The sequence below is a fragment of the Polypterus senegalus genome, chromosome 2 (genome assembly GCF_016835505.1).
Source record: "Polypterus senegalus isolate Bchr_013 chromosome 2, ASM1683550v1, whole genome shotgun sequence".
NCBI lineage: Eukaryota > Metazoa > Chordata > Cladistia > Polypteriformes > Polypteridae > Polypterus > Polypterus senegalus.
Window position 1 is genome coordinate 198,043,319 of NC_053155.1, and position 72,089 is coordinate 198,115,407.

At 38.5% G+C, this 72,089-nt stretch overlaps 1 long non-coding RNA gene across 1 annotated transcript; it reads left to right on the top strand.

The window, feature by feature from the left end:
• Positions 1-10,942: 10,942 nt before the first annotated feature.
• Positions 10,943-43,940, top strand: LOC120523648. The gene is made up of 4 exons (XR_005632674.1): positions 10,943-11,763; positions 14,601-14,752; positions 17,028-17,111; positions 43,560-43,940. It is a non-coding gene; the product is annotated as an uncharacterized LOC120523648 (long non-coding RNA).
• Positions 43,941-72,089: the final 28,149 nt, after the last annotated feature.

Genomic DNA, 72,089 nt, shown 5'->3' on the forward strand with positions numbered 1-72,089 from the left:
AATGATTACAATATGTTATTTGATCCTTTCCCTCTATGTACTTTATCAGAAGGTAAAAAGTGACAAATTTCTATAACAGTCGAGAATATTTACACTTTAAACAGTTCAGTTGAAGCACATGTTTTAATATCTTGCCACCTCCTGAGTGCAGCTCTCTGACCAAACATTAATCATTTCCAGCTATACTACTGCAGGTCTATCATGTCAGGACTCCTGGATTTAACAAATTTTACACTAAAGGCTCAGTGATGTGCAGAAAACAGCCATGCTATATGCACTAGCCATGGGTCCACTGGTCGTCTAGAAACTCCATTTTGTGTGAAAGTTTATCTTAGAAGTGTTTTATAATGTGTTACAGTATTATAATATTCTAGCAAATCGCAATGTCTGTTTGGTATACAGGGGATACAGGTTCAATGGTAAGTTTGTCTATTTCAATCATATGCATTAAGGGAGCTCACTGGATATGTTAGTGCTTACAACCCTCTTTCTTTGTGCTTCTTGTTGCCTTTCTTCATGAGACATTGCAGCGCTCTTGCGGACGATGAATGTTTTGTTATTATATATATATATATATATACACAGTATATATATATTGTGGCATCCCACTGGGGGTGGAGCCCACTAGGGACGCCCAGGAGGACCGGAGGAGGGCTTGTACCTCCCCAAGACAGCGAGGGGGCGACCGCCCTGGTTGTATTGGGGGCCATGGGTAGAGGGCTTGGAAGCCCAACCCTGTAGGGGCCAAATTTATTGAAATTTTAATATAATCTCACCAGTGGTTTCAACCAACCACTCCCTGAAAGCGGGACTTTAGGAGATGTTATTGAGTGAATTAAATAAAAAAAAAAATTACAAGATTATTCATTGTGAATGTGGTTGGAACATCTAGAAGGACACAACATGAACCTGTAAACTCCATACAGACAGCAACTGGGCATGGGATGTCAGATTTATGAGGCAGCAGCACCACCGTGTTTACCCTTAATGAGAAAACATTTTGCACAAATCAATTTCTGCACATTGTGAATGCTGTTTTATACAATAAAAATAACAAAAGATTATTGCTCTCATGACGTCTCCTACTCCTACTGGCCAACCTGCATTCCATTGGAGTAAGCCCCTACTGGATTTTGTGATTTCCTCTTTTCTTTGTATAGTGGGAAGTAAACATTGGAAAAATGAAGAATGTACTGTATTCATGCCCACAGGTGATGCCCAAATAAGGCCACCATCATAGGCTTCTGTAAAGCTTTATAACATCCAAGCTGTAGTTCATCTTTGTTATAATATACATTTTGATAAGGAATATCACAGTTGATGTGAAGCAAACTTTTGGAAAAGTGTATAGTGGTAACATCCAACCTCATCTGTGATATTTGATGCTTCTTAGATATGGTAGTGTGGAGAGCTAAGGTTGAAGAACTAGGGATGAGGAATGTCAAATTAATTGGCAGAAATATATTCCTCATGTGCCAGTTCTTCCGAACACACACAGGACAACAGACAGGTTCTTGAAGCCACTTAATATAAACATGAAAGCATAGACATTGTTGAGGAGGAGGGTAGCACTTATTGAGGAGCATGTTGGTTAATTAACTGCCCGTTATATAAAATGGGCCCACCAAACTTGCCAGCCTGTGATTGAAATAACTGTTTCACATGAAAGAATCAGTTTTACAGAAATATTAAGGGCTAAACTTAAATGATACTGAGTGACATCTGCAAACCAACCACTATGCACACTCCCTCTCAAACCACTTTAAATGTACACTGCAGTACTATTGTTTTCTTGTATTTACAGCAGAAGCAGCAGGTTTTGATCCAGAAGCTTTGAACATACAGGTTTCGCTGCTTGGTCTATACCTGTAGGACAGACAGACATTATCCATATTCTGCTATGAGTAGAACACAAGTCCTGGCTAAAAAAAGCTTCTGCTAGAAACTCTTATTGCCAGTTAAACAGGCTCAGTTGTCATGGTGGGGCTCCTCCTTGGAATGCAGACTTATCTGATAAAATGATCAGTCACCAAGTGATATCTCAGAGTCATCTTCTTGTGGGGCCAATTAAACACTTGACTCAAACAAAGAGCTTTAACTCAACAATTGAAAATCTTGAAGAACAGAACTTTGCACCAGTACAAACTAAAAGAATATATACACACAAGAAACCAATGGTAAAAACTGTGTTCCTTTTTCTTTGTAGTGAAAAGTCAAGCAAAAATGACACCTTTTATTGGCTAACTAAAAAGATTACAATATGCAAGCTTTCAAGGCAACTCAGTCCTCTTCTTCTTTTTCTTTAAAAACCTCAAACACACCCTAACTCTTTGCTCTTCTCTCATCAAGCATACAGCTCTTAAACTGGCTGTAATTTCTTCTCTATTGCAGAGAACCAGTTATGATAGAATGAGGCCATAACAGAAGTTGGAGCAATCACTTTACTCCAAAGGACAACTGCGTTGGACTGGAAAGTTTAAAGACTTGTCTGTATTGGGGTTGGACAAAGGTGCTATTAGTCCAAACCTTCATTGAAGGAGAGCAAGTACACAAGCAGAGAGACCATTGTCACACCATTGTGACCAAAAGAAGGGAATTCCATGCCCAGCCGGGGGGTGGTGGGGTGCACTCAACCCTCTTATTTTGTCCCCACAGACCAGACACAGGAAATTCTGCCTGAGTACGAAAATGTCACTTCCGCCTCGGCCCTGAGGACGACATCAGTTTCTGTCCCGGCCCCGAGACAGCAAGACTTCCTTAAATCTCCCTATAAAACCCAACTTCCTTCCTCCATTGGAAAGTTCTATTTTTGGACTCTCTTCTGTACTCTGTTGTGCTGAAAACTTTGCCTTTTGCAGCCAAGTTCAAGTACACGGGTGGTCGCCCCAAACCTTTGTCTTGTGTTGCAGCTCATCATTGCATACCATATATGAAAGATTCAGAATTTGTCTTGCTGAAAATTGCAACTAACTGATCACATGTTGCTCAAAAGGTGTAATTTTGCAAGGTGTAATCACAGGACACTGCATGTGTGAAAGCCTCGAAAAGAAACTGCAGTCCCACCCACAGCCACAAGTTGCGATCAGTGCAAAGAAGGAGACAAACTCCTGTAATAAAAACGAAAGAAAGCACAGTGAAGATTCTTCCACATATCTGGACAAAGTCTACCAGGAAAGGAACAAAGCATCACTTACCTCAAACCACAAACATAACTACTTTGGTTCCAAGGACTGTTAATTGTAATGTAATAGGTAGGACAAAACCAGCTAATGTATTATGGTACTGGTGTCATTGTAACCTGAAAGGTAATAACCTTGCAAAGGACAAGTTATGGCTATTATGAGTTTTTCATCCTAAATCCATTATGAAAGTGCAGAACAGCATCTCACACACACACACACTTTATGCACGCGTGTGTGCTGTGGTGGTAACCCAACATAGGGCAACTGTGATCAAATAAACACCACAGTGTGAAGACGAGAAGCTTAAAACCTAGCTAAAGAACGTATCCACCTCCAAAAAGAGCAGAATTCAATTTATGTGCCTTTTTCTGTAGGAGAGAAAAGCTCAACTAAGCATTCCTGTTGTGTGTTGTTTGTCATTATCTTCTGTCTATATATATCTATATACATGTATATTTATAAATATACTTGCAAATATATCCATCTTCTATTATCCTTATGTTATAAATAAATTGTATTATTTTGTTCATGACAATAAGTGTGTCTGGGTTGAGTGTGAAAGCAAGTCTTCGACCACATCCAAACCGAGACAGAGAAAATGAAACTGTTATGGTAGATTTTCATTGATTTATGAACCTCAGATATCTTCATGTTTCTAGTGTCCAAGCTGGAAAGTGAAACTGAAATCCCTCTCTTAACCTGCAATTAACTTGACGTCCCTTGAGGGACCATTTTGTTGATTGTTTTAATTAATTACCAGCATTGCCAAAGATAAAAGTGATTAATTAATTAACTGAGTGATCACAGATGCCATCTTACACACCATCAGCCAATACTTTCTTTTACTACTTTGGTGTTTTTTTAAATAACTTTCAAAAATATTTACTGTATTGGCTAGGTGTCTTGTAATTGTTTTTGCTTTACTCATTTTATGCATAAACAGTTGGTAAGACTGTAAGAAACATGTCAAGAATTAAGTGAATTGAACCGAATTGGGGTAATCAGTAGAAGAGCTGTTAGCACTGCTGCGTCTGACTTCCTATATCTTATAGTTTGATACATGTAGTTATACTGCATGTATTTTTTTCCCTGGAAACTCCACTCTCCTCTTTTGTACAAAAGTACAGTGTGTTAAATAATTGTAGCTCTAAATTAGCCCCTTTTGAAAATGTTTATTGTTTGTAAGTGACTGTGCCTTATGATGAATCTCACCTTTCAGTTCAACACTGAAATCAAAGCACACAGCCAACACAACCGAACTGTAGCTTAATAAAGGAAAACTGATGAAAAGTCTGTTCTAATTTAAAACTATCAATTTACCTTTCACTTCAATATTATTGGTTACAAGATTGTATTAAAAGGCATAAAGTTCTGACTTGCTTTGATTTTAAAGTCTGCATCAATAAAGTTTTCTGTAAGGCTTTGCAGACTTTACATCCACTGTGCCTACATATATGTGTCTATACAACATACTGTATCTCTTTCTATTTGTTTTATGCTTTTTTAAGTAAATATCTCAATATGGGATTAAACAAAAAATGACATTGCATTTGTCAGAGGATGTGGAGGGGGGTTGGAATGCAGGGATTTTCACAAAATCCCTAACAAGTTCCAACAAGCCCGGACAAGTCTGATGAAACAAAGAGCAAGCACAGGCAAGCTTGGACAGGTCCTGGTCAGCAAGGAGAGAGGTGTGCAGCCATGATGGCCACTCTGCTCACACCGAATGACGAGGAGGCCACATCCTGGAAAACGGGCACCATGATGGATTCTGGAAAGGCTGGAATGCCAGCACTCAAACTGTGTTCAGGATTCAATATACTCTGTATGTTATTTATACTATATGTTGTGCAGGGGTCTAAAAGAGGTATATGTGTGGTATTGGGATTTTAGTCACACACAAAGTATAAAAGCTTTACTGAGGCACACCAAGAAGACTGTGAACCTTGGTGTTTTACAGCCATGAACGCTGCTTTTGAACAGTTGAAACCCAAACGTTATTACACACTATGTGCACAATAATGTCTGAATCTGTTTAATCTGTGCCAGTAATTCTTATCCTTCTCTCTACATTTGATATCACTATGCCTTCTTCATACATCCTCCCTCTAGCTAACTTTTCATTTTCAGTTTCTGGATCAACAAAGGTAAAATATAAATTGATAGATAGTTAGATAGATAGATAGATAGATAGATAGATAGATAGATAGATAGATAGATAGATAGATAGATAAGGAATGACTAATTATAGATAGATAGATAGATCATGGCTCATTCCACTTACTTATGTGGTTCAAGATGGGAACACAGAGAGAAATTAAAGTGGAACAATGAAGAACTGCGGACACCTCAAATCGTATTCTGCTTTTCTGACCAGAAATCAGAGAAAAGAGACTTAGCCCAAGAAAGTTATTGGAAGTGAACTAAGGGAAGTCACATCCCTTAAGATTTGCAGCAGAAGAGACATTCCATCTGGTAACATAAATCTAGGACTACCTAAAACCAAAGATGTTAACAGAGAGAGAGTTGAGTTCCTTGCAACCAGGCAACCTAGTTGGACTTTGTCATTCCTAGGTGATGGCAAAAAGTAAAATAAGAAAGTCCTTAAAGTACTGGCCAGAGTACACCCTAAGGGCAGATAGTTTAGAAATAAATTGATGGATATGTGAGCCACCTAAGAAAAGGTTTGGTGTTAAATAAACGAGGTTACGGCATCTGTACATGCTGTTACAGAAACCCAAATCACGCTTAATGATGGAAACACTGATGTTTGAGTGAATGTCCCATATCATTGACATGTATGATAAGAATATTAGATAAGGGGTGAGAGATAGATAGATAGATAGATAGATAGATAGATAGATAGATAGATAGATAGATAGATAGATAGATAGATAGGTAGGGATTGGCTTAAACATATAGATAACATACACACTACTTATTCCAACACAGGGTTGGAGGAACATATCCTGGCAGCAAAGGGTGCAAAGCAGGAAGCAATACACAATGACCTTATATGAGAAAAATTCCCTAACCCTAATTTTGAAATTCGGCTTTCTCATTGTCCCGTTGTTGCGCCCGGTTCCCGCTTCTGATAGATACGTTGAGGTCTGTCTTTCCTCCTCTCTCCGCGAGGGGTCGCCGGTCGCTGCTCTGAGCCTCTTCGTCCCGAGTGTCCTGTCCGTCTCCACTCAACTAAATCATTCCATCAGAGCTGCCATTGTACACGCATCGTGTTTGGTGAGCAATCTTTCCGGCAGGGGGTGGACAGCGAGAAGGAAAAGAATCGGAGCCGGTGGCTGTGTGTAAATAATCCCATCGACAGCACGCATGAGCCACGTTTCCTCCACGGGGCTCGTGATTTTAATTGAATATATCCTGCGGTCGAGTGTGTCAGAAATGTGGTTGAAAAGAATTTACTGTCAGATGAAAGTACATGGCGTTTATTTTAAGGGACTCTGTGTCGGTTTGTTTAAGTCCGACATTCTTGCAGCATGAATGGACAGATGAATCATGTGAAATAAAGTCGGTGAAAGGTTACCACGTTAAAATCGAAAGCAACTGCCTCTTTTCCTTCTCCGCTCGCCAAGTCCTCAGAGGCGGAGGGGGCGTGAGGGGTGAAAACGCGTTAATATTCCCCCTGGCGTGTCTTCCTCAACAGAATGCTTTTAAAAGCACGGTAGCTTTTTTCGGAGCTGCGTGTGCGGCTCAAAGTCGTGACGGCAGCAGCAACTTTTGGCCCAGCGATCAGCCCGATAAGCGCGCGGGTGAAGTGCCACCTACGTGCGATTTGGAGCCCAGCAGTTTTATGGCATGCAGGGACATACTGAGCGGCGCCACGGCCAGGCTTTAGTGTGTCTTTGATGTGCACATTTATGTGTCCATCATCGTGAAAGAGCAAGTGTGCACGAACTATTAAAACTGACCCGCAGGTGGTTGGAGAGCTCCCAATGGTTTCACGGAAAAATACAATCGGTACAGATCGAAGGACCGAAGTACATGGGCCGAGTAAGTGGAGATCAGTGCGCCCCCGGTGCTGTGGTCCACAGTCACCGTCGAAAGATCCCGTTTGCAGATCTTCCACGTCTCTTGATTCATAATAGGTGTGTCTGTGATGTGTCACCATGGGTGTGAGAACCACAGGCGACGTGACTTTGCGTGGGTGCTGGTAGAGTTTGCCAAATCCCCCCACGCCCCACTCTATTCCTAATGAGATTCTTCCCCACATGGATTTCATTTCTTGCTGTTTCTGGGGCTGCCTGCTGGCAAACTACTTGTAGTGGAGGTTATATGAGTTCCTGCTGTCTACTGGCTTTTCATTTTATGTGCAAAGGCCGTTTTGGTGTCTTACATATAGTTGGTTTACTTTTGCAAAAGACCAATAATACCTACAGAGGCATGGTGGCTCAGTGCTTAGGGCTGGTATGCACTGCTCCCAACGTTTATAAAGATTTTTTTAGGTGCAGTGACCCTTCCACCTCCCAAAAAGTTGGTGAGTAGGAATTTGTCCTGTTCTTTTCAATGTCCTTTCTCATAGTGTGCTGTCCCTTATAGAGTCAGCCTCTGCCTCACATTTTATGCTTTTTAGGATAAGCTCCTGATCCCTACCATCCTAAGTAAGTCTGCTTGGAGAAATGGATGGATGGAAGTTACTGTGACACCCTGGTTAAAAGTGTTAGTGTTGCCATCTGCAAAGTTGCATTCTGTCCCAGGCACCCTCTCTCTATGACTATGTAGTTTTTCCTGTGTTTTGTGGTTTCCTTCAACAAGTCTGGTCAGGTTTATTGCCATGTATGCATAATACAATGAAGTTTGTACGTGCGTGTCTCCTCAGAACAGAGGAAAAAAATACAATACCAAAAATAAATAAACTGCTGAAAAAAATTAAAGGAACACTTTGAAAACACATCAGATCTCAATGGGAAAAAATCCTGCTGGATATCTATACTGTATATGGACTGGGTAATGTGTTAGAAACGAAAGAATGCTACATCTTTTGATGGAAATGAAACTGATCAACCTACAGCAACAACAACAACATTTATTTATATAGCACATTTTCATACAAAAAAATTTAGCTCAAAGTGCTTTACATAATGAAGAATAGAAAAATAAGAGACACAGTAAGAAAATAAAATAAGTCAACATTAATTAACATAGGATAAGGGTAAGGTCCAATGGCCAGGGGGGACAGAAAAAACAAAAAAAAAAAAAACTCCAGATGGCCGGAGAAAAAAATAAAATAAAATCTGCAGGGAGCAGAGGGCTGAATTCAAAGACACCCCGAAAATCAAAGTGAAAAAATGATGTGGCAGGCTAGTCCATTCTGCTGAAATTTCATTGCAGCAACTCCAAATTGTACTCAGTAGTTTGTATGGCCCCAACATGCTTTAATTCATGGCTGACAACGTCAGGACATGCTTCTAATGAGATGACGGATGGTGTCCTGGGGGATCTCCTCCCAGATCTGGACCAAGGCATCACTGAGCTCTTGGACAGTCTGAGGTACAATCTGGCGGCATCGGACCGATAGAAACATAATGTCCCAGAGGTGTTCTGCTGGATTTAGGTTAAGTAAGCGTGGGGGCCAGTCAATGGTATCAATTCCTTCATCCTCCAGGAACTGCCTGCATACTCTTGCCACATGAGGCTGGGCATTGTCATGCACCAGGAGGAACTCAGGACCCACTGCACCAGCATAGGGTCTGACAGTTGGTCCAAGGATTTCATCCTGATACCTAATGGCAGTCAAGGTGCCGTTTTCTAGCCTGTAGAGCTCTGTGCGTCCCTCCATGGATATGCCTCCCCAGATCATCACTGACCCACCACCAAAACGGTCATGCTGAACGATGTTAGAGGCAGCATAATGTACTCCACGACTTCTCCAGACACTTCCACGTCTGTCACATGTGCTCAGGGTGAACCTGCTCTCATATGTAAAAAGTACAGGGTGCCAATGGTGGACCTGACAATTCTGGTATTCTATGGCAAATGCCAATCAAGCTCCACAGTGCCAGGCAGTGAGCACAGGACCCACTAGAGGACGTCAGGCCCTCAGGCCATCCTAAGTCCTTTCTGATTGTTTGGTCAGAAACATTCACATCAGTGGCCTGCTGGAGGTAATTTTGTAGGGCTCTGGCAGTGCTCATCCTGTTCCTCCTTGCCCAAAGGAGCAGATACCAGTCCTGATGATGGGTTAAGGACCTGTTATGGCCCTGTCTAGCTCTCCTAGAGTAACAGCCTGTCTCCTGGAATCTCCTCTATGCTCTTGAGACTGTGCTGGGAGACACAGCAAACCTTCTGGCATCCTGGAGAAGTTGGACAACCTGTGCAACCTCTGTAGGGTCCAGGTATTGCCTCATGCTACCAGTAGTGACACTGACTGTAGCCAAATGCAAAACTAGTGAAGAAACAGTCAGAAAAGATGAGGAGGGAAAAATGTCAGTGACCTCCACCGGTTAAACCATTCCTTTTTTGGGGGTCTTGTTAACACATTCCTGTTTTGGGGGTCGTCTCATTGTTGCCCCTCTGGTGCACCTGTTGTTAATTTCATTAACACCAACGCAGCTGAAACTGATTAACAACCCCCTCTGCTACTTAACTGACCAGATCAATAGCCCAGAGGTTTCATTGACTTGATGCTATACTCTGATTAAAAAGTGTCCCTTTAAGTGTTTTGAGCAGCACAAATAGGCTTCAGCTTCTCAATATATCCCAATTGATATACTGTATTAATAAATGAATAAAAAGCATACCCTCTCTTGCATACAACATATACAGTATACTGAATATATACTTCATCTGTTCTTATAATTCACTGATCAGCAACATTAAGACTTGTGGGTAGAAACTGCCCCCTAAATCTACTAGTGTGACTGCCCATGGTCCTGAACAATTTGCCAAAAAGGAGGAGAGAGACAAGGAACAATGCAGGATGGCTGACGTTTTAATTACGCTGTTTGCCTTTCTAAGGCAGTAGGCATTGTATAGGTTCATCACTAAAAACCCATGCATATGTTATGTTAATGTGTGTCTGTACATTGGTGTGCTTGTGCAATGCGCTGGCATCCTGTCCAGCGCTAAATCCTGCATTGAACTCAGTGTAGCCAAGATAGGCTTTCAGTGGTCTTGAATTGGACAAAGCAAGTTAGAGAATCGAATAAATTGATTTTTAAATGACACAACACAGTAGTAAGTACTAATTTTACTGGCCTTTCGTTCACTTTTCCTTTGTAATGATGCACACTATTTAAAGGTTGTCAAAAGTGGCGACCCGGCCGGGATGCCCAGGAGGACCGGAGGAGGGCTTGCACCTTCCCCAGACCATCTGGGGGCGACCGCCCTGGTTCCTTTGGGGGCCACGGGTACAGAGCTTTGAAGCTCCACCCTTTAGGGGCCCATGGTCGTCGCCAGGGGGCGCCCCTATGCCTTTGGAGCCCTGGACCTCAGCACTTCCGCTGCACCAGGAAGTGCTGGTGGGAAGAGGAGCAGGGACACCCAGAGTGCTTTCGGGGATGCAGCCGGCACTTCCGCCATACGGGCGTGTGTCCGTGGAAGATTGCCGGAACCCACCTGGAGCACATCCGGGTGATAATAAAAGGGGCCGCCTCCCTTCATTCAGGGCGAGAGTCGGGAGCGGAGAGGACTGAACTAGATGTAAGGAGGCAAGGAGGCAGCCTGAAGGAAGTAAGGCATTGTGTGGCCAGGACTTTTGGGGACTTTGGGGGTTTTGTGGTGCACTTTGTGACTGATATTACTGTAAATAAACGTGTTTGTGGGTGAAATGAACGTTTCCGACTGTCTGTGTCTGGGCCAGCCTCCACAAGGTATATCATAAAAATGGCAGTTAAACTGATGGTGGAATATTGCGTTTGATCAGAAACTAGTAGTTTAATTAACAGATTTTCTTAGTGGCCATTGTTAGCCTGTCTTTTTTTGGTGATAACATAAGGCTTTAGTCATCACCATTTTTATCCTGTGTGGCCTGTAGGGGATGTCACAAAGTCCCAAAACCCTAGACACAACTAGACTAACACAGTTCCGGGTTCAAATACCTGTTCTGATTTTCAGAAATCCCTTTAACAGGTGTTTTAAGTCAGTCCAGCACAGCACAACACAATTTATTACGTTACATTACAGTCCTTCTTTTTTCACTCCTCCCAGAAAGCCTTCTCCATCAAATCTTACTCCCTAAGTGATCAGACTGGCTTCTTTTATGCCAGACCTGAGAATAGTTGTGGTGCCATAGCACTGCACCCCGGAAGCAGTTCCAGGTCAGTTGGAGCAGGCATAAAGTAGGAAAGACCTTCCTTGGTAGCGGCCCCCAAGGCACCCAACAGGACTGTTTTCCCAGACTACAGCTATCGTGAACCTCTGTGGGAACTCAAACTGGGGTCACACCAGTGGAGCACCGCCACCTTGTCTACTGGAGGACTCTTTGCCCCCTTACTGAGCTGTCTCCCATTGTCCTTGCGTTATCTTACACCAGAGGCAGGGAGCAGCACTCATCCTGGCTGGGACACTCATCATCTTGCTGTTCTTCTGACCAAGTGAGGGTATGGCCTTCCATCCCAGCATGTGGGTAAGTCCACCTGTGTGCAGTTTCTGTCATATCCAGTGTAGCTTTAATTGGACTGTTGTGATGGCTGTGTGAGGCCTGTGAGCTGCAGGTCACATTCAAGTTACTATCTATCTATCTATCTATCTATCTATCTATCTATCTATCTATCTATCTATCTATCTATCTATCTATCTATCTATAATTAGTCATTCCTTATCTATCTATCTATCTATCTATCTATCTATCTATCTATCTATCTATCTATCTATCTATCTATCTATCTAATATCACAGAAATCTAATGGCTATCAATGAAAGGTTCAATGTGGTGCACAACTCTGGACAGTCCAAAGCTTAAAGATTAGAAATATTTTTTAAAACTGTATATTATTGGGATTTTTTATTAGAATACTTTACTAACTGTGGCTAATTTTATTTATATCTACAGTCTTGCCTACTCAAGTACAATATGTGCAGTGAGTATTTCCAAAAGTCTGTTAGTGTACTGGCTGCTGATCAACAATTGCACGGTTGTGGACAGACTGGCATGGTAACCATTATGAGCCTGAATAATTAAATCTGAATTTATGAATAAAATATAACAATAAATATTGTAAACTAATGAACTTTTTAACCTTGGCTGCAGACTTTCAAATGAAACTAATGGTGGCTCTTCACATTGCACCAAATCAGATTGATTTGCTTTCCATAATCTTAATAAACACAATGCCTACTCAGAAAACTATCAGTAGGAGAAAAGAAACTAAATTCAGTTGACACCCTACAGTTCCCAATTGTATCTGGCAACAGAATGTGCTTGAAATTCTGAATTGTATAAGCAAAGGACACATTTAAAAAGAAAAGACAGATGGAGAACAGTTCAAAATCAGTTGGAGAGGCTGAGTAACAAAGAAATTGAGAGAAAGTTTGTAAAAAAAAAATAAAAATGAAAACATACCATTTAGGCTTTAATACCAAATTTTAGTGTGGTCTTCCATCCATTTTCTGCCTCATCCTGAGCAGGGTTGTAGGGAAGCTGGAGCCTGTTCCAGCATGCATAGGGTACAATGTAGGAGCAATCTCTGGACAAGGTGCCAGTCCATCACAGCATGAACACACACACACACACACACACACACAGGTCAATCCACTTAACCTGTACATCTTTGGACTGTGGGAGGGAACCCATGGGGAGAACATGCAAACTCCATTCAGGGAGGATGCAAGGCGTGAGCACTGGCCTTCTTGTTGCAAGGCGGCAGCACTACCACTGAACCACCATGTTGGTCTCATTGTGGTCAGTTGTGTGTAAACAGGTAGATATACAACTGGGGGGGGGAGTTTGTCCACAGGATTACCAGTAGTAGTTGCCTTCTGTTTGTTTCCTGCTGATTCACTTATTTAGTAAGCCATCTTATTTACTGAATTTAAGTGCAAAATCCGAAACACGCAAGGACAACAAAGGGATTTCTGATAAATGCATTGCCTCAGTTAAAGCTGGTGTTGGTACAGCACGTGTCTGGAAAATCCATGATATGTATAACTGCATCAAACAGTATATCTCAGGATTATCTCTTAGTGGAGCAAAAAAAACAGCTTATTTGGCAGCATAAGATGAGAAGTCACATGAAAAACACATAATTAGACCTTTTTAGGCGTGTGCACCATAAAATGTGGAAATCACTTACTGTTGTTGTCATGTCTGTCTGTGTGTCTGCATGAAGCAACTCAAGTCCCAGTAGAACAATTTAATTAAAATTATAAACACTTATTCTTAAAGGAAATTTGTCAGGAAAGTTTCATTTTCATTGAAGAATGAAATGCACTGTACACATTTTTGAAAATTGAAAAATTCTATTTAAAAACATTGGTGACTCTTAAGAAACTTTCTTTTCAACCTCAGTTATATTCATTACATTCTCCTGTTTTAAATTTAACTTGAATAATTCTCTTTCAATCTATATATTTGGTAGATCCCAAAACAATTGTGGGATAGGTTTGTAAAAAAATTAAAAAAAGGAATGTAATGGAAGCGCAGAAATGGCCCAGTAAACATGGCTCTATAAGCTTTAATGCACACTGGGAATGAGTACATCAACACTATTTACGTTACACCGAAAACAGCCTCATGGCTCCATTATCTGCAGATCCCATCGATTTAATATTTCTCTGGCACTCATTAATTGGCAAAGCTCCACAATAATCTGCTCTTCATCATGGTTCATAGCATTACGATGGGATGACAAAAGCTGATTTCATTAGTTTGATCTTGAAGGGGAACTGTCACTCTTCTGTAGTGGTGCTGCATTATTGAGAACGTGGATTTTATGGAGAAGTTAACAAAGTATGAAATCTGAATGTTGTTTATAGTGGATTCAAAGAGTATGCAAACCCCACACATTTTACATATTTTGCTATGTTACAGACTTGTGCAAATATCATTTAAATTCATTTTTTTCCATATCACTCAACACGCAACAACCAGGGATTATAAAGTGAAAACAGGATTGTACTGTGTAACTTTTTGTAAATTTATTAAAAATAAAAAAATGAAATATCACATTAACACAAGTATTCAGATCATTTGCTACGGCATTTCAAGTTAATGGGATGCATTTGCCTGTCAAATTTGTTTTTATTAAATTTGCACAAAGAGGGCACATTCAGGATACATACTTTTAAGCACCCCTATCAGATTTTTGAAAATTATTTTAAATGGCCAAACAAAAAAATTGGTTTTGTGTCAAAAATCAGAACAGAGTCACTTTTACTTGTTGTATGAACATAGCCACAGTAATTTCTCTATTAATGTGTTTTTTTATTCTTAATTAAAGTTACTAATCACATACTTTTTGGTAGGATCCTCAAGGTACCCCGATGTGCCAGAGAGATTTGTTTGCTCAGACTTCTCTACCCTGTCCCAGAATTCAAAGTTGACTGAATGACCAACTCACTCATCAACAAAAACACCACTTCTTGTTGAGATTTGGCAGGATGGTACATCTAGGCCAGTAAGTATGCACTAACAAATGAGATTTCAATATATCAATATTTAGGGGTAAAAAACCCTAAACTAAAAAACTAAATACCTCAAAATGTCAAAAATGCATTGACGGATATTGATTAAAATTTGGTGATGTTACAGAAAAAAGAAAATTAGAAGACACTATGTTTTTTATATGCCAATATTTATTAATATTATGCTAACTTCTATGCTCTGCACTGTGTTGAGAGTTTGATTTACACAAATGAAGGATGCAGCAGAAGTGATTGACAGGCCACACAAATAGCAACCAGTAGTCAATTTAGTAGACAGATGACTGAAGAAAAGACAGTGTCCTGGACAGGTAAAAAGAGACATGATCACGTTATGAAATGGAAAGAAAATGTTTGGCAAAGCTCAAGGAATGTGAAAAGCTCAATGGTTAGCAAGCACTGTTTTTTGTTGTTGAATACCAGCACACTTTTAGATACGTCTTGTTCTTGTGGAGGGTCTTTTATTGGACTCCTGTGAAGTACATAATACTGTGAAGCAACAACACATAAATGTCGAGCGTTTTGACTAGTGGAGTTTTTGGAGCAATGGGTGCATTAGCAAAGAGCAAGAGGCACGATAACAGCTGTGCAGCTCTTCTAAACTGCTGCATATAAGGGGGAGTGAGCAGCACGATAACAACTGTGCGACAAGTCTAAAGGGAACATAGCTGATTCTTCTTCTTCTTCTTTCTGTTGCTCCCGTTAGGGGTTGCCACAACGGATCATCTTTATCCATCTCTTCCTGTTCTCTGAATCTTAACATGGCTGATTATCCATTTCAATTCAAAAGAATAGCCTTTCCTGTAAAATTGTGTTTTGCCACCAACAAAAGCCAAGTCATAATGAAAAGCAGGAATTGATCTAATGCAGGAATGATTTATTACTCATGGACAATTGTGTATAGCGTGTTCAAGAGTAAGCAGCTTCAGTGATCTAATATTATTATTATTACTTATTATTTAACCGATGCCTTTATCCAAAGTGACTTACAACATATGAGATACAATTGGTTGCATTTCTTTTGTTCTTCCAGTTGCAGTACAGACATATGAAGTGATCTTCTTCTGGTCACACAGTGTCAAAAGCAGGATATGAGCTAACAATATCAATGTTTGAAATCTGAGGTCCAAAGCGTTAACCCAAACACCACAATTCCTGCCAATAATATTAGCCGTTGGTTTAAAAAAAATATTGTATAACCAAAGTACTTAGTTACATAGTACTGATTAGATTAGATTATTTGTCACTGAGGACAATTTGTCTCTTTATACACCTGACTTAAGGATGGCACTATATTGGAGGCCCATTATAAACGTATTTAGCATCTGTAAAATGCCAAAATTCCCCTGCAAACAAATAAAGAACTATATACTATTACTATTATTATACTATACTATATACTATTCAGCCCTTTTATTGATGCAACATTTTTTGAAAAGAAATAATGGCACTGATACTGTTTATCTGACCATTGTATCTCTAAATATGCTTTGTTTATGCCTTGCCCTGTTCCTAGCAGTTGTAGAAGAAATCTTCATCTGGAGCCATGAGGTATGGTGTAACTGACTCCTTTCCACAGTAACATGCAGTCATATCGTTTTCCTTAACATTTCCTCTTATGTATTTTGTTGTGCTTTACAGAGTATACCACACTTATGTCAAATATGTCACTTTAATTATTTATGCAACCATCCATTCATTTCTTTATATGCTGATTAGCGAGCTCATGGTAATGGGGTAATCTACACACATTGCAACTGGAGCAATTTAGGATAGCCAGTTGACTTCTCTGCGTGCTTCTGAGCTGTGGGCGTGAATCGCATTCTCTGGAGAAAACCTTTATGAATATGCAGACTGCTCACTGAAGAGACACCAACTTGAAACTGAACCTGGACATCGAGTGCCTCAACAGCAGTGCTTCCTGCTTTGCCGTAGTGCCAATTCTGTTGATGCATATTTATGTCTGATTTACATAATTATGCAGCCTCAAACACCTGTGTAATTTATGTTGGTTACAATATTTACTGCAGTATAAATTACACTAAGTTTAGGATGATCTCACTATAGTCCATTGTTCTGCATGTATTGCTGTTCTCCTTAAATTTGCCAAAAAACACGAATAATCTTTCCTTTTATAAATTCAAAAAGATTTGAATAATAAAATACAATATTTTTGATTACTGTTACTTTACCATTGCATGGAATGTTTTATCTGCTTATGCATTTATTTTCTTTTGTTTTCAATTACAGAGTTGCAGGGAGTTGAACTTTGTCTGTTCTGTACTGGATACAAAACAGGAGCTAATTGTTGATCGGACCCAAGTTTTATTTAAGGTCAGTCACCCACACTTACTCACATAGGGCCAATGCAGAGCCTCTGGTTAGCAGAAAATGTCTGTCTTTGGAGTATGGAAGGAAAATGGAGTACCTGCAGTATGAAGAGAGTGTGCCAAGTCCACACTATTAGTACCTACTGTACGTACTATAAAGATGTGCATAATACATTAGCTGTAATCATTTATTTAATGCATTAAATCAGTGTGTGGATCTGTGCATGTGAGTGGCCAAAGAGTGACCGATGTCCTGCCCACAGCAGACTTGGATCCTGCTTTGTGCCATTTTCTGTCAGGGTAGGTGCTTGCTCAGCATGACTCAGTAATGAAAAGTTAAAAAGACAAAAAAAATACATTCAGCCATGCTAGATATGGTGGCAATAAACACCATATAGTGTGTCTCAAAAAAAGGAAATTCTGGGAATTGAAGCCTAGGCTAAACTCTGTAGTTTGTAGCATAGCTAGAACTTGAACAGTAGTGCTAACCACTGCACCGCCTTGCTGCTTCTTCTGTCTGCTCATTAAAGGGTGTTCTTCTGCATTCATTCATTTATGTTATGCTATGTTATTCATTCATTTATGTTATGTTAATTTATGTTTTGAATGGGTTTATTCTAGTTTAGTGTCCTGAAATACTAGATCCTCTCCCAAATTCTTCTGTGTCAAGGAAAGGACAAACCCTGAATGAGATGCCAGTTGTTATCATTAAAGTATGTTATTGCTTTGACTAAAATATGTATTTCATAATTAATGCAAATTTATGTAGAAGTAAGTGATAAAATTTGAAGTGAGTTGACACAAAAGGACATAAACATGGAGTTATATAAGAACAAGCTGCCTTTTGAAAAGTCTCTGTGGTAAGCTGTATTTACACCGCCCTCCTCCCAGTGTTTCACCACATTCAGCAGTGATGGATAAAATGAAAATTTAGTTTCAGTGAGGAAATTCAGTTTTGTATTTCTGAGCAGATGCAAAGCATATCAAAAATGACTGAGGTAATCTTACAATCTTTACAGGAAGGTAAAACATTTAAAATTCTCTACTAAGACAATGTTGTTTACAGCTAGCTGGTTAATACCATATACTGGATAACACTGTAAGGAAACTAAGGCATGAATTCCCTGTGACAGGTTAATAACTACATGGAATTTTAACATTGTTATTTTTGTTTCAGTTCTTTATAATGCAATCACAAAGCCTTAGAGTTGAGTCCTGCTGCTTCATGGCTCCAGTGCTCTGGTTCTCCATGCCAAGCCCGGATGCTCTTAGTGTGGAGTTTGCACATTCTTCCTGTGTCTGTCTGGGGTCTTTCTGTGGTTTTCTTTGGAAAGACGCACATGCATGTTAGGTTAGTTAGTGAATTGAGTGTCAATATTATGTCCTTGTTACTCTTTTATTGTGTGACCCGGAGCACATTTTTCAACCTTCCCATGTTTCCATATAGGTATTATATAACACAGAGCAATTAAAGTTCCATGGCCACAATGTTATGGTGTGTTCTACTCTTTTATTCTTTGTGTTATATGTTAGCATCAAAGTAACAAAATAATCTTTTTATCTGTGACCAAAACTTAACATTAACCCATTGTATTTTTCTGTCTCAGACCTGAATAGTTCTACGGAGCTATTGTCTCTCTATTATAATAAAAAAAAATCCTGTGACGAGGCGAGACTTTTTGAAGGATTAGCCTTATTGGAAGATTTTTTTCAAGTCCCGTGAGTCGAGACTTTGGCCATGAGATGTTTTCAAGTCACGCCCTCATCTCAACCATAGAAAACCCCACACATGGTACTCTCAACTCTCATTCATGTAAATGCTTTTGACAGACACAGTTCTTGCTGTCTGAGCTCTTATAAATTTTAACGTTTTCCTCACTTTAAGTTCAAAATTAAAGAAGACGTATTATTTCCAAATCTTATTGAAGAATTTCATCACGTAGGGTTATCAACAGTAAAAATGAGTACACGGGCAATCCTAGCACCGAGAAACAATGAAGTCAAACAAATTAACGCCAAAAATGATCGCTTACACTGCAAATTGGTTAAATGCGTATCAATAGACTACGCCTAAACAGTTGTTGGTGATTGTGTCAAAGATGAAAACATCAACTTACAATATCCCGAAGAATATCTACAACCATTAACACCATCCGGTCTTCCTCTGCACGAATTACTGTAGAAAGAAGGATGTATCCAAGAAAGGTAATGTAGGACATCTCCCGTGGATAACATTAGACAGATATATAAGAGATCTTGATATGTCATTCGTATTAAAACGTTAACAGTTTCCCGTTAGAATAGCTTTTCCAAAGACAATTTACAAATCTCAGAGCCAAACATTCAAAAAAGTCGTTTTATTTAATAGAAAGAAATGAAATTCAATCACGTGCAGTTATACGTGCCGTTGTCATGATGAAAGTCCAAACACAGAATCACAATTCAATGCGATATTGATGAAAAATTTATTTAAAAAATTGTTTTTGCTTAAGTTTTACAATAAATGTGTAAGTTTAACAAGTTTTTGTGTGTTAATTTCAAAGCCAAACAGAACAAAATCGTATTACACAACGAATAACTCTAACGCAACATGAAACATAATTTACATTCAAATTATTACGTTTTAATTTTTTTTAAAATGATTAATTACTTGCTGTAATGTAAAATAGTAAATTGTACATCAGCATCCCCATAAGCGAGCGGCCGAACCACAAAGAGGCTGGCACGTAGTGCAAGCACGGGGGTTGGCAAGTGAAGCGAGCAGGGGGCAAAGCCCCCTAGCTTTAAACAAAAAAAGTTTTAAATCTTTTTTATTATCAACCACCTACCTATCACTGTTGGAGCAACATTGGATGTCACCAAGCCTCTCCTATGTACACATTGTACAAGTATAATATAATAGTTTACATGTATTTTAGTTTAACAGTTTGAGCATTGGCACCAGCACCAGGTTCAAACAGGAAAGCAGTGATGCTGGGGGAAATAATGTTGCATTTTTCAAAAGTTGCAATTCAGTACATTACTTGCTAGCTCAAGCCATCAGCCTGCAGAGGCTATATAAGCTGTGAAGAGTTAAATCTAAGGCTTAAAAGAAATGTGGTTTAGCTTGTGCTGCATTATTTTTGGTTGTTGGTAGTTGTTTAGATTCCAGAGAATGAAGAGGGCATCTATCATAGTAAGTCCTGTACTCCATCAGACTCAGCTTTAATATCCTGCTGATTAAGCTGCTCATATTGAAATAAAATGTAATTAGTTTTCTTAGTGTGACAATCAGTTCCAAGCCTTGACCAAAGTCTTACTTGTGGCTAAAGTGCCTGGGAGCGTTAAGTGTCATTGGCTGCCATCAAAGTGTCACATTATTATTTCCAGCCATAATTAAGGACTCTGAAACATTTTAAATTATATCATTGATTTATTCATTACATTTAAGTTTTGATGATCAGATGCTGAAGGTGATATACTGTAGCTTAATATCAGACTATAATTATTATTAGACCATATATTGATTGTATAAGAATGATTTTATGTGTCATGAAGGTATGGAAGTTTATTTTTCTTTTTATTTTATGTACTCTTACTTTAAATATGCCTCATGCACCTTTGAAATCCAAATTAATTGGCAACAGCCAAGCAAACTCAACTTTTCTGCATCTAACTTTAAATTCATGCTCAAAATGACAATTAGTATTTTTTACACTTTTGTTTGCAAAAAGTACACTTCATCTTTGACAAAAAAATCTTTAAATATACCTTCATTATGGTTTAGGAAATGTTTTTATTAACAGAGACCTAACAAAGTCCACTTTTGTTTTTTATCAGTTATATTGGAGATCAATCATTTGTAAAACCACTGAAATAGCGTTGGTTTCCTTTCCTTAAATAGAGTGGCTATAAATACAAAAAAGCCCAAATCAGGTGTATAATAGCATGAAAATATGTTAGTGCCAGACTGATTTGTTAATGATGCATTATACAATGCTCTTTACTACAGCATTTTAGTGGAAATAAGTACAAGAGTTATTTTCTGTAGAATTATAATTTTTTTGTATCTATATTTTTGTCTATTTTGGGTTTTTTAATAATGAGGATTCAGTTTTTGTTGTTATTTTCATATCTTAATTTGTAATTTAAAAATTAATTTTCATTAAGTCTTAGTTTTTTTAATTATGTTGCACCTTTTTCAGGGTCATGTGACCACGATCATCACACTGATGATGTAAAAGAAGCTACAATATAAATATCACGTCATCACATTTTTCATCCTTAGTGGATGGAAAAACTTTATGATCTTAATAGCCATAGTTAGGTTTCATACTATTTAGGCCCTAGTGTTAGGATTTTGTGTTTCAGTTATAACCCTCTTCTGAATCTGATTTTCAGTTTTTGTTTTGCCCTTTAACGTGGTTTCAGGTTCTTGTTTTGATATCTGGGATTCTGACCCTTACTTGTCTTTTGACTGTGACTTCTCATTTCTCAATCATCTATTGGTTGTTTTGTCTTCACGATAATATTGAGCCGCTCCTTGCACTGGCGCTAGTTAGTTTGTGCTTCAGCTGGCTTTTACATTTTGCAGTCTAGTAGTCTTCTAACGTTGTGTTAGCCATACGCAGGAAAGGCTACCAAGTTTAAAGGGATAACTAGGAGAGGAAATATCACCAAAAATCAGTCCTATCAAATGTCAACACCCAATTCTAAATCCAGACATCAGTCAGTCAGTCATTGTCCAACCCGCCATATCGTAACACAGGGTCACGGGAGCCAATTCCAGCCAACACAGGGTGCTAGGCAGGAGCAAACCCTGTGCAGGGCACCAGCCCACCTCAGGGCACACACACCCACACACCAAGCACACACTAGGGACAATTTAGGATCGCCAATGCACCAAACCTGCATGTCTTTGGACAGTGGGATGAAACCGGAGCACCCGGAGGAAACCCACGCAGACACGGGGAGAATATGCAAAATCCACGCAGGGAGGACACGGGAAGCGAAGCGAACCTGGGTCTCCTAACTGCGAGGCAGCAGCACTACTACTGCACCACCGTGCTGCCTTAAAGCCAGAAGTAGGGATTCTTAAGAGCACAACTAACACACACACACAAGGATAGTTTTTTCTCTGATATTCCCAACCAGGATAGTTACACATCCATTAATAAAACAGGCTTAAACCAACATAATTTTAGCAATCTGACTTATGGTTTTGTACTTTCTTTTTAAATTTATGCTTTGTGTTTGTTCTTAAATTTTGAATTTTTACTAAAGAATAACTCTTCTCTTCCTTTGTCATGTTACATAGAATGTCAGAAATATCTGAAAATCTTCATCTCTTCATGACAGATTTTATTTTTGAGAAGAGCCAGAAATTACTAGGGCCTTGTCACAAGTCAGGCGAATAGGATGGATGATCTAATATGGTAATTGATCAACTTTTGCTGTTGTTGTCCACATCATCTTGCACCTCCTTGAACCTCTTATACCACCCAAAAACACCTGACATTTTCATAACATCCTTACTATACACCACAGCTCCAACATTTCTGTAGCATTTTGTAGCACTACATGGCTTTTCTGGGGATTAAATGATCACACCTTGCGTCTCCTTTCATAACGCCCAAATTTTTTCAGTGCTTAATTTAACAAACCAGAAATCCAAAACATTTCATGAATAATCCAACTCATAAACATAATATGCTGTTAATGTTCTTTTTATAAAATCAATGTGGCTTGTTTCAGCCATATATGATCATGTCCATTTTCCTTACTGTTTATTAATGACTTTGGTTAACTTGTGTAGACACTCGGCAAGCCATTTATATCAGGGTAATTTTAAAATAAGCAGAAGAGCACTGATAAATGCTTAGTACTACAAATTTGTATCTATTTTTCTACCAGGTCACACTTTGGGCTGTAAATTCTTAGAAATTTTTGTAAAATAAGTATACTTTTTTTTGCACTTACTTTTTAAAGCATATCAGATACTGCCTTTAAAAAATAAATATGATTTTTTTTTTTGTTAGAAAGAAAGGAATTAGGTACTTAAAGTCAGTAATCTCAAACAGAAAGAAAATATGGGTAGGTGATAGTTAGATACCCAGACTCGCATGTCAGTATTATTATAACACATTATGATTACATTGATAACACTTTTGCTACCCTATATCCACTATTTTTACAGCATTTACTGACCTGTAAGGAAAATAAACAGGTGGGATTGAAGACCTCTGTATTAATATCAGTCAGAAACGTTTGCATTTACATACTCATTCCCTCACCAGTATAAACAAAAATGATTCACTTACAAATAATGTTCTTTGTTTGATATACACTACTGCAGTAAAATTCCTTCATGTTAGCAACTTTTTTATGATAGATGATACAGAGAGACTGCAAAAAATCCTTCTTTCAATGGTATCAAGTTATATTGTGCAGCAGCTTCTCTTATAAAGAAAGCGTAATAGCAAAGAACTCACTATTTTTCTGTAAAGTAAAAAAAAAATCAGTGAAGTATATCAACAAGAGAAGGAATTACAAAGGCTAATGAAGGAGTAACATACTGGGCAAGCCTTCAAAGGCAACAATAAAAATACTAATACAGCTGACAGCCAAATAAGTGTTAGAGCATGCCCTCTGATAAACTCATAGATGAGATAAGATGGAAGAAAAAGGTGCATTTGCTATATGTAAATCTGTCCACACTGTAAAATGTCAAAATGTAATGTTTAACCTGGTCCGTAAAATAGGTCTCATCTCTGAGGTTCATTTCGCATTATGCAGGTACCGTTATGTTCTTGTCTAGTACTTGTCATCATGGTCATCAGTATCGCATATTAATAGCTCCAGATAAGGGAAGAGGATTCTGAAAGTTTTGTAAAAGGTCTTCAAGTACTAGTATCACTTTTTTCTTTTATAAAGGAAATACCCTAGTGAGCACCACTTTTAAGGTGCTGTAAAGTATGTCCTGGTTGTCGTTTTTTTTGGCCAGCATCTAAACCCTGGCTTTAGCATTGTTTCATTTTCTGTGATCTTTTTGTTTTTTTTTATATATTATTTTTATCTATATTACATCTTTGATCATGTTTTTGTCATTTTGTATGTTATGCTTTGAATATTACTTTGGTTATTTATTAATGCTTTATATTTTAATAATTTAATGGTGTGCCCTGCCCCCTTAAAACAGAGTATTCATGGGGTGAGCCTACCATTTGTTTGTTTTGATCTTTTATTGAATTTATTAAAAGCATATAACATTCCATACAGTCAAGTCAAACTTAACAAAACTAAATTAAAAAGCCCACGAGAAAGTGAGGAAGGCCGACAGCCAGAGTAAAACTATCGTGTGTAGTAAAGAGAGAAAGGAGTCTTTTCCCCCATTGTAAAAGCATATTCTAAAAAATTATCGATTAGGTCCAGCCAGGTTTAAAAAAAGTTTTGAACAAATTCTCTAAATGAGAATTAGATTTTTTCCAATTTCAAATAGTATATAACATCAGTTACTTATTGACTTAAAAGAGGTGGGGTAGGATTCTTCCAGTGGAGCATGATAAGTCTACGTGCTAATAGTGAAGTAAAGGCAATCACAGTTTGTTTGTCCTCCTCCACTTTGAGCTCAACTGGGAGTACACCAAACACAGCTGTTAATGGGTTTGGAGGGATTGTGACACCAAGGCTATTTGATAGGAATTTAAAGATTATGTCCAGAATTATGTTAATTTGGTACACTCCCAAAACATAGCGTAGTGAAGCTAGAGCTCGATTGCAACGTTTGCATTTCAGACAATTTTAAATGAGATAGATGTGCTTGATAAAAGATTTTAAGTTGAATAATTGAATGTTTTGCACATATGGAGCTAGAGTGAATTCTGTGTGTGGCTGCCTTCCACTCCGTTTCTGAAATGTTGAGCAAGAGATCCTTTTCCTGCTGTACTCTAGGATCTTTAAAAGGAAGGGACTTTAGAATGTTTCTATATATTATAGAAATGCTGTCTGTGTCCTAAAGACTGCTCAGTATCTCTTCAGGAATAGAAATAGGTGTGAGGTGAGGAAACTTATGCATATTTCGTTTAGCAAAGTTTCTAATTTGGAAATAGTGGAAAAATGGAGTTGATGGGAAACTAAATTTGGAGTGTTCATAGGATGCAAAGACATTACTTGTATACAAATCTCTAACAGATTTATTCCCATTCGTTTTCTAAACATTAAAAACTGTAAGTTTGAGGGGGTGGAAAAAGGTGGTTATCACATAGAATTGACGCAGATAAAATATTCTCTAACTTGAAGTGTTTCCTACATTGGTTCCATATTCTGAGTGAATGAGAATGTTATAATATTATATTATATTAGCATTTATCTGAACCAGGGCATTCAATTCTGACATTTGTTTTTGTCTCTCCTGATATTTTAGTAGTTGTATCATTTTCTCATTTAGTTCGCCTTTTTTAATTCTTAACAATTGCCACTATTATAACCTGCTGTGTTGCTAAGGGAATAGCCTCTACCAAAATGGAACAACCAGTATTTTTTTAACAAAATATAAACTTGTTCCTGTCAAGATCTAGATGTTAAGCCAAACAAAAAATCAATCATAGTAATTTTTGGATTATTATTAGTAAATCATTACTGTTAGTTTTTCAAGTAGCAGATGACTAATACTGAGTCACTAGACAGAATCATAAACAATACTAAAGGAGGGAACATAACGGGTAAATTTGAAGCCAGTTAAGGACGATGCACATGGAAGTTGATGTGCCCACTGTGCAGGCTAAACACGATATGGCAACTTCCAGTTCTAATGCTCCTATTGCTGAATCCACTGCTTTATTGCAGAGTGACAGGGAGTTGGAGTCCAACTGTTAACATCAGATGCAAGGCAGATCTGGCACTGAATGTAATGCCACTTCATTACAGGAATGTTTCATTCATTACGCAGAAGTACAGCAGGCCAATTGGGAGTGCAGTTAACCTGACACATATGCCTTTATATTCAGTTCCCACCCTGGTCATTCTTAGATGATAGTCTTCATATTCACACCCATGAGGGTTTTCTTTGGGTACTTGCATTTCATTTTAGCTGGTGACTGTAAAACCAGTTCAGAATTTGTGGTTTTGAATTTGTGCCCATGTATTTTGACATCTCATCCAGGAAATAAACAAAAAAGGTTCAGAAAAACGATGGATGGACTCAGAAATAATAGTAATACACAGACAAATGACTTTCACTGTGCATATATGCATTTCTGATTTTGAGTTTTGTGAAATTTCATCATTACCTGACCAAAATGTCTTATGATGGTACAACTTTGAAAGCTGATACTTTAAGCAAATATTTTTTTGAAGTACAGATCTTTTTCATCTTATTTCTTGTAGTGATGGCTTTATCACCATTGCATCAGGACAGAGGCAAGCCCATACTGGGCAGGCTATCTCCCTGTGTAACCTTTTTGCATTCTTGTGCTTTCAGTGTCCAGGACATCTGACATGTCTGTGGTTTGCATTCCCAACTGAAATCTGCTATTTGACTGCAAGTGTTATACAAATAAAAAGATACACTTTTTTGAAAGTAGAAGCATAAGGAATGGCTAAAGATTCAAAATGCTATATTAAAGTGTAAATAAAAAGAAACACATCCATAACTTCTGACATTAATTGTTTGGGAAAAGGGAATTCTCACAGCATAATTAATAATCAAGGGAAAATAGAGAGGCTTAATGAAAAAAATACTAAATATTGAGAAATGCATTCAATTTTGACTTTACTTTAGATATTGATATTCCAAAGAAAAGACTGTTGAGAGATTATAACAAATTAGACACTCTATTGAACTGTTCAGGATGGCAGTTAATTTAAGCAGTTTGAATCAAGAGACAGAACAAGGCCATAAAAGACAAAGTAAGGCCTTAACTGGGATTCAAAGAAACAAATAAACAAGGGCCAGGACATGAAACAATAACTAGAAACTGAGCAAGAGGATCAGTCGCCAAGAGCCAAGACATGAAACAGAAATCATCAGAACGAAAAAAAAGAATTTGAAAACTTTTTAACAAACAACAATAATTCTAGTTTTAGGTTGAATCCTTAAACTTGGACAAACCAGGATATTCCAAGCATTTGATCTTTATACCCCTTGGTCTTTTATATCATGCCATACTTGACCCTTGATGTCACGCCAAAAATGTCATACCATCTGTCATGCCACCACTAAAAATCACATAGCAGCCTTCAAGACAAAATGGCAGGGACCACAGAAAAAACAAGATGGGATAGCACAAAAATAAATAACAAAAATAAAGATGTCTCCCTTGTCCAAGAGGGTTGCTCAAATATGTGTTTTTGTGTGACTTGGACGTACTTAAATTAAATCCAGGGAAACACTTCTTCGTTTTCTACCTGCTGGTTAGATACTTTTTTTTTTTTTTATCGTATTTGCATATTGACTATGACGTGTATTGTATTAGAACAGAACTATGGAAATGCAGAGTCTATATGGAACAAATGGATCACCTTACAATAAAAAGAAGGAGAAGGGCTGCATATTCCAGAGTTAAAAAAGTAGGATTCACACCCAAGTGCCAGTCTAGTTTTATGGCAAGATTCATTAATTAATTTACAGTAAATTAATTATTCAAGTATGTTAAGATGTTTTCAAAATGTGGCACTTTGAGCATCAGTGTATTACTTTTAAATGTAAGGTATGTAATTTCCTTTATTATATATTTTTTTGCTGTTATTATTGCCTCCCTGCTACAAATTCATGTTAAGTCTTGTGGCATATAAGAGACAATAAGAGTAAGAATTGAATTGATCTGATTTGATTTCTGATACCAGCCTCTTTACAATATTTCCTTTCATTTTATCCTTGCTCATACATTATGTCTGTCCTTGCTCACTCAATGTACTGCTTGACTTCCTTTATGGTATTGTCTGTATTTTTTTCTTTTAATCTAATTCAAACAATTTTTAATACCTTTCTAATTGTAGTTAGACTTCTAAACCAACACAGCCCGTCAAGGACACATATTGTTCAAAAACTGATGTTTTTATGATTAATTTTAGTTTTTATTCTACTGGAAATTGGAATGCCAGAAGAAAGAACCTACACAGATACAGAGACAACATGCAGCGACCAGGCGTGGATTCAAACCCAGGGTTCTGAAATTGTGAGGTAGCTGTACCACCCACAGTATAAAGAACTTGTTTGGTGTAATCAGGAGTCATTTTGTACTTTTATTTTTTTATAATTATTTTTCTGCTTGTGTTCCTGTTTTCTTAAGGACACAGCCATTTTGTTAGATGGTTGTATAGATGTCACCCTATTGTTTGAAGCAACAGTTTTTGCTGCTACTCATGTGGTTTGTGATCTATAATGTCATCACAATTCCCTTATAAAAAATGGAGCTGTACTCAGTAGTGTTATGCCAAACACAAGGTGAGGCACAACTAAGGTGATACAGTAGATGTGACCAGGAGAACAAACAGAGAAGACTAGCCGGAAATAAGTTGATTACAGAAGGTCAATCAAGTGTTTGGTCAAATTTAAAGCATATACTCAAATTCAAAGATGATTGGCTGAAACTAGAAGTCTTTATACGTAAACAAATTCCCTAAACAATAACAGCAATCGCGCAATTTTCTTGATTTATCTGCAAACCAGGAAGTGCACAATACCAAACTTTTATCCTTTATAACAGTGACATCAATGCCACACACCTCCATAGCAGCACTTGTGGCATGAACAACATGGTGGGGAAAGACACAAAATATTTACAATCATCCTAACACTGAACCTTAACTAAAAAATAATGATAAAAGTGGATACTGTGACTCAAAAAACATATAGTACTGCAAACGTTGTTCAGGATATCATGCTAAAAATTGACAAATAATAATCAGTAGTTTGTCAGATCTTTGGATTGAAGACTTTGCAACAGACAAAGTATGACTGAAATGAGGGAAAGGATAACCAGTAAGATTTCAGGTGTTGACTTTTCATTTCATTTCTGACTTTGTGTTTTGGTTTCATATTAACTTTATTTTTTATTTAGTTCCTCTACTTTAAACATGCTCTGACCAGACCCTGCATGCCTTCTATTCTCGTGGTTTTTCTCACCTTTTTTGTAACCAATTTCTTACTAATAAAATTAAAAGGAAATCTACACGCCAGCACAAGAAGCAATGAAAATGTCAAACAAGCCCAAAATGACGTCACTCTTCCAACCCTCCACATTATCCCATGTCCTGCACCATAACACCAGAAACCCACTGCAGTGCCAAACAAGTACATCACTGCACATGACAAAGAGGGTGACTGCTGCACAGATTTGTGCTAAAAAATATTTAACTTTGGAAGCAGAAAAATCCCTGTCTTGAATAGTCACTGGGCAATGCAGAAGAATCAAATTATAAAAGGTAGAAAGCCGGTTCTTCAGTATAAGTAGATGAGAGGTCTTCCATCTGTTGTCAAGGAGACATTGAGCAGCTACTGTGTCCAAATTTAAGAATTTATGCTGGTGCATAGAGAATTAGAGGCCTGAAAGGTCTTGGACTATAAGAATATGTGACACGGGCTTTAATAAATGATAGAATTAAAGAATGTGAGCAGGAGATTAAAGCCCAGAAAGCCAGAATATAAGAACAAAACCAATACAAGTGTATAAAAGACCCTGGGCATCATATAGGCACATGTGACAGCGGGATCTGGACCAAGCACCACTAACTTTAGATAATGAATGTTAAGATACAAGCTATAGGCCAGGGGTGTCCAACTCCAGTCCTGGTGGGCTGCAGGTTTTCATTCTAGTCCTTTTCCTAGTCAGCGAGCGGTTTTCACTGCTAATTAACTCCTTTTACTTTCATTTTAATAGCCCTGTTTTTAAGGATTCAGTCCTCTGAATTGATTTGTTTCTTCATTAAATGGCAGCCAAACAGAAATGAGATGTGAAATGAGCCAACAGATAACCAGCTAAATTGGAACGTCAAACTCCAACCAGTTTCTTAATGAGAAACCAGTTTTTGCCGTTATTGACTATCATGACTTGTTGCTGCTCTCATTCTGCCGCAGCAGACTGTTGATTTTCTGTTTTATCTAAGACCACCATCAAGATGTTTTGATGACCTGAGCAGACCAACATGACTGAGACCTTCATCTTTCTTTATTTTCAGGTTAGCTGGTCATGTGGTGGCTTGTTTTGTGTCTCATTATTGTTTGGCTGCTATTTAAGGAAAAAGAGACAACTAAGCAGTCTGAGTCACATCAATTAAAACTAAGACAAAACAAGTTAATCAGCAGCAAAAACAACTCACTAATTAAGAAGATGGTGAGAATGAAAACCTGAAGCCACTGTGGCCCACCAGGACCAGAGTTGGACACCTTTGCTATAGGCAAATTTAAATGTAGTGAACAGATGGTTGAGGTTTATTAATGAAACTTTCGTAATTTAGAAAAAGGTATCTCCAGAAGACGTGAGATCCTGGGACCACCACAAGATGATGGGTATAGGTTTTAGAAAGCCTTTTGCAACAGTGAGTGAAGAACAGAGACAGGCTTTATGAGGGGAGAAAAAAAAGATGATAGGGTAACAGAGATGTAAGAGACACCATAGGCCCCTAGCACAGATCAAAGCTGGGGTATGATGGTATAAAAAGTAGCAAGATGGAATGCCAAAATGAGACTGAAGATTCAAGGCCAGAATCTCAAAACAACTCACCCAATATACTGATTCAGCACTGCATCCAGGAAGACAGAACATTGGGAAGACCACCTAACAGTAATACATGCTTTATGAGTTGCCACTTTGTCAGCCTCTCTTTTACAGTTATAGAAGTTCCTCTCCTGCACTTTGTTTTCTTCTTTCTGCAAAAGGAATTCACAACTCTACTTTTTCTTAAAAGAAAATGTGGTATTACAGGTTGCAGAATAAAACCATTTTGATCTTCTGATTTCTTGATGTCTTGCTTTTTTAGTAGGTAAAGTGATTCTTTGTGGCTTGCTACACTGAATAGAAACACATTGCCCAGTTTTGACCCGTGTATGTACAATCAGGCTATAGCACTGTAGTCATTGCAATGTGAAGTAGCCATCTGTAAGAGTCCTTTGTCCTCCCACATTTTAATGTCTCTTGGCTGAAACAATGCCATTCTGGTCTGTCTGGAAGTCTCATTTAATCTCACAATTTTTTGCATATGCTTCCAGCATATTTATTTTTTTTTTTATTTATTTATTTATTAATTTTATTACAATCAATACATAGCAATCAAGTTTTACAAAAAAAAAGAATTATGCTAAGAACAGATCGATCCCCACCCTTGAGAGAGAGAGCAAGCCAAACGGTGTAAAATTTAAGGCTTTTAAAAATACCTAAATCAACAAATTCTCTGTGCTTTATAAAATCATTTCAAAATATTACTGATTAGATCCTGCCATGTTTTGAAAAAAGTCTGCACAGATCCTCTAACTGAGTATTTGATTTTTTCCAATTTTAAATAATATAACACATCAGTTTCCCACTGACTTAAAAGAGGAGAGTTTGGGTTCTTCCAGTTTATCAGAATAAGTCTGCGTGCCAACAGTGTAGTGAATGCAATCACAGTTTGTTTGTCTTTCTCCACTTTAAGACCCTCTGGAAGAACCCCAAACACAGCTGTTAATGGGTTAGGAGGGATTGTGAGTCCAAGACTGTCTGAGAGGTAATTAAAAATTTTTGTCCAGAATAATGTTAATTTGGAGCAGGCCCAGAACATGTGACCTAGTGAGGCTGGGGCTTGGTTGCAACGTTCGCAGGTTGGATCATGCCCTGGAAACATTTTGGAGAGTTTTAGTCGAGACAGATGTGCTCGATATATAATTTTGAGTTGTATAATTGTATGCTTTGCATATGGAGCTTGAGTGAATTCTCTGCATTGCTACTTTCCACTCCTTTTCTGATATATTAATTGAGAGGTCATTTTCCCAGTGTCCTCTTGGATCTTTGAAAGGAAGGGATTGTAAAAGGATTTTATATATTGTAGAGATGGAGTCTAACTCCTTGAAATTGAGCAATAATTTTTCCAGCGTGGATGAGGGTGCAAGATGAGGAAAATCTGGAAGGTTCTGTTTAACAAAGTTCCTGATTTGAAGATAGTGAAAGAAATTTGTAGCTGGAATGTTAAATTTGGAATGTAATTGTTCATAGGATGCAAAGACGTTGTCTATATAAAGATCTCTAAGCAAGTTAATTCCAAATTTTTCCAGATATTAAAACTGCATATGTTTGTGAGGGTTGAAAGAGGTGGTTCTTTTGCAGGTGCCACAGAAAGAAGCTTCTCCGTCTTAAAATGCTTTCTACATTGGTTCCAGATTCTAAGTGAGTGGAGCACAATTGGGTTATTAGTGTATTGCCGATAACGTGTGTTTATTGGAGCACAAAGCAAGGAATACAAAGAAGTACTGCAGGATTTTACTTCTATTGCGGTCCATGCCTGTGTATGTTCTTCTATTTGTGTCCAGGTTCTTATCGACTGTATATTTGCCCCAGTAATAAAACTGGAAGTTAGGTAGAGCCATGCCGCCTTCTGCCTTTTGTCTTTGTAGGGTCGCTCTTTGATGCGTGGATGTTTAGAATTCCAAATAAATGAGGTTATTGTTGAATCTAATTGCTTAAAGAACGATTTATTAATGTATATTGGTATGTTTTGAAATAAAAAGGAGCTTAGGAAGAATATTCATCTTAACAGTGTTAATTCTTCCAGCTAGTGTGAGATGAAGGGTTGACCATCTATGCAAGTCTTGTTTAATTTTTTCCATACAGACGACGAAATTTTGTTGATAAAGAGCTTTATGTTTACTTGTGATGTTTACCCCGAGGTATTTAAACTGTTCTGCAATGATAAAAGGAAGGGTGTCTAATCTAATATTATATGCTTGAATTCACCGGAAAGAGTACACTTTTATTCAGATTAATTCTGAGACCAGAGAGCTTTTGAAATTCTGTGAGTGCTGCTAAGACTGCAGGCACAGAATTTTCTGGGTCCGATATATACAGTACCATGTCATCTGCATATAATGAGATTTTCTGTTCCAGTCCTTCTCTGCTAATCCCCTTTATCTGATCAGTATTTCGACAATGTATTGCCAGTGGTTCAATGGCAATTGCAAACAGCAGTGGTGACAAAGGGCATCCTTGTCTTGTGCCACGCTCTAGTTTAAAGTAGTCTGAGCAAATGTTATTGATGCAAACTGAAGCTTCTGGGTTAGTATACAGTAATTTAATCCATGCACAAATGTTCGGGCCAAACCCAAACTTCTCCAAAATAGTAAAAGGTATTTCCATTCAATCATGTCGAATGCTTTTTCTGCATCCAATGATAATAATATTTCTGGGGTGTTTGATTTAGTTGGTGAGTATATTACATTAAACAGGCGTCAAGATTTGAAGATAAGTGTCGGCCCCTAATAAATCCAGTTTGGTCTTGTGATATTATTGAGGGGAGCACTTTCTCCATCCTTCTAGCTATGATTTTAGAGAGTATTTTAACGTCGTTATTCAGAAGTGAAATTGGTCTGTATGATGCACATTGTAATAAGTCCTTATTTTGTTTTGGAAAGACAGTGATTAGTGCTTGGCTAAAGGTTTGTGGAAGAGATTGGTTATCTCTGGCTTCTGTAAATGTTGCTAATAGGAGGGAGCTAGCTGAGCGGAGAATTTCTTGTAAAACTCTGCAGGGTAGCCATCAGGGCCTGCTGCTTTTCCACCTTGGAGTGACTTTATAGCATCCAGTAATTCTGATAATGACAGAGGTTTATCGAGCTCCTCCACACTAATAGCGCCAATTTGTGGTATCTGTAATTTATCCAGAAATGCATTAGATTGTATATTGTCTTCTTTAAACTCAGTAGTATATAGGGATTTATAGTAGTCTCTAAAAGTGTACATTATATTTTTGTGTTCGATGATTTTATCTCCATTCGTGTTAGTAATTACCGAGATTGCGCTATGCACATCTTGCTTGTGAATTTGTTGCGCTAAAAGCTTATTAGCTTTCTCCATGTTCATAATAATGATGTCTGGATTTGTAAATTAGTTGTTCGGTTTCTTTAGTTGTCAAGAGGTTTAATTCTGAATGTAGAGCCTGCCTCCTCTTATGTAGAGTCTCGCTTGGTAGTCTGGCATGTTCTTCATCTATTTTAGTAATTTCGCTTTTATCTCTGCTACTTTCTTCGCTCGGATTTATTTCTGTGGGAAAGATATGAGATAATCTGTCCTCTTAAGAAGGCCTTAAGAGTTTCCCAGAGTATTCCTGCAGAGATCTCAGGGGATGTATTTGTCTCTAGAAAGAATTCAATTTGTTTGGATATAAATTCAGTACAATTCTCGCCAGCTAATAGAAGCGGATTGAGACGCCATCTGCGGGTGAGTGTATGGGGCTTAGTAATTTCAGCTCCAAGATCATCGGAGCATGGTCTGAAATAACAATAGCATCGTATTTACAAGATTTAATCTTAGGCAAGAAGTTATTATCTATAAAGAAGTAATCAATCCTTGAGTAGCAATGATGTACTGGTGAGTAGAAAGAATATGTTCTTGAATTTGGGTTTAAAACCTCCAGGGATCTGATAAGTTGTGATCAGTTATAAACTTTGTAATTATCTTTGCGGTGTTAGTTGCCGTTCCCCTGTGGAGGAAGTCTTATCTAAAAGTGGATTTAGAACACAATTAAAGTCCCCAGCCATTATAAGTTTATGAGTGTTCAGATTGGGAATGGATGCAAATAAATTTTGTATAAATTCCTTATCATCAACATTAGGTGCATAAACATTTATCAAAATCATTTTACAGTTAGATAAGTCTCCCATGACCATCACATATCTCCCTTCAGGATCCAATACTACATCTGATGCTACAAATGGTACTGTTCTATGTATGAGAATTCCCACCCCTCTAGTTTTCTTTGTAAAACTAGAATGGAACATTTGGCCAGACCAGTCTTTTTGCAGCCGGAACTGATCCTTACTTAGTAAGTGGGTTTCCTGTAAAAATACTATTTTAGCATTTAGACCTGTTAGGTGAGAAAGTACTTTCTTTCTCTTTAATTTGTGATTCAGGCCTTTAACATTCCAGCTTACGAAGTTAACTGTCCCATCATGGAGACACTGATTCTGAGTTTTTGGTGTCATATTATAGTCTTAACTGGAAGTGAAATAGTTTAGGTCTTAATTTCCTATTCCCCCAAGAGTTGTTGCCATGCATCTTATTATTACGTTGATAGTTATAATTATAAAGATTGAGATGATAGATTAGATATAGATCAAGCCTGCTCTCTTTCTCTTCCCCCCTTAACCCCCCACCCTCCCTGCTTCCAGCATATTTAAAGTAGTGATTAAGCAATCGCTTGAAGGGAAAGCAAATATTATCCAATGTAAAATAACAGATGATGTCTTTACTGTATTTTTGATCTGTGAGCGCAGACTACAGGTGAAGTTCAGAAATGTCACACCACTTTGCAGAATCTGCAATAGTGTAGCCTTTTATTTCTCAGTCAGTTAATGCACACTAGTTATATGCTATAGTCTGTTATATAATCTGATTTTTTTGGTTAGGATTCATTTATTTTCCTAGTACCCAGTTTTGCCAGAGCACCCTAAATTGGTTGTAATTTGATATGTTAGTAATTCCTGAAATTTGTATGCTATGCTATGTATCATCCCATTAAACATTTACAGTGCAAGGCTATCTGCTCATTATAGTATCCTACAAGGGGAGGGGTTGGGATTGAAGGGCTGATTGGTCCTACATCATAAGGTGTGAATTGTACTCAACTCAATTTGGTAGACGCATACAGGTGCCGGTCATAAAATTAGAATATCACGACAAAGTTGATTTATTTCAGTAATTCCATTCAAAAAGTGAAACTTGTATATTAGATTCATTCATTACACAGACTGATGCATTTCAAATGTTTATTTCTTTTAATTTTGATGATTATAACTGACAAATAATGAAAATCTCAAATTCAGTATCTCGGAAAATTAGAATATTGTGAAAAGGTTCAATATTGAAGACACCTGGTGCCACAATCTAATCAGCTAATTAACTCAAAACACCTGCAAAAGCCTTTAAATGGTCTCTCAGTCTAGTTCTGTAGGCTACACAATCATGGGGAAGACTGCTGACTTGACAGTTGTCCAAAAGACGACCATTGACACCTTGCACAAGGAGGGCAAGACACAAAAGGTCATTGCTAAAGAGGCTGGCTGTTCACAAAGCTCTGTGTCCAAGCACATTAATTGAGAGGCGAAGGGAAGGACAAGATGTGGTAGAAAAAAGTGTACAAGCAATAGGGATAACCGCACCCTGGAGAGGATTGTGAAACAAAACTCATTCAAAACTGTGGGGGACATTCACAAAGAGTGGACTGCAGCTGGAGTCAGTGCTTCAAGAACCACCACGCACAGATGTATGCAAGCCATGGGTTTCAGCTGTCGCTCTCCTTGTGTCAAGCTGCTCTTGAACAAGAGACTTGCCTGGGCTAAAGACAAAACTGCTGCTGAGTGGTCCAAAGTTATGTTCTCTGATGAAAGTAAATTTTGCATTTCCTTTGGAAATCAAGGTCCCAGAGTCTGGAGGAAGAGAGGAGAGGCACAGAATCCACGTTGCTTGAGGTCCAGTGTAAAGTTTCCACAGTCAGTGATGGTTTGGGGTGCCATGTCATCTGCTGGTGTTGGTCCATTGTGTTTTCGGAGGTCCAAGGTCAACGCAGCCGTCTACCAGGAAGTTTTAGAGCACTTCATGCTTCCTGTTGCTGACGAACTTTATGGAGATGCAGATTTCATTTTCCAACAGGACCTGGCACCTGCACAAAGTGCCAAAACTACCAGTACCTGGTTTAAGGACCATGGTATCCCTGTTCTTGATTGGCAAGCAAACTCTCCTGACCTTAACCCCATAGAAAATCTATAGGGTATTGTGAAGAGGAAGATGCAATACGCCAGACCCAACAATTCAGAAGAGCTGAAGGCCACTATCAGAGCAACATGGGCTCTCATAACACCTGAGCAGTGCCACAGACTGATCAACTCCATGCCACGCCGCATTGCTGCAGTAATCCAGGCCAAAGGAGCCCCAACTAAATATTGAGTGCTGTACATGCTCATACTTTTTATGTTCATACCTTTCAGTTGGCCAACATTTCTAAAAATAATTTTTTTGCATTGGTCTTAATTGATATTCTAATTTTCCAAGATACTGAATTTGGGACTTTCATTAGTTGTCAGTTATAATCATCAAAATTAAAAGAAATAAACATTTGAAATACTTCAGTCTGTGTGTAATGAATGAATCTAATATACAAGTTTCACTTTTTGAATGGAATTACTGAAATAAATCAACTTTGTCATGATATTCTAATTTTGTGACCGGCACCTGTAGATTATGTATCACATAGGCCAGTTCAGTTGTTAATGACCCCAGCCACGAAGTTGCACCTACAGTAGGTTTTGCCATTTATAATTGGTAAATATTAATATACTCAACAGAGGAGGGATCTTGTCACTCACTTGTTGTGTTTGCTGTAGTAAGCCAACACAACACCTGACTGAATTCTAAGTCACATTGTAATGAAGGCAGTAAAGGTAGGGCTTTAGCCTTGATTTAAAAGCACCAGTTGAATGTGCTTCTCTTACGCATAATGGCAGGCCATTACAAAGATAAGGTGCACGATAGGCAAATTCTCTTTGACCAAATGATTTTTTTTTTAATTGAGGGAATGACCTGTAGACCACCATTAAGGGAGCAGAGAGTGTGTACCAGACTGTATGATGTCATTACCTCAGCTAAGTAAGGAGGTGCAACTCCATGCAAGGCCTTATACATTAAAAGAAGAACTTTTAAATTAGCTCTTGTTTATACTGACAACCATTGAAGAGAAGTTAGAGTGGGTGTTATGCCCATATTGTTTTGTTTTTGTCAAGATTCTAGCTGCATCATAGTAGCACAACTAAGAAAACTGTAGAAATGGGAATTACAGTAATCAAGTCTAGAAAAAACAAATGCATGTATTTATGTTTCAACGTCATGCAGAGATAGAATAGATCAGATTTTTGCAATATTACTAAGATGAAAAATGCTGTCTTAGTAATAGCCTTGATGTGAGACTTGAGTGTGAGATGATTATTCAAAATTACTCCAAGATTTTTAATGATTAAACTTTCACAGATAGAACAGTCATTAATATTAACACTCAGGCTGTCACACAAATGTCCATATTTGGCTGTTCTAACAACCAGTAATTCTGTTTTATCAACATTTAATAGCAGAAAGTTCATACTCATCCATTTTTTTAATTTCTAACAGACATGCCTCTAAATTTAGCAATTTAGCAATATATAGCTGCATAGCTTGAAAATTAACACCATATTTACAAATGATGTCACCAAGGGGAAACATTTAGATGGGAAAAAAAGCATATGGTCAAAAACTGATCCCTGGGGTACACAAAACTTTACTTCATAAAATTCATAGATTGTATTGTTGTAACTTACATGTTGAGGTCTGTTTGCTAAATAAGAAAGAAACCATGAAAGTACCGTCCCCTGGATTGCCAGTATTCTTCTCCAAGTGGATTAAAAGTATGTCATGGTCTATGGTGGAAAAAGCTGCATTTAATTCAAGAAGCAGCAACACTGACATAAAATTTGAATCAACAGTGATCAGTAGATCATTACTTACTCTGGTCAAAGCAGTTTCTTTCGATAATTATTCAAAACTTTCGGATCCAAGTTAGATTTTTTTATGCATTGGTTTAATAATAAAAGTTTTAAAAGAGGAGGGTACAGAGCCAATGAAAAGTGACTTATTGATAATATTCATACTAGGACCAGAAACACTTTACTGCTATCATGTGAAACTTTGCAGAATTGCCTTTGGTTAGGTGACAAACTTGAGATACAAGACATAACCACTATACAAATACTGTACATTAATTTCTTGAACAAAACAATACAAAGTATAATATTTAACTCAAATAAATAGAAAAACTATACAAAATAATGTACAGTTGTGCTTGAAAGTTTGTGAACCCTTTAGAATTTTCTATATTTCTGCATAAATATGACCTAAAACATCATCAGATTTTCACTCAAGTCCTAAAAGTAGATAAAGATAACCCAGTTAAAAAAATGAGACAAAAATATTAAACTTGGTCATTTATTTATTGAGGAAAATGGTCGACTATTACATATTTGTGAGTGGCAAAAGTATGTGCACATCTAGGATTAGCAGTTAGTTTGAAGGTGAAATTAGAGTCAGGTGTTTTCAATCAATGGGATGACAATCAGGTGTGAGTGGGCACCCCGTGTTATTTAAAGAACAGGGATCTATCAAAGTCTGCTCTTCACAACACATGTTTGTGGAAGTATCATGGCACAAACAAAGGAGATTCATGAGGACCTCAGAAAAAGAGTTGTTGATGCTCATCAGACTGGAAAAGGTTACAAAACCATCTCTAAAGAGTTTGGACTCAACCAATCCACCGTCAGACAGATTGTGTAGAAATGGAGGAAATTCAAGACCATTGTTACCCTCCCCAGGAGTGGTCAACCAACAAAGATCACTCCAAGAGCAAGGCGTGTAATGGTGATGTCACAAAGGACCCCAGGGTAACTTCTAAGCAACTGAAGGTCTCTCTCACATTGGCTAATGTTCATGTTCATGAGTCCACCATCAGGAGAACCCTGAACAACAATGGTGTGCATGGCAGGGTTGCAAGGAGAAAGCCACTGCTCCCCAAAAAATACATTGCTGCGCGTCTGCAGTTTGCTAAAGATCACATGGACAAACCAGAAGACTATTGGAAGAATGTTTTGTGGACAGATGAGACCAAAATAGAACTTTTCGGTTTAAATGAAAAACGTTATGTTTGAAGAAAGGAAAACACTGCATTCCAGCATAAGAACCTTATCCCATCTGTGAAACATGGTGATGGTAGTATCATGGTTTGAGCCTGTTTTGTTGCATCTGGGCCAAGGCGGCTTGCCTTCATTGATGGAGTAATGAATTCTGAATTATATCAGAGAATTCTAAAGGAAAATGTCAGGACATCTGTCCATGAACTGAATCTCAAGAGAAGGTGGGTCATGCAGCAAGACAACGACCCTAAGCACAGAAGTTGTTCTACCAAAGAATGGTTAAAGAAGAATAAAGTTAATATTTTGGAATGGCCAAGTCAAAGTCCTGACCTTAATCCAATCGAAATGTTGTAGAAGGACCTGAAGTGAGCAGTTAATGTGAGGAAACCCACCAACATCCCAGAGTTGAAGCTGCTCTGTACGGAGGAATGGGCTAAAGTTCCTCCAAGCCAGTGTGCAGGAATGATCAAAAGTTACGGAAAACGTTTAGTTGCAGTTACTGCTGCAAAGGGGGGTCTCACCAGATACTGAAAGCAAAGGTTCACATACTTTTGCCACTCACAAATATGTAATATTCAATTATTTTCCTTAATAAATAAATGACCAAGTATAATATTTTTGTCTGATTTGTTTAACTGGTTTCTCTTTATCTACTTTTAGGACTTGAGTGAAAATCTGATGATGTCTTAGGTCATAATGTATGCAGAAATATAGAAATTTCTAAAGGGTTTACAAACTTTCAAGCAATACTGTAGATATCAAATAGTACAAGTTATGGAAGTGTGAAGTATGTACAAATAGACAAACAGCACAGTTACCAGTTATATTGCAAAAACAGTTAGGTGTAATCCTATATAAGTTTATTTAGGATCTGAATAACCTGAGGTATGAAGCTGTAGAGATGGTGTAGTTTGGGTCACAACATGTACCTCGTCTGTGATGGCAATTTAATGAACAGATGGCTGCAGAGGTGGGTGGGGTCAGCTGCAATCTGTCCTGCTCTCTTTAACACTCTGGCAATAAACAAATCTTTTAATTCTGGGAGAAAATAGCCAATGATTTTCTCAGCTGAACAAATCACCTGCTGTAACCAAGTCTTAGAAAGAGGGGAAGCAGAAGGAAACCAAATGGTGATGGAGGAGGTCACAATACTCTCAATGATGGCTTGTGACGATGTGGGTTCTGGCTCCACACTCCCTTTGATGTTTGGGAACCCTTGAACCCAACACCGTCGATAATGTTGCCGAGTGAGCTAGTCAATGGAGGCAAATGATTCCAGCAAGGGGAAGGTATACAGTGCAAAAGTGCTTTTATTTAAAACAGTCAACAAAAACAAAGTTCATAAATAGTGCAGTTCTTCAAATTCATTAAATAAATAATCCATAAAAAGAACGTGGAGTAAAACCAATAAATAGAAAAAACAATCCTTAAAAACGAGAGGTTAAAATCTTTTTAGGAAGCAGTCTTAAAACCATCAACAAATCCGGTGCTTTTCTGTATGCGTCTCACCTGCTTATCCCGTATGGGCCAAGCAGCAGGCAAGACGCTCTCTACAGCTGCCCTCCTCAAACACAAGCAAGACTGGAGACCTCCCGATCCCTGGCTTCGGTTTGGCTCTCATCCCAGCCTCGAGACTTGGACTCCTTGGTCTCCAGGACGCTCACACCAAGGACTGCCACTCCAAGCCTCCCGACTTCCGCTGCCTTTCTGCGGCTCGTCGCTTTCACCTTGGTCACTCCCGCTACCTGCTCGCTCAGCGGGAGCGACATCAACACAAACACGTGGGTGTCGGCCTAACACCCAGCTTCCATGCAGCTGTCCACGAGCGCTCATTCGCTCGCACGTCCGCTCGCTCTTCGCGGCTCTCTCCCTCTCACCGACCTGCTTCCTCTCCTGCTCCCGGTAACCTCCGTCCTCTCCTTTCCTTTCTCTCTCCGATCGTTTCTTTCTTCTCCGAACGTTTCTTTCTTCCCGATCGTTTCTTACACTACCCCACAACCGACTCGCGCTTCTTTTTAAAATGACGAGGGCCACAGCAGCTGCAGCATTAGCCGCGGGACAATCATGAATGTGGGCAGTTCCTCACCTGTGCACTAGGTGAGAAACGCCCACACCCTACGGATCGTCCCACGGCCCACTATGGCCCATCGTCCCTCACTAAGCATGAGCACATTGATTATTTATTTAAAATCAATGGCCTTTTCTCCACGAGCTGTGGACCCATAACACCACATGGCTAAGTAAAAATTTAACAATATACACCTTAATATGCCAAGCTTCTTAAGCTGGTGAAGGAAATACAATCTCTGCCTGGCTTTCTTGATGATGTGCTTGTGTGAAAGTAGTCCCTAGGAATTTAAACAGCTGAACCACAGACACAGTCTGGCCCTTAATTTGCAAAAGTTAGTGACTTGTCGGCAGAAATCAATCCACATTTCCACTGTCTTAATATCATTGATGCCCAAGTTGTTACAAGAACTTCATTCTACAAAATGGCCCACCTTTCTTTTATAGGAAGACACATCATTATTGGAAATGAGATCCACTACAGTTGTGTCATCTGCAAGCTTTAGGATTTTTACAGATTTGTCCATGGATCTACAGTCATTTGTATAAAATGAAAACAGGAGGGGTGAAAGAACACAGACTTAGGGGGAGCTGGTGCTAACTGACATTGGATCTGACATTTAAGGGCTCAGTCTCACATACTTCCTACCTGTCAGAAAACTCATAATCTACTGGCAGACACCATAGGTTACGCCTAACTGGAATTCCTTAAAAAAATAACACGGTATTGGGTCTAATATGTAAGTTTGGAAGCAATTATCTGGCTGGACAAAGCCTCAGGGGAAACTGGTTCACATTGTGAACATTTGCAAGAGGTCCGAGCCATAGTTCCTATATTCATGAAAGTACAGGAGAGCTCATAACCATCATTCTGAGAGAATTGTAGACCATTAATTTTATCTCAAATCAAGTCAATCTGATTTATGTGCAGGGCCATTCTGTGTGAGCTTGATAACTGTACTCTATCAAACAAAAATCAGTGATTATTTTCGATTAATGTTAATCGAATTAGAGAAATGTGCTGTCCTAGCAGCTGAAAGTGTGCATTTACAAGTTTTTCTCTGTGGGCTATTTCATGCCTCTGGCAGACCCAGTGTGGAACAGCTCACCAGATTCAGTTGTGCCCCAGCTTCGGCTGCATTAGAAGCTTGGCAGAGCATTACATGAGAAGATACTTAGCACCAGGGATATGCAACAATGTATTAAATATGACTGCTTTAATATGCCTACCATTGCTTTGTCTCAAACATTATAGCGCCCTGAAATGGGAGGACCATATAGAAAGAGTGTTGTAATTTCTGTGTGGCATGATCAAATTAATGCAAATACCCTTAAATCAAAATCTGCAATGTGTACTTTAATCACGTTTGAATTGTTTGATTGGTAATTTTAAACTGTGCAGAAGAGGGGTAAATTAATGAAAAATGTGTCTTTGCCTCAAACATTATGGAGGGCATTGTAGCTACCTTAATACGTTTTTTTATTTTCATTTAATTCCTTTAAATGTCTTAGGTCAAGATTGCTTAAGAACTCTGTAATGGACTGGCAGTTCTTCCTTGCACTCGATAATGGAGGGATAGGATCCACAACTCAGCCCCGCACCCCAGGACTGTATTTTACAGGTTTAAGAATGTTTTGTTATGATTGTAAGAAAGAGAATAAGAGATGTGCATCAAATGAACTAAGTATCTCTGTGCCATCCAGCTATTGAACACCCCAATGTCATTTGACTTTGCTCATATATACTCGTCACTCTTGTTGTCGTCACGCAAAGTCCTTGAGATGGTCCAACCATATTAGCACTTGCTCACTGAAAGGACCAAGTATTCCTTTGGTATATGCTGTCCCTAGCTACTGTAATTTTTTCCCACTTATTTGCTGTTTACAATAGAGCAGGCATCTCTTTGAATACTTGTAGACCAATTAAAATTTTTCTGTTATTATATTCTGTACCAGTATTTATTCAATATTTCTAACAATTATTCCAGTAGTTGCATTGTTGCTCTTAAAGTGGCACTACATAGTAACCTGTAGTTTTCCACAAGTGTGTCATTTTCTTTTTCACTGTTTCATTATTCCACTTATATTTGAAAAGTCCTATTTTGCAGGTATTTTCATTATGTAATCTAAATGCTGTGCAGTTTTGCCTCATGTTTTTTTTCTGACACTTTGTTTTCTAAAATTCTATGACATTTTCCACGTATTCTTATTACTAAATGAAAATCTGACAGCATTGTGTGTATTTATATACTGTATTACTCTAAGAGAATTTTGGAAACATCCTATGTAATCCATGAAAACCACCAATGGTGATCTGGAAGGATGGCTAACAACTGTGGACAAGTCGGGGCTCCCTGGGAAGTTCAAGGCCTACATTTGCCAGCATGGAATTTTCCAAGGATCCTTTGTCTGCAGCTCATTTACAAAATCCCCATGACTGTAATGAAGGTTTTGAGCATAAGGTAAGCAGCTACCTACGCAGATGTTTGGGCGTGCCATGTAGCTTGAGCAGAGTAGGGCTGCATAGGAACAACAATAAGCTTAGGCATCCATTCAGCTCTATCAGGGAGGAATTCAATGGCAGATGAACACCTTTAGTATGTGGGGTCTAAAGATGCTGAAGTATCTTGAATGGCCATCATTGTAAAGACCGAGAGGAAGTGGAAAGTGGCTGAGACAGTCCAGCAGGAAGAAGCTCATCTGAAGCACAAGGCGCTTATTGAGAGTGTAGGACAGGACTTGAAAGCTCATCTCACTGACCCAATATAACATCATCAGTGAGAAGGAAAGGTGGAAACTGGTGAAAAAGGATATGCGCACTTCAGTGTAAGAAAAACAAACGAGCAGAATCATGGCAAGGCGGAAATGGGGACCTGGATGAAGGTGGAACAGGTAATGGAGTGGAAGGTCACCTGACAGGACATCTGGAAATGGGACCCTCTGAGGATTAAGTTTTTGAGTCAGCAGGTCTACAACATCCTTCTTAGCCCATCCAACCTGTTTACATGCGGCAAGGCAAAAACTCCGGCATGTCCCATGAGTCTTAAAATGGGCACTTTTGAGCACATCCTGAGCAGTTGCTCCAGGGCACTATGCAAGGGGCGTTATTGCTGGTGTCACGACCAGCGGGATTAGGAATGCAAGTGCTACAGCCAGGATGATTGCATTTGTCAAGGAGGATGTGCAGCCCATGGAAAGAACCAAGAAGAACTTTGTTGGCTTGCTCTATACTGTACAAGACTGGGTGATGACTGTTGACCTAGATAGGCAGCTGAAAATCCCACCAAGTCCACTGTGAGACCAGATATCCTAGTTTCTGAGGTTACAAAACAGTTCATTCTCCAGGAGCTAACTGTGCCTTGGGAGGAGAGGATGGAAGAGGCACAGGAGAAGAAGATGGAAAAGTACCAGGAACTGCTGGTGGTCCGCCATAGAAAACAATGACGGACCAGGTATATGCCAGTGGAAGGGTTTGCAGACCATTCCATGAAGAAATAACCACATGATTGAAATGTAGGCTTTTACTATTAATTCAAAGGGTTTAACAGAAATATCGAATGAGCCATTAAGGAATGACAGCCATTTGTATACATGGTCCCCCCCATTCTCAGGGGCTCAAAGATATTTTGGGAAATTGAGTGACAAGCTATTCCATAGCCAGGTGTGAGCAGTTACCTTATTATTTCATTAACCATTATGGAGGTATAAGGTCTGGAGTTGAGTCCAAGTGTGGAATTTGCATTTGGAAGCTGGCACTCTGAACTCTCAATATGAGGTCCAAAGAGCTGGCCATGCAAGTAAAAACAGGCCATCATTAGACAGAGAAAACAAAACAAACACATCTGAGAGATAGCAGAAACACCAGGAGTGGTCCAATCAACCATCTAGTAACATTCCTAAAGGGAAGGAATGCACTGGTGAGCTCAGCAACTCCAGAAGGCCTGGACACCACAGAAGACAACTGTGCTGGATGATCATAGAATTCTTTCCTTGGTGAAGAAAAACAAATTCATGACATTTAGCCAAACTAAGAACACTCTCTGTGAGGTATGGCCTATCATTGCCGAAGTCTACAATCAAGAAAAGACTTCACGAAATTAAATACAGAGGGTTTACCACAAGCTGCAAACCACTGGTAATCCTCAAGCATAAGAAGGACAGATTAGACTTTGCTAGAAAATAATAAAAAAAAAAAACAGATCAGTTTTGGAACTGTTTTCTTTGGACTAATTAAATTAAGATCAATATGTACCAGAATGAAGGACGGAGAAGAGTACGGAGAAAAAAAGGAATGGCTCATGATCCGATGAATATAACATCATCTATGAAACATGGTAGAGGCAGTGTTATGGCATGAGCATGTCTGACTGCCAATGGAAGTCAGTCACTGGTGTTTATTGTTATTGTTATATTTAACTAGCAAAATACCCGCGCTTCGCAGCGGAGAAGTAGTGTGTTAAAGAAGTAATGAAAAAGAAAAGAAAACATTTTGAAAATAATGTAACATGATTGTCAATGTAATTGTTTTGTCACTGTTATGAGTGTTGCTGTGATATATTATATATATATATATATATATTGTGAACGCTGGCCCCGGCACAGACAGACGGACACCATATTTTTTCCACACACTATTTATTTATATACACTATATACAAGTCTTTTGCTCACGTGCACCCCCAGTGCCTTCTCGCACCGAATTCCCCAAAGTCCAGGCCCACAGTCCTTTGTGCCTTCCTGGCCGCCTCCAGTCCTTCCTTCCGCTCAGTCCACTTCCTCCCGACTTCCACACTCTGACTGGAGGGAGGCGGCCCCTTAAATAATGCCCCGGATGAGCCCCAGGTGTTTCCGCCTCTTTCTCTAGCCACGCCCCAGCGTGGCGGAAGTGTCGGCTGCTTTCCTGGCGGCTCTCCGGGCGCCACCCAAAGTCTTCCCAGGAAGTGCCGGGCTCACGGGATAATTAGGCCCTGGGGCGCCGCCTGGCGGTGGCCACGGGTCCCTACAGGGTAGGGCTTTCATGCCCTGTACCCGAGGCCCCCTGCCTAACCAGGACGGACGCCCCCACTCCGTCTGGAGGAGGCACTTGCCCTCCTCTTGTCCTCCAAGGCGTCCCGGCCGGGCTCCAGCCCCAGCCGCGACCGTACGGGATGAACCGGCATCGGAGCGCCGCCTGGCGGTGACCACGAGCCCCTACAGGGCTGGGCTTCCATGCCCTTGACCCGTGGTCCCCAACAGGACCAGGACGGACGCCCCCTCGCGGTGTGGAGGAGGCACAAGCCCTCCTCACGTCCTCCAAGGCGTCCCGGCCGGGCTCCAGCCCCAGCCGCGGACCGTACGGGATGAACCGGCATCGGAGCGCCGCCTGGTGGTGACCACGGGCCCCTACAGGGCTGGGCTTCCATGCCCTTGACCCATGGTCCCCAACAGGACCAGGACGGACGCCCCCTCGCGGTGTGGAGGAGGCACAAGCCCTCCTCACGTCCTCCCAGCGCGCCCCGCCGGGCTCCAGCCCCAGCCGCGGACCGTACGGGATGAACCGGCATCGGAGCGCCGCCTGGCGGTGACCACGGGCCCCTACAGGGCTGGGCTTCCATGCCCTGTACCCGTGGTCCCCAACAGAACCAGGACGGACGCCCCCCGCGGTGTGGAGGAGGCACAAGCCCTCCTCACGTCCTCCAAGGCGTCCCGGCCGGGCTCCAGCTCCGGCCGGGCTCCAGCTCCGGCCGGCGACTGCATGGAATAAACCGGCATCGGGCGCCCCTGCCGGTATCCACGGGCCCCTACAGGGTAGGGCTTCCATGCCCTCGACCCGTGGCTCCCAACAAAACCAGGACGGACGCCCCCTCGCGGTATGGAGGCCTCGGAGTGTTCCTCATATCGGCTTCTATCCAATCAATGGGTCTGAATATGGTGACGTTACCGTACGCCTGCTAGAGGGCCCTACTGACACCAGCTCAAAATCTGATTAGTTGAAGCGACAGGTTAATCGACATTTATTCTGTGTTAGAGTGCCTGCACAATGGACTGTGAAAGCCTCTCTGCCTGGAAACAAATGATGGCTGAAATGTGATTGGTTAAATGCTTTAAAATGAAACTCCGCCTCCCACGGCTATCAAGCTGCAGTCTATTACAGTATATGGACGAAAATACGTTCCATTTATGACTATTACGCATAGAATTTTGAAATGAAATCTGTCCAACTTTTGTAAGTAAGCTGTAAGGAATGAGCCTGCCAAATTTCAGCCTTCTACCTACACGGGAAGTTGGAGAATTAGTGATGAGTCAGTCAGTCAGTGAGTGAGTGAGGGCTTTGCCTATTATTAGTATAGATATGACTGCTGGCAGAAGTAGCAGGATGAATTCTGAACTCTATAGGGCTATACTATCTGCTTAGATTGAGACAAATGCAGCAAAACCAATTGGCCAGCGCTTCACAGTACAGATAGACAATGAAGCAAAATCATACTGTGACAGCAAACCAAGTACTTTTCAAGGCAAAGAAGTGGAATATTCTTCAATAACCAAGTCAATCAACTGATCTCAACCCAGGTACACATGCATTTCACTTGCTGAAGACAAAACTCAAGGCAGGAGGTCCAATAAACAAGCAGCACCTGAAGACAGCGGTAATAAAGGCCTGTAGGGTGGAAACCCAGTGGAGAAGGTCATGGGTTCCAGACTTCAGGCAGTCATTGACTTCAAAGGATTTTCAACCAAGTATTGAAAATGATTGTTATATTCATGATTATGTTAGTTTGCCCAAATACTTTTGAGGCCCTGAAAATGGTGGGGGGCATGTATAAAAATGTCTGTCTTGTCTACATGGCTCTTACAATGTTTTTGTTAAATGCCTTACATTAAAACTGCATGTCTACACTTCAATCACATCTTGCTTGATTCATTTCAAATCTTTTGTGGTAGTGCACAGAGTCAAAATTATGATTCACTGTCCAAATACTTATGGACCTAAATATACATACTCTCATATGCATGGGCTTAATGAGTCTTTTATGGAGACTGATGAAGGTATACCTGGGAATGTGTGGTATCTGTACTGCCACTCATGTGTCTTACTCTTCTGCCCATGGACTTGAAGACAAAGATCTGGATGAAGTACCTTAACCACGCCCTAGTCCAGCCTTTGACTCCATACTTTCTGGTCTTCGGCTATAATATTAACTAAATAGGAAAATGACATTTATTTTGGAATGTTTTAAAGCATTTCAGAGTGGCCTGGGATGCTATTTTGCCATTCTTTCACTATTTTTTGACTACACAGTTGTGATGGCTGGATACCCACAGCATGGTATCTTCCTGAACCCAAGACATTGATACTTGGTTTCTTCTCTGCTGTTTCACCTCCAATCTCAGTGCCTCCTATTTCTTGTCTCCCCCCTTCTCAGCCATGGGTTTCCGCAGCAGTGCTGAGACACAACAAAAACAATAACAACAATTTAGTTTTTGAATAGCCCAAAATCACATAAGCGATGCCTCATTGGACTTTAACAGGCCCTGTTTTGACAGACCATCCACTGAACGACCCTCAAAGCCCTTTCGTTGCTCCTGCTCCCAGGATTCTCAGCAGGAGGGACCAGTCACTGGAGCACCATTCACCTCATTCTGTGTGGGGCCTCCTCCCGACCACCCTGCCTCCTATCCACTGCATTGGCTCATGCTCTACAAACCTTCCCTCTTATTATTCTTCCCTTTCTCTTTCTTTCTTGTTCCATCCTTTCCTTTTTTCAGTCTCAATCTTCTCTATCTTTCCTGGCTATTCTGCTCAGGCTCCTGTTATACTCTGTGGGGAGAAATGCTTTGCTTCAGATTAGACCAAACTTAATTGCATGTTGGATGGGTGGAGTGGTGTCTCTGAGGCTAAGGATCTGCGGTGGTATCTCGAAGGTTGCCGGTTTGAATCCCCGTCACTGCCAAAAGAGATCGTACTCTGCTTGGCCCTTGAGCAAGGCTATTAACCTTCAATTGCTCCAGGGGCGCTGTACAATGGCTGACCCTGTGCTCTGACCCCAAGGGGTATGTGAAAACTAACAAATTCCTAATACAAGAAATTGTATAAGGTGAAATAAAGAACAAAAAAATGTGAAATTAAACTATTTCACACATACTACGAAGACTATCAACAGAAAACACTGATGCTTGGAGGAATACAGTATGTTAATAGATGGAAAAATATACAAAATGCTGAAAAGCAAGTGTAAGAGATGCAAGAATTCGTCATAGACAAAAGACTCTCCGATGATGAACATCTGAGTTGATCACACATACATGTTAACAAGTAATCAACTACTTTCCCCCTTGAACACCCCATAGCTGCAAGGCTTTGTAGAGGCAAGCACCCACCCAAAACCATAAAGTGCACCGTTTTTTACTAAAAATCCCTATCATATGGATATTATATGGGGATTATCTTTGGTTCCCTGTTCCATTTGGTGTGTTTTGGTTGTCTTTTTGTTTCATAATGCATATATTCTTAAACCAATTTAATCCAATTTAGAGTCATGGATGGAAGGAATAGAGATAGACGCAAGGCAGAAATCAACCCTAGACAGGACATTAGTTCATTGCAGGGCTCGCTCATGGATGAACCCATAAAGGACCAATTTAAAATCCCCATTTAAAATTATGCTCAGTTTTTGGGAATATGGGTGGAAAACTAGAACACCTAGAGAAAGATCAATGCAGACAAAGTGAGAGCTTGACAGAAATTGACTACATATTGCATTTAAATTCAAGACATTGGATCTGTAATGCAATAACACTAGCCATATGCTGAATGTGGTCTTTTATTATGCCATTGGTACTAAAGGCTGACTATTTTAAGCAAGGATTGGAAGATGAAACCAAGTGAAAGTTTGTAACCAAAAATCAGTCCCATCTTTTACTAAAGCTCAATCAGTCCTTACAAAAATAAAATTGACTTCTTCTTGGATTGTGCATTGGAAATTTGTTCACTTTGGATTGCTCTTGCTGGCAAATCCCTTTTTGCCTTGTGTGCTCTATGGAGCGTCCCGTACTTACAGAACATTTTTGTGATAATAAATCTTTTGTCTTATGAAAATTCTGCATGGCCTTTTTTTGTATCTAGCTGTGATTTTTTGACAGGATTTCCCTCTCTAGTGGGCATGTTTGTAAGTGTTTTTGGACTTATGTGCTTTGGGACTCCCAGTCATAATAGCTGTAAACTGAAATGTTCCCTAAAATACTGCCACTTTGGTATAATTCAATATATCTGTCCAAAAATATTAAATATATTTCTTAATATAATTTAAAATACTATTTTAGATTATATCTTTCAAAGTAGACAGTCTCGTACTGAAAATATCATCCAATAGAAATTGTATTGGTGTCTCTTATATTTAGATATATTGTTGCCTCAAATCACGTTTTGACAAAACTCAAATTATAAACATAAAAAGAGAATCAATAGGTAAGAAGGCTGTAATTTGAAGTCTATGTATGCTGGCAGAGCAACCAACTTGAATAAGTTTAGTGCGTTCCAGGGGGTTCAAATTAAATTAGAATTTTTAGGTAAACTATTTCAGGTATAAAGAAAATACATGAATGAACTGCCTTTGGATATGGACAACCAGTATATTGCATGTCTTGTGAACAGCATAGTGTATCTGGAAAAAGGTTTGTTGTTTCTTTATATTTCAGATATAATCCTAAAAATGTATACAGTATTTTAATTGCATGTACACAACAACATACTAAATAATTATGCCGACTTATTTTTAGAATATATTGCAATATATTTAATTTTCATAAGGGAGAAACCACAAAGTAGAGTCAAGAAAACTAGAACAAGAAACCTATATTTCAGAAAGTCAAAGCATAAAGTAAAGCACACCACATGTACAGAATGTGTATCCAATCTTGAATAATCAGGAATTGCGTGATCACCGACGTTTACGCCCCCTATTCAATGACATCAGAGGTCATGACCTTTGGTTTGTACTGCAAAGCAACATGGCTAGCGAACATACACAAGAAAAATCCAAAATAGCGGCACCTGCAAGAAACCGAAATACGTTGCGATACGCCCTTAAACACATTTTAAATACATGTTTAAAGAGTAGAATCAGACTTAACATTTGACAAAACAGCAAAAAAGAACTTAAAAAAGTGTATAAGAAACAAAGAAAAAATGTAAAAAGGAAACAAAATCATGCCAGTCTATAGTACTTTAAGAAATGGGACACAAAATTAATGTTAAATCTCAACTAATGCAAAGAGAAACATTTTTTTTAATAATTGTATTGATTTTATTGTAATCACACAAAAATCCATACAAATAGATCAATTTTTATAAAAATTGGATTGAAAACAAATTAACCCCCACCCCTGAGAGAGAGAGCATGGCCAGCAGAGTAAAACGTAAAGCTAGTAAACATAAGTAAATAGATGAATTAATAAGTAAATAAAGATAAATGGACAAGAAAAAGAAATGGGGAGAGAACCTGCTTCCTCAATTTAAATGCTTATTCTAAAATGTTATTGATTTGGATCCTGCCAGGTTTTGAAATAGTTCTGCACAGATCCTCTAAGTGTGAATTAGATTTTTTCCAGTTTCAAATAGTATATAACATCAGTTACCCACTAACTTAGAATAGGAGAGTTAGGATTCTTCCAGTTGACCAAGATAAGTCTATGTGCCAATAGTATAGTGAAGGCAATCACAGTTTGTTTGTCCTTCTCCACTTTAAGCCCATCTGGGAGTACACCAAACACAGCTGTTAGTGGATTAGGAGGGATTGTGACTTTAAGGTTGTCTGATAGGCATTTAAAGATTTTGGTCCAGAGTGATGTTAATTTGGTGCAGGCCCAAAACATGTGACCCAGTGAGGCTGGAACTTGATTGCAGCATTCGCAGGTTGGATTGTGCCCTGGAAACATTTTGTACAATGTTAAATGAGACAGATGTGCTCGATATATAATTTTGAGTTGAATAATTGTATGCTTTACGCATATGGAGCTCAAGTGAATTCTCTGCATTGCTACCTTCCTCTCCTTTTCTGATATGTTGAGTGAGAGTTCCTTTTCCCATTGTCCTCTTGGATCTTTGAAATGGAGGGACTGTAAAATGGTTTTATGTATTACAGAAATGCCGTAGTTCTCAAGACTGCTCAATATTTTTTCCAGCATAGAGGGAGGTGGGAGGTGAGGAAATTTGAGCAGGTTCTGTTTAACAAAGTTTCTAATTTGAAGGCAGTGAAAGAAATGTGTTGCTGGAAAATTAAATTTGGAATGTAATTGTTCGTAGGATGCAAGACGTTGTCTATGTACAGGTCTCTAAGTGATTTAATCCCAAATGTTTTCCAGATGGGCGGCACAGTGGTGCAGTGGGTAGCACTGCTGCCTCGCAGTTAGGAGATCCGGGTTTGCTTCCCGGGTCCTCCCTGCGTGGAGTTTGCATGTTCTCCCCGTGTCTGTGTGGGTTTCCTCCAGGTACTCCAGTTTCCTCCCACAGTCAAGAGACATGCGAGTTAGGTGCATTGGTGATTCTAAATTGTCCCTAGTGTGTGCTTGGTGTGTGTGTGTCCTGCGGTGGGCTGGCACCCTGCCTGGGGTTTGTTTTCTGCCTTTCGCCCTGTGTTGACTGGGATTGGCTCCAGCAGACCCCCGTGACCCTGTAGTTAGGATATAGCGGGTTGGATAATATATGGATGTTTTCCAGATATTAAAAACTGCATATGTTTGAGAGGGTGGAAAAAGGTGGTTCTCCTGCAGAGGTGCCACAGATAAAAGCTTCTTTATCTTAAAATGCTTCCTACATTGGTTCCATATTCTGAGTGAGTGAAGCGCCATTGTATTGTTAGTATATTGGTGATAATTTGCATTTATTGGGGCACAAAGCAAGGAATATAAAGTACTGCAGGATTTTATTTCTGTTGCGGACCAAGCCTGGGAATATTCATCTATTTGTGTCCCGGTTTTTATAGCTTGTATGTTTGCTGCCCAATAATAAAACTAAAAGTCAGATAGAGCCATGCCACCTTCTGCCTTAGGTCTTTGTAAGGTCGCTCTTTGGATACGTGGATGTTTTGAATTCCAAATAAATGAGGTTATGGTTGAATCTAATTTCTTAAAAAACTATTTATTAATGAATATTGGAATGTTTTGAAATAAAAAGAGAAGCTTAGGAAGGATATTCATCTTAACAATGTTAATTCTTCCAGCTAAAGTGAGATGAAGGGTTGATCATCTATGCAAGCCTTGCTTAATTTTTTCCATACAGACGACAAAATTTTGTTGATAAAGAGCTTTATGTTTACTTGTGATGTTTACCCCTAGATATTTAAACTGATTGGCAATGATGAATGGGAAGATGTCCAATCTAATATTGTGTGCTTGAGAACACTGGAAAGAGCACACTTTTAGTCAAATTAATTCTGAGACCAGAAATCTTTTGAAATTCTGTAAGTGCTGTTAAGACTGCAGGCACAATATTTTGTGGGTCTGATATATACAGTACCATATCATCTTCATATACAGAAATTTTCTGTTCAAGTCCTTCTCTGATAATCCCCTTTATCTGATAAGCATTTCGACAGTGAACTGCCAGTGACTCAATGGAAATTGAAAAAAGTAATGGTGACAAGGGGAATCCTTGTCTGGTACCACGGTCTAGTTTAAAGTAGTCTTAATTAATGTAAATACACACTGAAGCTTCTGGATTGGTATACAGTAGTTTGATCCATGCACAAATGTTCCGACCAAACCCAAATTTCTCCAATGTAGTGAAAAGGTAGTTCCATTCAATCATATCAAATGCTTTTTCTGCATTCAAGGATAATAATATCTCTGGGGTGTTTGACTTTGTGGGTGATTATATTACATTAAACAGGTGTCGAAGATTGGAAGCTAAGTGTCAGCCTTTAATAAATCCAGTTTGATCTTGTGTTATTACCGAAGGCAGCACTTTCTGCATTCTTCTAGCTAGGACTTTGGAGAGTATCTTAACACCATTGTTCAGAAGTGAAATTGGTCTGTATGATGCACATTGTAATAAGTCCTTATTTTGGTTAGGAAAGATGGTGATTAATGCTTGGTGAAAAGTTTGAGGTAGAATTGGAGAATTTCTTATAAAATTCGACAGGGTAGTCATCGGGGCCTGTTGCTTTCCCACTCTGAAGTGACTTTATAGCATGTAGTAATTTAATTCCGATAGTGTCAACGGTTTATCCAATTCCTCTGCACTAAGAGTATATATTTGTGGTATCTGTAATTCATCCAGAAATGCATTAGATTTTATCTTATCTTCTTTAAACTCAGTAGAATATAAGAACTTGTAGTAGTCTCTTAATGTGTGCATTATATTTTATGGCCAATGATTTTGTCTCCGTTTGTGCTGGTGATTGCTAGGATTGCATTGCGAACTTCTTGCTTATGGATTTGTTGAGCTAAGAGCTTATTAGCTTTTTCTCCATGTTCATAGTAATGATTTAAAAATGTGTTGCTCAGTTTCTTTAGTTGTCAAGATGTTGAGCTCTGAGTGCAGAGCCTGTCTTTTCCTATGAAAAGCCTCACTTAGACACCTGGCATGTTCTTGATCTATTCTAGTAATTTCGCTGGTTAGCTCTGATACCTTCTTGGTATCCAATTTATTTCTGTGGGAAAGATATGAGATAATCTGTCCTCTTAAGAAGGCCTTCAGGGTTTCCCAGAGTGTTCGACCTCTAAGAATGTATTTGTCTCTTGGAAACATTTTTATTGGTTCAATTACATTCAGGAGACCATTTAACAACATTCATTTGTAATCTAAAAGTAATTGCTCAACATCGTTCTTTCTTAATTTATCTGTCCATACATGACATTAGCCAAACGACAACCTCATTCAAAAGGCAGTTAGTTTTAAAATTAAATTATGAGTCACAATGTTATTTTTTTTCTTTTTTTGTTTTAGTTTATAGATATCAGTATATTATAATAGAAATAAAGTGTGAGTCAGTTGAAGTAGGTGCAATGACCTCATTGTAGCTCAATTAAAAGCAGCCCTGGGGCATAAGGACTGGTTGCACATATTTGTAATTTAAAGGAGAGCTAGAAAGCATAGAGCTACAAACCTGAATCCTGGAAGGAGAAAATCTCTCCATGTTTGTAGCTGGAGTCCAGTGCTTTGGAGTTAGAAGTGAGGATTTCTGTGTCGAACAGAGCTGAAATGTGAGCATGTTGCCAGACGTGCAGTGATGTTGCTCCTGTCAGTGATGATAGTTCCACTAGCTCAGCAGCCTACCTGCTTGTGGTTTGTAGTCTGCAGATGTGCAGAGGAGAATTGTACAAAAAATTTCTTTTATGAGTAGTGTAGAATTACGTTGGGTTTGGCTTAAAGCAGCAACAATTTAAAGTATGAAGATGTGGTAATAAGGAATGGCTTTATTGGTTTAAACGGCTAAGCAACTCACATTTTGGCTGTTTTGTTAAAAGCTAATGTTTCTTTATTATGTACAATTAAATACTTTTTTTTACTTTATTTTCATTATTTCACATGCAATTAAAATAGAGATCAAATAAAACCCTTTGTATTAGTAAAGCATTTTTAATGGAGGGCTTACTTTGAAAGATACCATATAAAACCACAAGTATACCAAAAGTGAGAACAAGAAAAATAACAGGCAAACATATTGTGTTCTTTCTATTTGTTCGTTCAGATTAATATCTGGCAGATCTCTCCAGGAGTACAACTTTATTACATATTTCCTTGGAAACAGTCAAGAAACTTGCACATACATTTTTGGGAGGAAAAAGCTGCACCGTTTATGCTTTAGACGTCAGTATTATTTAGAAAGGGCAACATTATCTAGAAAGCTATAATTTTATGAAGATTAAAGTACAAGCTGCAAATCTAAGCTTGGTAATGATTGTCTTTGCAGTTCTCATTGAAAAAGTTAGGAAAAAGTCATTGAAGGACTGGGGTGGAGATCCTGAACTGTGATATTCTCCCTTCAGTACATTCTGTAATAAAATTTTTAATGCATACATAACATCCCTCACATAACAGGGAATAGGCTTGTTTACTATATAGACTATTTTTGTCACTAGACTCTGTTCTGTTATAATTGTGAATTCAGTTTAATGTCAGTCCATAAAATGATCCTGAGCATGACTTGCCAGACAAGTCTAATGCACATTTGTGTAGGTAAGCCATTATACATCGGTACTGTTCATTTTGCCATTTGCTTTTGTCCCTTCCCTTAAAGTCTATTTCATTCACTGTTAGTTGTCATTATTAGAATCCAATTAGGGAATACATTTTACCCGAAAGGTAAATTAATAGAAGCATGATAAAAGACAGTTAAGAACTTAAAACTATAACAAAAAAACTAATATTTCTAAATTTCATATGAATGTAAGACAAAAAACTAATTAAACAATTAAATCACTTAGAGGTAAAATCACTGAGTCATTTTGAAACTGGAACACAATTTAAGATTAGATTGTCCATTTAAGTATCAGGTAATGGAGGATCTGTTTCTCAGCTGTAGGTGATGGGGGCGTAAGAGGAATGAAATCAAGGTACCTCTTAAAGAAATGGACAACCAGGAACCTGCCATCTAGTCCATGTACTTTAAGTGAAGCACAATGCTCAGGGATGTGGGCACTCTTTTTTTCCACCACAGCCAATGAAAAACAGTTTGGTGTAATATTAAATAGGCTATTTTTATAAAGTTTATGTAGGTCAATCTTAGAAAGTTAAGTTAATGTTAAAATTCACAAAGGTGTCTGTGTAATTTGAATAGAATATAAGTTTAACATTTCACATAGCTACTTATCTATCTTACGTATGGTATCTTTTTCACCCCAGAAAGTTAACATGTAACAGACCTTTCTCAGCTATTTCTGTAATACTAGAATAATAATTTGCCAGTTAGGAACATAGTCTCTTTTCTAGTAGCATGACTGTTAGATTAACTCACAACTAAATAAGTGGCATACAGTTTTCTGACCGTATGAATGTATGTCCTAACCTGTTTCCTGCAACTGTAGGACAGAAACTTAAAGAAATGTAACAAGGTACCTCAGCCTAAAACACCTTATACAAGTTTTGTAATATCAATTTTTTTTCTTTATTTTCATGCAAACTATTTTTGTTTTGAATTTTTCTAAAACTTGTAAAACAAAGATATTTGGAATTATCGGCATATGTGTCACACTTATTACCTGAATTGTTCTACAAAGATCCTCTTCTAATCTTTTATTCTGGTGTCAGACCTAATCTGGAGTATTGTGTGCAGTTTTTGTCTCTGTTTTATAAAACATCATCAGTTCTGGAAAAGTTCAGAGACAAACATCTTGAAAGTTTGTAGGACTTGAAGAAATAAGGTATTACAAAAGACTAAATAGTCATATTTTCTTGGTTGAAGTGAAGACTTACTGTAGATATGATAGAACTGAGCAAAATTCTGTAGGGTATTAATGTTGTAGATGACACTTTTAAACGAGTTTTCCAATATGAACATACATAAATATACAAGATAGAAATTTCAGGCAAACATAGAAAGCTTTTTTCACCCAGTAACAACAACTAAAGGAGGCAATATGATAAATAGTAGTACTTTGACAATCTGGTATTTACGAGCTGGTTGAATTGGGATTGAAGAGCTAGGCTGGACTGAAAGGCCTGTCTGTGTCATAGCTTCACTAATGTTTTCACACTCTGATATCTTTTTGTCTTGAAACACTGGAAAAACTGCTTAAAGATGCTTTATTTTCCTTTCTTTTCCTATATATACATCACTGCCTTTTCCCATAGCTCATGAAAATCATTAAAAACTACATCCCTGGGAATACACTTATTCACAAAACTATTGCTTGGTGAGTGATTAGTAAAAGTGGAAGTTTAAGTTTTAACTTGTCTCTACACATTTTTTAACAGTTACACGTTTTGATCATTGTTGCTTAATGAGCCAATAACAGGGTTATGCTTCCTATATCCTTTGAAAAAGCTCAAGAACTCGGAATATACTACAGAAATTTGCTTTTGTTCTGGATCAATGGCCTTTTTTAACTGGTTCAGCAGCCACTAATTAAAACAGACTCACTTGAATAAAGCTGTGCTCTTTAAGTTGGTACCTGAATTCATCACATACAATACCACCAAGAGAGAGTTAGCCTGGAGAACTGCTAGTTAACAAATAGCCAACGAACGAGCAATTTAGTGTACATGCGTCTGGGTTGGGCACATTAAGAATCTGTGCATTTCTGGTCTTCAAAGGAAAAATTTTAATTTTTTAATTATTAAGCATGAAATTATTTTTAAGCAAGCAGTTTAGTTTGATGGACTTTTCAGCTTTGGTCTGTGCTGTTGTCAATGTTTTTATATTCTGTTGGAAACAGTAGATTTCTGTCTGTGCTCTTTTGAATTTATATAGTTATTGCTATTGCACCTTACACATCAAAAATGGAAACAAAAATGTAATACTCACACAGTAGATGGCATATTGTGTAAAATTAGTCCAAGAGCAGCAATATATAGGTTAGAAAACTAATGGAAAAGTAGATGAATGGCAAAAATTCAGAACAGTCAGACCAGGAAAAAAATGTGTGATTCGAACACAGTGTGCCCAGCAGTAAGAAATGAACTAAGGAAGTTGTATTCTAGACTCTGGAACTGATGCTACTTTATTTTTTATATGTTCAAACATACCCTATAATGAAGTGATACAAGATGCAGCCATTATAGGCAATGGCCCCAAAGCTGTGAAGTGAATAAAGCAGTAAATGTATAGAAATTTTTTAAAGTCTTAGAGGCATTTGGAGAAAAGTACAGAAATTTTATCTGTGGTACAAAGCAAGCTATTTCATGAAAATGTTTCTAATGCAAGGCACTCTAAATAAAATTACAATGTATTTTTTACAGTTTAGAACAAACAAGTAAATGTTAGGGCTAGCCAGAAAGTAGCTCTATTTATTTTCTTTAGAACACTTGTAAACCTCAAAGTTTGTACTAGGCACAGATAATCCTCAGCCATGCTGGGAATTCTTTTCTTTTCCTTAATTCCTTGCACAGACTGTTACATTTTTAAAATCATATTAATGTTAATAATATGAGCTACACCACACATAATGATGGATTTCACCAATTTTTTGTCCCCTGGTCTGACTTCAGTTATTGGAGCACACACACTCGAAAGGTATGATCACAAAGAACATCATGCATTAACACTCATAATTCGAAGAGTTCTGACCCTCACAACCTGGGATATTGCAGAATTACAAGCAAAAGCAAACAGGACAGACATGGTCAGTTTGCTTTGATTGTTTGTATATTATTTTGTTGTGAAAAATAGAAACGTTTATAAATAAAATATCTATCTATCTATCTATCTATCTATCTATCTATCTATCTATCTATCTATCTATGTAAGTTCTTCTCTCATTGGCTATCATTTTTCACATTACTGTACTTACAGAGGTCAAAGTCACAGGAAAAGGAACAAGAGAGGCAAGAAGACAAGACATAGAAAAAAGTAATGTTTGAATCCAGAAAAAGCAATAACCATTTTGAAAAAAGATTCAAAGTCAGAAAACGTAGCCTAAAGTTCTTTAACCAGAGAATCAGAAAGGTAAAGAAAAAGTGAGCAAGATCATTGGTATATTTGTAACTTTGGAAAGCAATGGGATTTAATGGTGTCCCTTTTATCCTGTTGTATAGAACAATATTCCTTAACCTTTTTTGTGTTGTGACCCACTTTTTCACATTTAGGGGTCCTCCTTAGTGAACTAAGTGAGGCAGAACTAGAAGTCTAAAATACATCACTTTGGTGACCCACTGGTTGACAAAACACTGGAATAGATGACATCAAGCATGAGCGTAGCAACTGTTTGTTACCATAACCAACGACAAAAATAAATTCTCCACTAGTCAAAGTTCAGGTGGATGGAAAGAATTAGCAGTAATACTTGGCAATATTTCCAAAATAAATATAAAGACAAATTCAATTCACACATGAAGATATCAAAACAGCATATAAAACACTGTGTATGCTCAATCATACTACAGAGTTAGTACTTAGAATTAATTTTCCCTCAGCATGAGAATACCATGTCAATGGAAACAGTGCATGAATATGTTGCTCTGCCTTCTGCACTGGGAGCACAGAAAAAAGAGGATACTTCAGAGTTTCTACTGGATCTTTTCAGGATGATGTAGAACATACTAGGTTCATGGCATAACCATATTCTCCCAGAGACTAGGGGCCTCATGTATAAACGGTGCGTACGCACAGAAATGTTGCGTAAGAACTTTTCCACGTTCAAATCGCTATGTATAAAACCTACACTTGGCGTAAAGCCACGCACTTTTCCATGGTACCTCATACCTTGTCGTACGCAAGTTCTCCGCTCAGTTTTGCAGACTGGTGGCACCCAGCGTCAAAGCAATGCTACTGTTCCTGTGTGGTTACACCTTATTTTCCTGACGCGGCTTTATAAATACACTGAAACTAACCGCATATTGTTTATTAGTGTAATGCATCTGATTGTAATTAACTTGTAACAATATAATGGTCCAGGGAATAGTCACAGTATTCCAAATACCATAACTGCTTTAGCATTGTTACTTCTTCTTCTTCTTCTTTCAGCTCCTCCCGTTAGGAGTTGCCACAGCGGATCATCTTTTTCCATATTACTCTCACTGCACCACTCGGAGTATTTATATCACTGTATCTGAGTGTGAATCACAGCAGCAGCTGATAAGAAAGAGAATTATCGGTATACGGCATCAAACACACGCTACCTCAGCCACGGCAAAACGTTTCAAAGCCTTTCCTTTCTATTACAGAGCTGATTGTGTGGTGATTGGGTATTTGGGGAAATAAAAGCAAGGACTGCAGTGGCGGCTACACCAATATATATTGAATATAAAACAGAAAGAGAAAATAACAACACAGCTAAAAACGCAGCGACAAATTTCGGCAAAAGTTAAATGCTTGTGTCATGAGCACGAGGCGGCTATGCAGTGTCTGTAACGGACGTGGCCATCCACCATGCATAAGATACCTTACTGATATTGGCGGCGAAGGAGCCACCAATTCTTCCTCTGCCCAGTGCCACCACAAGCCTAGAGCCGCCCCTGAGTACTGCTGCAATAAATTATTTCATCGAAGGTCGCACACAACCACTGTGCCGTGAAACTCATGTTTAATCACGTGCTTTAACTCCTATCATCATAAAAATGATATCACGTATACATCTCAGTATTTTAGTTATTCAGAGAGCTGTAATATCACGAATTTAATGTATTCTTTGTCCAGTTGGAGGAAGAGAGCCGGTTTAAGAAGCAAGTAGTAATTCACACACATAGGGCACATAGAAGATCAAATACAAAACAAAGCATTTAACGTGATACTTTAATTACGATGTGATTTGAGAAACTGGTTAATTAAACGATTTTAAGATGAAGTTTATGATGTTCTACTTTAATGACAAAATAAACTACGTGATTAAAGTGGAAATGTCGAGATTGAAGTTGACATTTCGTGCTTTTTCCCCACTGTGTGCCTATTTTTCTCTGTACCCTAATAAGCTTTCATATGACACTCTGACAGTGGGCTACAACTCGCCTTTTCACGGCGACTTTGATATGTGACTACTTTTTTATTTCCGGCACTGTGCGATTTTGTGAACGTGAGCTTTCAAGTTTCTCCAACACACTGTGTCACTCGATCAACTTCCTTTTGTTGATTATACCACGGTTTATTTGAACAAATAGTATGTTTTTCCTTTGCCTCCACTTGGTATTCGCTGAAATTCTTATATTTTCCCCCGTGTTTTTCCCATTGTCTTTTCACAGAAGGCTGAGCTTAAGGGCGAATTTATATTGATTTGCATATTCAAAGAGGCGTAATTCTGGGAGGAGTTGGGGCGTAACATAAAGCGTGTGCACGAGCGTTACTTTTCACGCTGATCGGGATTTATGTAGCGGAAGAACGTGGAAGTTGGAGTACGCACAGATTCCTGCATCTGGATTTTTCTGTGCCTTTTCAGGTCTGCCCAAAAAGATCTAACGATTGTCAAGTGACCTGTTCCTTCCAGTCACGTGATGACGTATACATATAAAAGTAATTTGACTTTAACTGTCTATCACTTCAAGAACCAACCAGGTAACTATATCTGAATAAAATACTGACAATTAAATGCCAGAGAACCCTGCTCTACTAAGCAGGGAAAAGTACTCTATCTTTTAAAACTGTGGAATTGCATATTTAACATAATTATTTTGGACATTGTTAGGTTTTTTCCTGCTATGAAGAGAGAATCCCCTTATTATATTAGGGTAGAGTCATATTTTAGGATCAACAGCTTGGACCAATTTAGACTGACTAAACATATTGTAACATCTTTTCTTGCATTTTGTCCTTAAGAAGACAGCACGCAAGGTAGGCCTTTGAGGTAACACAATTTGCCATAGCAACTCCAAGTCATACCTGTATAATCCCTGCCCTTGCTACATAGTACCTTTCATGTCATGCGTTTTTCCATGCTGACTTTTATTATATACTAACTGTCACCTGTGGCTCCACCCACGCAATAGTGAAACAGGACAGTGAGGAAGGTCCTACCCAGATCCCCACTCCTGACGTCATGTTTCCCCTTTCCCTCAGCCTGTAGCCTCTGTCTCAGATTAGTGCGAATATATTGCTCCTGTAAGTAAACTATGATTCTTACTGCGATGCAAGAAGTCACAAAATTAAAAGGAATGTTCAAGCAAATTATGGAAAAAACTCAATCTAAATTCATTAAGTAGTTCTCTCACAAGCCAAGTGCAGGTAAGGAACGTCCCAAGGCTGGTGCATGAGTGAGAAGGGCCTCTCCCACCTCCCCTCAGCCTGCTGCATATTTCTTGGATTCGCGCAAATAAATCGGTACCACAAGTGAACTATGATACTTAGCGCAATGAGAGAAGTCTCAAAATCAACCAGAATGTGCAAGCAAATTATAGAAAATAACCTGATCTAAATCCGTTAAGTAGTTCTCTCGTGAAAAGCGGACAGACATACAGACAGACAAACAGACAGACTTTGGATTTTATATATATAGAGAGATGTAGAGATTCTTCAGGAAAGAACAACATATGATTTAAAGTAAGGTAGCTATACTCACTAATCATGGCACAGGAAAGTGATGCCAAGTTGTATATTGATTAGCACATGAAAGTAAGAATTTTCACTGCATTTTGTACAGGTTTCATATTGACCCAATAATCCTACAAACCTGTAAACACACTAAATTTAATGATGTAACAATTTGGAATTAGAGTGGCTCTGACTATCTTAAGAAAACCAGGTAGGTTAATAGTAATCATTATGTACCCTACATTACAGAATAATCTGGAAAGATTATCTTTTGTGATCTGTTCGAAATCACAATACCTTTTCAGTTGTCAGAAGGATTAAATCTGGTCCAAAATCAGGTTGATTACCTAGTAATGTGTGACTACCGTTAGCAAACATCTTTTCTGCCTCTCTCTTTTACTCTTTCTCCGTCTATCCATTTTAAGGAGTCTGTCTCCACTACCACCTGGGTCATCCAATGTCTTTATGGAAGGATGTGTAGATGGATCTGTGATGGAGATACACGATCCAAGGAATTTACAGTTGTGGGATCAGAAACTAACCTATTAGTTAGCTTGCTATTGAAGTTAGTTTGCTCCATTGAATCAGGCAAAATATCATGCACAATAAATAAAACAAAGTGAACTTCATTTTTCGACGTAGAAGCAGAGTGTGATAATATAAATTCCCAAAGAATCATTTATTATTTTAATCCATTACTTTAGGGACTGCAATCCTAACCTCAAAGAACACAATGAACTTGTACTAGCAGTCCAACAAAAGGCACACACAAACATGTCTGCCCATTAAACATACAATAACTCCCTGTCTTTAGACTATGAGAAGAAAAAAATTCCTGGAGGAATTTTGCAAGGAAACAAGATAAACAAGCAAACTCCGCACAAAAAGGCATCCTAGCTAGGAATGGAACCAGGGCCCAAAGGGAATAAGGCTGCAGCAGTACTCACTTTAAATATGTTATTTTCATTTCAGATCATCCTTGACAAATCACCAGATTTAACAAAAATGGGAGGCATCGTTCAGTCACCAAAATAAGATAAAATAAAAAACTTAATTAAATGTTTAATGGCATATGAAGTTAGGGTTGTCTGAGGTCACTTCTTGTAGGAGGTTTTGAGCTTTCTATAAAGCGTGAACTTTGATTTGTTTGGTTCACAGAACAATAGGAGTAGTGAGGTAATAATCTTCATTCATGTCCCACTTTTGATCTTTTTTTAAATCCTCACATCTTTGGGTTAAATTAGACCCAGTTTTGTGTCTGAAATCAGTAAACACAACCTTCATTTAATTTGTTCAGGATTAAACTTTTTGACTTTTAATACATTTACCCCAATTAATGAAAGGTAACAAAAATTTTAAAAAACAGCCTATAATTTGAGCATCTTCTAAAATATTTGTACCTTGCCATTTCTTTTGGTTCAGTTTTGAACCACCATTGACCTAATTGAATTTTCAGCTGTATTTAGGGTTGTTTGTTTGATCACAACACATGAAAACATCCTCAGAGATGTGAAGGCTTTCAGTAAAATGCCCTAACTTCTACATAAAAAAGCAAAAAGGTTTCCAAATGCTACATTTTTGTAGATCTGCAACACATTTTGAACCCTGCCATATCATTTGGGTCAATTTTGATCCACCATAGTGGATTTGAGTTGGTTTGTCATGTGGTGGGTGCGGCAATGCGCTGGATCAGCACATGCTCCTAACCTCAACCTCAATAGTGGATTTTATTCTGTCTTTAGGGTGCTTTATTTGTTCTCAACCCATAAAAACATCCTAAATGTCATTTGTTATAAAACATGGGACCATTGGTACTACAGGATAAGTCATCCAATATGAAACAGATTTGGGATGAAAAATCTGATATCTGATATCCAGGGCACATGAAAGGAGATGTCAGAATCGCTTCAAAAAAACACCCGTAAGGTAGAGCATTGAGTCAGCATTTGAAGATGGTGTAAGGGTTAATAGTGACATTATCTCATGGTACGGTCCTAGTTTTGGCTCTCATTCCAAGTGGGGCTTTTTATTTCTACCTAATCAAACTAGTCACCGAGTAATAGTATTTTGATATCTGCATTTTAACTCCAGGCCCAGATAGACAGGCACAAAACTAATTTAGTGCTGTAAAAATGTATAAAAAAGGCAAACATTTCTCAAGGATGGCATTACATGGGTCATATGGGTGCAGTGCAGCATGTGAACAGGTTTCATGTTTGGCTGGATTATGCCCAGATTTGACTGCCTTACAGCAGCATTTGATTCTTTTAATTCCTATCAAATGTTCAGATTTTACACAACTCTGTTTGTCTTGTAAACAGTATCATCAAGGGATTCTGTTTAGATTGAAATGATTTTGTTTAATGTCATAGCACCTACAATTGCTGTGTCAATTTGAAAACCTCATGATCTGTTATATAACAGTTACCGTACAAGGAATCTGTGGCCTTTTCAAGAATTATAAAAATGTAAAACCAGATTCCTGGTATCTGGCGGTATTAACTGCATTGGTAACACTTTACTGAAGGAGCTTTACATGCTTGCCGTAGTGTTTCTGTTCGTCACATTCTGCTTTGATCAGGTCTTATTAGATACCAGTAAGAAAATGAATAGATGCATTATAGATGACTACAATTTTAAAGTTGCCATGGGCGCTTTGTATGTTTGGTAAACTGGAAGGACAACAGTTCAAGGGTTAGAGTACCTTCCAGGTAAACCCCATTTAATGTTGTAACCAAAAGAAAAATTGAAACACAATTTGTCACGGCTGTGGTTTAAAGTTTCAATCAATCAATCAATCAGCATTTTTTTATATAGCACATATTCATACAAAAAAATGTATCTCAATGTGCTTTACAAAATGAATAGAAAAATAGAAGACACAATAAAAAATAAAAATAAGTCAACATTAATTAACAGAATAAGTAAGGTCCGATGGCCAGGGTGGACAGAAAAAACAAAAAGAAAACTCCAGAAGCTGGAGAAAAAAAATAAAATCTGTAGGGGTTCCAGTTTGCCTCATTTGATAGAGGACAGGAGGTTAGTCTCTCTTAGAAGCAAATCCCAGAATGAATGGCCACTTCCTGTGAGTGGTCCATAAATACTGTTTAGTGATTCCCTTACTTCCTGGTAGTGAGGTCAGGCATCTTCTGGGCTTTCCCCCCCAGAGCCATCGACAGAAAAGAAGAGTGCCCTCTCTTGTCCTGGGGCAGAATTGTTTATGTCACAGGAGCCTTGAAGGTGTCTCATAAATGAATGTGCATGACAGCGTCTTACCAAAGCCAAGCAAAACATTTGTTAAGGTCTTGTTGCTTAAACGTAAGTGACTAATACAAGTAGCTGAACCTAGGCATCCCCTGTTCTGAAATATTACCACCTCATGTTTGGTGACTAGAGAAGATAATGACAGTGAAAGCTGTGTAGCATGTTCTACGGGTATGGAGGACATGAACGGAACGCAGCCACCTTAGCTATTTTACCACTTTGGATAGGGTGATTTAATTTGGTTTTCAGAAAAGAGGATGGGGTGGTGGTAATCGACTTCTTCTTTATTATTTTTTTCTTACAGAAAATTTAAACAATTTAAACTTCTTAGTAAACTGTTTTCAGGGTTGCCATTTTTCTTCTATAATAGAAAAAAAAGATTTAGTCCTATTTTTTAAACTTAAAGTTTCAGTATTTGGATTGTGGCTGTCATCAAGTACAATGCCACAATAAGGTTATATCTTCATGTCTTTTTAAGGGTCTAACAGAATGGAGCACAGTCACAATATTAATGATTGCTTCTGCCCTACTATTTCTGACCTGTGCCAGAATCAGTGCATGTCTTATTTATCAAGGCAGATAGAACATCCATTGATCTATAACCATTGTGATGCTTAACTGTGAGAAATGTAAAAACACCTTCATCTGCAGTCACAGCATCTTGTTTTGTACCTTTTCTCACAAAATACTGTGACACTTTTTCTGGTGATCTCTCTCTATCTACAGTAGTTTTATTCTTTGTAGAGTAAATATGAGTGCCCCGGTTGCTCATGCCTTTGTTTGCAAATGAAATTTACAGGTCAGCTCTACAGGCTGTACATTTAGCTTTCCACTTGTTGCTTCCAAGTCATAAAAATGAGTATGTATTTATTTTCTAACTCCTCTATATATTTATAATTCATCCAGGTATCTTTTGGGCATCACAGAGCAAAATTTTAAATTTTATTTTGTTTAAATTAGTTATCCCGTGTCAAAACTGCCAAATGTGAGATGTGAGGAAAGGTGTGCTTCCTTTGACATTTCCTAAGGTTAGTGACCCAGTGCCATTCTTATAGCTGTATAGTTCAGGACTAGTAGACATGTAGGAAATGTTCTTATCCCATGGGTACAATTCATTTCTGAGAAAAAATGTAATCCTCCAATCTAAAATCTAAACCCCAGCAGTCATATAGTTACTGTATGTCAACATAAATGAATAATTAGCTGATGTTTTTATCCAAGGTGACTTACTAGGTCGCAAGGGTTTACAAAGTGTTTTTTTAACTGACTCTCAGGATCACACAGTGAGGCTGGAATTAAACAGGAAATCTTAAGGTTTAAAGTCCAGGGTCTTATCCACTATACCACACTGCCTAAAACAACACTTTACTCATTCTATGCATATCCATTTTCTTTTTTCCACTTTGAAGGAAACAGTTTCACTGTGTTGTATTTTATCAAAATCAGACATTGAGTTTTAATGCATCTAGAAATGGATCTTTTCTGTTCACTTCCAAGAGAAGAATAACAGATAAAAACATAATGAATATAATAACCATGTTTAAAGTCCTAAATCTTTTCAGAACTGTTTTACATTGCCTTATTACAGTGTCTTTATACCATAATTGCTTACTTATTGCCTACTTAACTACAGTGGAACTATGCATTAGTACTGAGTATTTACTGCACAACTATGTTAAGGCCAGGTGCAAAAGCATTCCATTTTTAATCATAATTTAAGTCTACCAATTAAATTTTTAATTTATTATGTTAGCAACAATTAATATATTTGAATGAGAGGTATAATCTGTGATGGTTCCAAACTCTTTTGTTATTTGTATTTGAATCAGAAATACTTTGTTCATGCCAATTGATTTCGCCCCCTAAAAAAGTTGACAGGGTTTGATATTTGCATAACAAATTTGTTTAAGTAAAATTATGCTATTCAATTTTACATATTACAGCACAATATCTAGAAAACAGTCTGTAGTACTAGGGTATTGTACCATGTTAGCCATTATGAATGTAGTGACACCTTGCCTGAAGAAGGGGCCTGAGTTGCCTTGAAAGCTTGCATGTTGTAATCTTTTTAGTTAGCCAATAAAAGGTGTCATTTTGCTTGACTTTTCACAGAAAACAGTCTGAAAGAGAGAAAGAGGTTAGGAGCATGCACTGATACCGCACATTGCTGCACCAACCACGTGACAAACCACCTCAGAATCCCAGATTATGACCTGTGTGCAGCCATAGTGACACCTTAGCACCACACTAGTTCAGATGGAGTGGACCAATATGAGGTTTTTTTTATGGTGGCTGGACTGCCAATTCTGCCACCAACCCCCAGGTTTTTCACTGTAGGTTGGAGAGCCTACATGCAGGGCTGGATGCAGATTAGCGTCATACCCAGGATGGAGCAATTGCTCAAGGGTCCAACGAAATAGAGTTACTTTTGGTGTTTACGGAATTCAAACCGGCAACTTTCCGATTGCCATTGCAAATCCCTAGCCTCAGAGCCACCACTCCGCCCACAGTCTTAAAGGACAAAAAGAAGAACACTGTTAGCAGATTTGAAGCTGGTTCTTAACCAAGAACGTTGCATGTTTAAGCGCCTTGAACCTTATCAATAAGATGTATCATTATTATTATCATTACATTTTGCTGCATTAGTAAAGTGAGTCTGACCCAGTCAGGTTTTTATCTGTTGTGTGTTGTGATCGCTCTATATTCTTGGTGAGTTATTTACATTTGATTCTTTATATGCTTGATATTATGACATCTACCTAGTTCATAGACTGTTGTTTATCTCCCTTCGTGACCAAAAATGTATGTTTAAAGGTTAAGCACTACAAAGTGCAAATAGCGGCCTCTCTACTTGTAAAGATAACAATAAGTACTTACATAGCCTAATTAAAGTAGGACATTGAATGCTGACATCTTCAAAATGATATGTTTAAAATATAATTGAAATTTGATTCATATTTAAAGAACATATGATCTCAGAATATTTGTAGTCAGGCTGTTGTTAAGATACAGTAGGATAAGAACTGAAAAGGATTGAAATTCCATAGGGAAAATATATCCTGTTTGATACAAGAAGTGGTACACAAAGACACTGCCAACAATGCCTTTATGCATCTTTGTCAAAGAATAAAGGATCTATTCCTGTGAGCCGTAACACACAGGAAGCACGCGAGTCCAGAGGATAATTAGTGGCAGAAGTTGAGAAGTAAGTGGAGATGGCCTTCAGTCACAAGTCTTCTGGCTGGTCTATTCCATTTTTCAGTGACCTCTTTGGCTTCTTCTGAAGCCTTTACCTGCAATTGCTTTGGGCCAGTCCTGCTGGGTTCTGTCAGCTAATCATTTACTTGACAAATGAGCCAAGTCACTTGACCTTCCTATGTTCCAGTCGGAGACCCAAAAAGAAATGTAACCAATTGTATCATAAACATTGTAAGTCACTTTGGATAAAAGCGCCAGCAAAATAAGTAAATGTGAATGTAATACAAAAGATACGTACATTATGAGTGGTGACACAGAGGGACCGGCATCCTAACTGAGTTAGAGAGTGTTACCTTACCTGGTCAGGAGGCCATATTGGATGGACAATGTGATGGAGGAAACAACCTGGCTGGGAATGCTAATGATTCCTATCCCAGTTGGGATAGTTGAGGTGTAGTGGATACAATGGAACAGCTTATCGCCCAACACGTCAGTTGGCAGTGCTTCTCTGGTTGTCTTCCATTTTGGATTCTCGCAGGATATCATGAGACCTGTAGTCTTTGTTGCGGTCCTTGGGTGCCACTATGTGGAGCTGATGAAAGAAGCTCTCCCTAATTTGGAGAGTTTCTGTCTGACCCAGAAGTGTTTCCCACAGGCTTACATCATGGTACCGGAAGTACTATGGGGTCTTGTATAAAAGAAGTTACAGTCAGAAGAGGGCAGACGAAGCTCAGTGAAAGGAGTGGAAGGAGAGGAATGAAGAGAAAGATAAAGGAATTTGTTATGATTTAAGCCGAAGATTGAGGTTTTGTAGCCTTTTCCTGTTAGAGAAGCCATGTTGTGTACTATTGCCAGGGTCACAGTTTCTATTGGTGTGGTCTATGGGGTTATGACCTTGAAATAATCAGCAGATGAGATAAAGGTCACCCTTTTGCTCTTAGGCTTATCCAATCAGTGGATAAAATCTCTTTTACATTTTTTACTTTTTGTATATTTACTTTTCATGTCTTGCCTGGTTTTCGACTTATTGCCAGTTATTTGACTGCGAATCTTGTCTGGGTTTCAGTTGCTTTGTTTATTTTTATTTTCATTTGCTTTGACATTTTCTCACATCTCCTGCTTTACTCAAGAAACTAGCTATCTGTTTTTCCTACAGAGTCAGGATAAAATTGTGTTTGTGATTGGTCATCAGAATAATGTGTAAATAAAGTTTTTATTGAACCTGGAACTTGTGTTGCCTCCTACAGGTCACAACAGTAGTAAAAAAAAATCTAAATACTTCAAATAATCATGTGCAAAATTTCATAAAAACAATAGTGATTTGAAGTTCTTCTGCATAAATAAAAGCAATGCTTTATTGAGTTGAGTTTTCTGTGGCTTCTATCATGCTATTGCCTGTGCCTTGAAGTTGGGTTATGTTGCAAAAAAGATTAAAGATGTAAAGTAATTTCTCTTCAACACGGAGCTATTTCACATTGACTGTAGA